Below are 72,089 nucleotides of genomic sequence, written 5' to 3'. Positions count from 1 at the left end.
TTAGCCCTTTTCCTGGTGGGTACCAAATTAGTGTCACTGGGATATTGTGTAGCATGGACATCAATATAGAAACCGTAATACAACATATTTATAATCTTCAAAGTATAAGTCGAGATGACGCACACAAAACTTATGCAATAAATCTATAAATTATTAACATAAAGAAGAAAAATCCGTATCTATTTTTTCTTATGTTATGTTCTGAGCGGAGAGTCCGGTGACAAAAGTTAGAAGACCGTTTTTTAAATTGGATACTTTATCGAAATGTTGTACGAGAATTGGTCGTTTCTACTTTAAGCTGTTGTTCTGCTTTAATATGAATATAAGTACTACACCACAAAGATATCCAATTTAAAAATATGGAAAGTGTAATCAGCAGGAGGGAGGGTTGCACAAGGGACGAGAGAGTGTGCTTCTTCTGGTATACACTTGAAAAATAAATGAGAAAATAAAGTTAAACGAACTCTGAAATTTAAACCAAACTCACAAAGCTTGAAACAAAGTCATCCTAAATCTTATTCCAAAGCTTAAACTTCAGCTTTGGAATTCCCTAAAAATTAATGAATAAAGCATATATGATTAAGAATCAATTCAAATACATGAGAGTTCACAAGGTTACATCATTCTCCAACAACAAATAGAGTTTAGTTTCCCATAGACCTGGAGAAACTAGATGTACAATGGAAAAGCATGAGATATAAAACCCTAAGAGTAGAAGAGGAAGCTTCCTTCTCCAAATCCGCCTTCAGAGAGTAAAAGAGTGTGCTGTTGCGTTGCTCCAGATAGAGATACAAAATCTAGAGCGCCTAGCTCCTTTAAATAAAGTTGGAAAAGAGTAGAAATAGGGCCCGGTCCAAAAGAGTCGAAATAGAGCAAAAATTGGGCCGGATCAGCAACGCACACCGCTCGGGCGCCCCATTTGGCCGCTCAGGCGGTGGACGTCGATTTTCGTAAGGCTTGAGCCATCAATTTTGCCCGGGCTTCGGGTGTCCGACGCCCGAGCGGCCTAGCCTACCCGGGCGGCGGGCGTCGATTTGTCCACGCCAAGCCTCTTGTAGGTCGCCCAAGCTTCGTGCGGTTCCCTCTTCTGGTGCTTTTCTAGGCCTTTCTGAGCTCTATATCCTATTTCAAGCTTGAAACAAAGTCATTCTAAATTAAAACTTTAGCTTTGGAATTCTGCATGTAAGATGCATGTCCTTTGTCTGCACGTGTCAAGAAAAAAGGAAAAGATCAGTGTACTTCATCACACTGTAATTAAAATATGAAAAGTGCTCACCTTGATTCTACTTCTTAGGAATCAGTCATGTTTATTGTAGAAGCTGTAATTTCTACTACAGAATCAGTACAAGACCCCTTTGAAGATCAATTTTCATGAAGGATCTTTTTTCCGACATAGAATGTTGGTGTTTGAGGTAAGGAAACTATTGCACTTTTGTTTGTCAACATTGATACAATCTCAGACATGGTGGGTCGATCATCTGCATAATGTTCTACACACAACAGACCAATATGAATGCATCTTTGTACTTCATCAGGATCAATAGACTCCTTTATTGATGGATCAACTAACTCTGAACATGCACCTTCTTTCCATAACTCCAATGTCTGTCAATATTTTACTCAAATTAGAAATATGGAACAATAAGAAAAAATAACACAATGTGACTAATTTACATACATGTCCTAATAGATTTAATGGCCGATCAACATCATAGCAACCAAGGCTTCTTCTTCCACTAACAATTTCAAGTAACAACACTCCAAAACTGTACACATCAGACTTTGTAGAGAAAGCTCCTTCCATCATATATTCTGGAGACATGTAACCACTACAAGAAAAACTAATTTGTAACATGATGAAATCATTTTTATATATTCATTGAAAATGGAACCAAGAGAGTTTATCAAGCTCACTGTGTTCCAACAATTCTGTTGGTATTTGAGGCTGACTCATGTTGTGTGAATATTCTCGCCATTCCAAAATCTGAAATTTTTGGATTCATGGTTTCATCTAAAAGAATGTTGCTAGATTCATGTCTCTGTGAATGACTCTGAGTCTTGAATACTTGTGAAGATAAAGTAATCCTTGAGAAATTCCTTTTATTATTTTGAAGCGCTTCTTCAAATCTAGTAATTTGCCTCTTGTACCATCTTTCAATTGTCAACATTTATATTTTGATGGGTTAGTATGTGTACCAAACAACGTTGACTAGAAGTTTTCCCATATAAGTATTCTAATTGACGCATAATAAAAGAACACATAATTAAAAGGAGTCCTGTATATTTCTCACCGAATAGATAGAAATCCAAACTTTTATTAGGCATGTACTCGTAAATTAGAATCTTCTCTTCTTCATAAATGTAACAACCAAGTAGTTGTACAAGATTCATGTGTTGAAGTTCACATATTAGTGTTAGTTCATTTTTAAACTCCACAATTCCTTGTCCAGATGTTTTTGAAAATCTTTTTACAACAATCTGTGGCCCTGTTGGAAGAATTCCCTGAAATAACAGTAAAATAACAAATATTAAGTACTCTAATTGACACATTTTGTTAATGCATAACTTCATTGATTTCAAGTCACCTTATAAACAGGTCCAAAGCCTCCTTGTCCTAACTTATTCTCCGATGAAAATCCGTTTGTTGCTTCCATAACTGATGTATAATTAAACACTGTTGGCATCTTTCAATTGTCAACATTTATATTTTGATGGGTTAGTATGTGTACCAAACAACGTTGACTAGAAGTTTTCCCATATAAGTATTCTAATTGACGCATAATAAAAGAACACATAATTAAAAGGAGTCCTGTATATTTCTCACCGAATAGATAGAAATCCAAACTTTTATTAGGCATGTACTCGTAAATTAGAATCTTCTCTTTTTCATAAATGTAACAACCAAGTAGTTGTACAAGATTCATGTGTTGAAGTTCACATATTAGTGTTAGTTCATTTTTAAACTCCACAATTCCTTGTCCAGATGTTTTTGAAAATCTTTTTACAGCAATCTGTTGCCCTGTTGGAAGAATTCCCTGAAATAACAGTAAAATAACAAATATTAAGTACTCTAATTGACACATTTTGTTAATGGATAACTTCATTGATTTCAAGTCACCTTATAAACAGGTCCAAAGCCTCCTTGTCCTAACTTATTCTCCGATGAAAATCCGTTTGTTGCTTCCATAACTGATGTATAATTAAACACTGTTAGGCCATGTCCCTTTTTTAAATCATCTTCAAAATCTTCCATTGCAGATGACCGACTACAAGTTGCCAAGTATGCCATCTTCGTCACCTTCCTTCGACTCTTCTTCTCTGTTTGATGAATGTGAGAAAGATTAAAATATACACAAAGTATCAAAAGACTGAGCTTAGTGCTGTATGTACTAATCTGATTTTGAAGTACGTAACAACCTTGAAACACATATTTTCTCTTCTTTAAGGCTAGGCAAATAGTCAATAGACAAATTGCAAGTAGAGCTGCTGCTGCTACTGCAACTATCCATGTCCACTTTTTTGTACCTGCATAGAATTTTTACTTAAGTAACAATGGATATTGTTATTATAAGTTTTGCAAAGACTGCTTTCTGTTAGCCGACACACAATCTTGACTGTACGTGATTAAGGTATATAAAAAACCTGATTGAATTAAATTTATCAAAATATTATGTTTTATGATGTACAAAACTGATTTTGAAGTACGTAACTACCTTGAAACACATATATTCGTTTCTTTACGGCTAGGCAATTAGTGAATAGGCAAATTGCAAGTAGAGCAGTTCCAAATCCACTTTTTTTTACCAATGTAGAATGTTTACAATTAATATTGTAACTTTTCAACAAACAGCAATGACTGATTTCTCTTAGGGGACAAACAATCTTGAGTGTATGTGACTACATTAAAAAAAATAACCGATTGAGTTAAAAAATTAGAAAAAATCGTACATAAAGTAAACAGTAGTATAAACTAAAGAAATCAATCGAACAATATATTTGACTTACCCTTATGAAGAGACAACGTGTTCACCAACAAAGAATATACATCCAGTTCCATTTGAGTAAAAATCCATGAATCCAATGCAAGTACAATTACTCCAGCAACTGGCCTCACAATCACTGTGACCATAACTTACATTTGCTTCACTGCTTAAATTGTTAAATCTGATGAAACCAGTATGTTTCTAAAATACATCACCAGGATTCCTACACTTGGGTATATCCTGCCATCTTTGGCAACCTCCGTCAGTGTTGTTATATCCATAACACAAATCAGCCCTTGCAACATATACTTCACCATCAGATATCTGCCCAATATTTGATAACGTCCACGTTCGAACAGGGTCTTCATTTTTTGCAGTTGTGAAAGAGAAGGAGTTTTCGTCCCCGTTAGACACAAGTGTGTACTTCAACCTGCGTTGCGCATCCTCTGAAATGTACTCAAATCTATTGTTCCTCAGTTTCCCACTTCGCCAACAAACTTTTCCCCGTCTCCTTATGATCAATTCTTGTTCAACGTGTTCCCATTCAAGGCTAAAGGCACATGGAGAGGCAAGTGCATTGGTAAACCCTGAAACCACTAACCAACGATGGCCTGTTTTGTGATTAACACCTAACTTCTGGGTGGGGAGCAAAGTGTCAGTGGGATAATCAAAACTCTGCCACAAGAGAGTGTTTGTTCCATTAGGGTGAAGTTGTTGAAGCACAAAGTTGCCTGTGTCCAACAAAGTGGCCTTAGTGTTGTAGATAGCTTTTGGTGGAGAATACAGGATTATTGGCTTCCCTCGTTGAGATTCAATTTTCAGCACCCCTGAGCGGTTAAGTGACAAAACTGCAGAGTCCTTGTCAACAGGTTGGTTTTTCATCTAAACTTCAGAACTTTTATTTGAAATTATAACCAAGTATACGTTCTCACCACCAGTAAACGGAGTAAAACCTAAACCATATGTGACCTTTTTTGAACATATTCCTGTTGTGTAATTCAGTGTACCACCAGGATTTAAAGTGTCATTTGCTGCTTCAACATGAATACGAGTACTCCACCACAACCACAAGTACATGAAAGCAAGCAGATTCTGTGGTTTATGCCTGATAGGATGCTTCAAATATGGAGAGACTAAGCTGCACATCTGGACAAGGAATTGTGGAGTTTAAAAATGAACTAACACTAATATGTGAACTTCAACACATGAATCTTGTACAACTACTTGGTTGTTACATTTATGAAGAAGAGAAGATTCTAATTTACGAGTACATGCCTAATAAAAGTTTGGATTTCTATCTATTCGGTGAGAAATATACAGGACTCCTTTTAATTATGTGTTCTTTTATTATGCGTCAATTAGAATACTTATATGGGAAAACTTCTAGTCAACGTTGTTTGGTACACATACTAACCCATCAAAATATAAATGTTGACAATTGAAAGATGGTACAAGAGGCAAATTACTAGATTTGAAGAAGCGCTTCAAAATAATAAAAGGAATTTCTCAAGGATTACTTTATCTTCACAAGTATTCAAGACTCAGAGTCATTCACAGAGACATGAATCTAGCAACATTCTTTTAGATGAAACCATGAATCCAAAAATTTCAGATTTTGGAATGGCGAGAATATTCACACAACATGAGTCAGCCTCAAATACCAACAGAATTGTTGGAACACAGTGAGCTTGATAAACTCTCTTGGTTCCATTTTCAATGAATATATAAAAATGATTTCATCATGTTACAAATTAGTTTTTCTTGTAGTGGTTACATGTCTCCAGAATATATGATGGAAGGAGCTTTCTCTACAAAGTCTGATGTGTACAGTTTTGGAGTGTTGTTACTTGAAATTGTTAGTGGAAGAAGAAGCCTTGGTTGCTATGATGTTGATCGGCCATTAAATCTATTAGGACATGTATGTAAATTAGTCACATTGTGTTATTTTTTCTTATTGTTCCATATTTCTAATTTGAGTAAAATATTGACAGACATTGGAGTTATGGAAAGAAGGTGCATGTTCAGAGTTAGTTGATCCATCAATAAAGGAGTCTATTGATCCTGATGAAGTACAAAGATGCATTCATATTGGTCTGTTGTGTGTAGAACATTATGCAGATGATCGACCCACCATGTCTGAGATTGTATCAATGTTGACAAACAAAAGTGCAATAGTTTCCTTACCTCAAACACCAACATTCTATGTCGGAAAAAAGATCCTTCATGAAAATTGATCTTCAAAGGGGTCTTGTACTGATTCTGTAGTAGAAATTACAGCTTCTACAATAAACATGACTGATTCCTAAGAAGTAGAATCAAGGTGAGCACTTTTCATATTTTAATTACAGTGTGATGAAGTACACTGATCTTTTCCTTTTTTCTTGACACGTGCAGACAAAGGACATGCATCTTACATGCAGAATTCCAAAGCTAAAGTTTTAATTTAGAATGACTTTGTTTCAAGCTTGAAATAGGATATAGAGCTCAGAAAGGCCTAGAAAAGCACTAGAAGAGGGAACCGCACGAAGCTTGGGCGACCTACAGGAGGCTTGGCGTGGACAAATCGACGCCCGCCGTCCGGGCAGGCTAGGCCGCTCGGGCGTCGGACACCCGAAGCCCGGGAAAAATTGATGGCTCAAGCCTTACGAAAATCGACGTCCACCGCCTGAGCGGCCAAATGGGGCGCCCGAGCGGTGTGCGTTGCTGATCCGGCCCAATTTTTGCTCTATTTCGACTCTTTTGGACCGGGCCCTATTTCTACTCTTTTCCAACTTTATTTAAAGGAGCTAGGCGCTCTAGATTTTGTATCTCTATCTGGAGCAACGCAACAACACACTCTTTTACTCTCTGAAGGCGGATTTGGAGACGGAAGCTTCCTCTTCTACTCTTAGGGTTTTATATCTCATGCTTTTCCATTGTACATCTAGTTTCTCCAGGTCTATGGGAAACTAAACTCTATTTGTTGTTGGAGAATGATGTAACCTTGTGAACTCTCATGTATTTGAATTGATTCTTAATCATATATGCTTTATTCATTAATTTTTAGGGAATTCCAAAGCTGAAGTTTAAGCTTTGGAATAAGATTTAGGATGACTTTGTTTCAAGCTTTGTGAGTTTGGTTTAAATTTCAGAGTTCGTTTAACTTTATTTTCTCATTTATTTTTCAAGTGTATACCAGAAGAAGCACACTCTCTCGTCCCTTGTGCAACCCTCCCTCCTGCTGATTACACTTTCCATATTTTTAAATTGGATATCTTTGTGGTGTAGTACTTATATTCATATTAAAGCAGAACAACAGCTTAAAGTAGAAACGACCAATTCTCGTACAACATTTCGATAAAGTATCCAATTTAAAAAACGGTCTTCTAACTTTTGTCACCGGACTCTCCGCTCAGAACATAACATTAGAAAAAATAGATACGGATTTTTCTTCTTTATGTTAATAATTTATAGATTTATTGCATAAGTTTTGTGTGCGTCATCTCGACTTATACTTTGAAGATTATAAATATGTTGTATTACGGTTTCTATATTGATGTCCATGCTACACAATATCCCAGTGACACTAATTTGGTACCCACCAGGAAAAGGGCTAATACCAAAACCCATACGAGGAATGGTCTGCAAACAATTGAATTTGATATTATTATAAGAGATTAAGTACATATCTAAATGGATTCTTGTAAAGGAAAATGTTTATGGAAAGACTTATTATTTAAGTAAATTGTTGAAAGTTACTTATATAGCTTGAAGTCAACAATTAAAAAAAAATAATTATTATTAGTTTTTTAGAAATTTAGCAAGTGTAGTTCTGGTGTACACTTGGAAGCCAGAACTATATATATACAACTATTTGTATTGAATTGGAGTCTTTAAATAAGAATTCTTTTGTTTCTAAGGTTGGAGCTAGCCAACTTTTGACTTTTGATATTTGGTATCATTTAGCTTGTGGCATTTGGAAATGATGGTGACCACAAAGGAAATGGAAATCTGGATGGAGTTGATAGAATAAATGTTCATATGTGCAAGAATCAACAAAGAAATTATTGGATTTGGCGCAACAAGTTGGGCCAAACTTCGCACGATGCGTACCGTGGGTTTAACTTAACTAGATCTAACATGGGTTTGACTCCACTTGACCCAATTTGAAGTCAACGTGACTAGGCCTGATGATGAGAGGTCTAACATGACCTAACTCGACTTTATTGGGCTCGAGTGGGTTCTATTCAACTCAATCTGATATACTTTTGACTCGTCTGTCTAAGATGTGTCAACTTGATTCGATCCTACGTGGGTCCAACTCGATTTCAACTTTTGAAGGCTCGACTTAACTTGGCCAAACATGGGTCTGACCTCAGTCATCGGTTTCAACAGGTCAACAGGGCTCGTAGCGGTCGGTAAGATGTTACAACTGTGGGGGACCTCACCTCAAGTCTTTCTGTCCTCTGTTGGGAGGATACAGGAGATGTAATCGGTGTGGAAGAGAGGGCCACTATGAGAAAGATTGTCCTATGGGCAGAAGGGTTGTCTCGCGACCGCCGAGTGCTGAGAGATTTCAGCAAAGGAGTGGGGGTCGAGCATAAGCTGTAGGCCGAGTCTACGCAATGAAAGGATCAGAGGCAGCAAATTCAAGTAATCTTTTTATCAGTACTTTTTTTTGCATGAAGTATCTTGTTGTGTGTTGTTTGTCTCGGGGGCAACACATTCCTTTATCTCAAAGGAATGTGTTGAAAAGTTGGGTTTGTCAATCGAGGATTTACAGTTTGATCTGGTGGTGTCAACCCCAGCAGCTGGTGTAGTTCAGACATCTACCATGTGTGCTAGATGTCAAGTTGAGGTTGAGGGTCGTAGGTTCAAAGTGAACCTTATCTGTTTACCTCTCAAAGGTTTGGAGGTAATTCTAGGAATGGATTGGTTAGCCGCCAATCATATTCTTATAAATTGTGGTAAGAAGAAGTTGGTGTTTCCAAAGGAAGAAAAGAAGATGTTGTTGTCGGTCGGTCAGTTGAAGCAAGAGTTAAGAGAAGGGCTAGTTGTTTTCTGGTGCTATTGATAACGATTTAAAATCCGTTATCTGTGATGTAATTTTGATACTAAATACACCCTTTTTGACTTAGAAACTTGCTTGGACTCATGTTTTTTCATTAAGTTGTGTGAATAAGAGAGTTGAGGTTAAATTTGATGATTTTATGACTAATTCTCTTTGTTTTGATAGAAAATAAGTTAATACAGGAAGCCGAGATGAAGTGCTAAGGATATAGAGCTCAGAAAGGCCTAGAAAAGCACCAGAAGAGAAAAGCTTGGGCGACCTACAGGAGGCTTGGGCGTGGACAAATCAATGCCCGCCGCCCGGGCGTCGGACACCCGAAGCCCGGGCAAAATTGATTGCTCAAGCCTTATAGAAATCGACGTCCACCGCCCGGGCGGCCAAATGGGGCGCCCGAGCGGCGTGCGTTGCTGATCCGGCCCAATTTTTGCTCTGTTTCGACTCTTTTGGACCGGGCCCTGTTTCTACTCTTTTCCAACTTTATTTAAAGGACCCAGGCGCTCTAGGTTTTGTATCTTTGGCTAGAGCAACACAACAACACACTCTTTTACTCTCTAAAGGCGGATTTGGAGGCGAAAGCTTCCTCTTCTACTCTTAGGGTTTTATATCTCATGCTTTTCCATTGTACATCTAGTTTCTCCATGTCTATGCGGAACTAAACTCTATTTGTTGTTGGGGAATGATGTAACCTTGTGAACTCTCATGTATTTGAATTTATTCTTAATCATATATTAATTTTTAGGGAATTCATGTGTTTTAATGCTTGCTCTATTTAACTCATTTAGTTGCATGATTTATGAATTGCATGAGTGCCAGAAGGTTCCTTACAATTCAGGTTCTTGTTGAATTCTCCCAAGGGTAATATTTCTCAAGAATGAGGGTATGAGTACTTGGTCGTCTCAAGCTCTTGATCTTCAGACTTAATTTTCTACGAACGCTAGGAATTGCACGAACTAGGAATTAAGGCAGGCTTATTGCGCAGAGGGATTGAGTTCTAAGTACTTTAGTGAGTGACGTTAACATTAATGCATAAAGAGGAATTCTTATATACATGAGAGGGAACCTGGTGAAATCTAACTCCAACAACATATTCATCTCATATTAAACGACATTCGTTCATCTTTGTGTTACTCTACTATTGCATTCATATTTTATTTTATGTTTTTGCATCGCAAACCAATGATATCGTTTATTTTAAGTCTTAATTAATTAATTTAACACACGACTGTTTAGTGCCGAGAGTCCTCTGGGATATGATACTTGGTCTTACCATTTTATATTACTTGTGTGATTTAGTACACTTGCCAATCTGTCAACAAGTTTTTGGCGCCGTTGTCGGGGACTCACGGTTTAAACTATTCTATTTGTGTGATTCTTAATTAATTTTGGCTTTATTTGATTTTACTTTATTTGATTTTACTTTATTTTATTTTATTTGATTTTATCTTTTATTTTATTTATATTTTTGTGCTAAGAATATTCTCTAGGTTTTTTTTGGTTTATGCAGGATACAGTTAGGACTCGAAGCACCAAAAGTTCTGAACCTCTTCTTGAAGGACTTGAGACTAGTAAAAGACCACGGAGAAAGACACTATCTAGAGTTCCTTCTCTAGAACGAATTTCACAGGTCCTACAATCTGATCAGGAAAGCATGGATAACAGTGAAGGCAGGCGTACTTTGGCAGATTATGCAACTGTTGTTGGCCCTTACCGTTTTCACAGCATTGCAAAGCCAACGGTCAACGCCACAAGCATGGAGCTGAAGCCTGCGTTGATCCATCTAGTAAAAAGTAACCAGTTCAATGCATTGTCCAATGAAAGTCCATATGAGCATCTGACCACTTTTAATGAGATTTGCAACACTGTGCAGCTGAATGGAGTGCTAGATGATGTTATAAGACTGAGTTTGTTTCCTTTTTCACTGGGAGGAAACACTAAACTATGGCTAAACTCTTTGCCTGAAAACAACTTTACTAGGTGGGAAGATGTGGTTGCCAAATTTTTGACTAAATACTTCCCACAGTCAAAGATCAACAAAGGGAAGCAGGAAATATCTTCTTTCAACCAAGGCATGGAGGAATCATTAGGGCAAGCATGAGATAGATACAAAAGCTTGCTGAGAAAGACACCTACTCATGGTTTTGATGAAGCAACAGTAGTCATTCTTTTCCTTGGAGGTCTGTGTTCACAAACCAAATTGATGTTGGATGCCTCAATTGGAGGCAATATCAAATGCAAGACTCCAGAGGAAGCTTATGAGTTAATTGACAACATGACTACCAATGATAATGAGATGCACAATGAAAGAAAAACTTCCTCACAACCTAAGGGAGTTTTACAGCTACAGTCTTATGATGCCTTGCTTGCTCAAAATAAAATTATCACTCAACAATTGGAGATTTTGACAAAGAAACTTTCTCAACCATCAAAGGAGTGCCAGAATGTTTCACAAGTTCAACAACAACTCTATGATCCATGTGGTGGTGATCATATTAATGGTTAATGTGCAGTGCCCGAGAATCTCAATTAGAATGTGAACTACATGGGCAACCAGTTCCATCCCAACAACTACAATCAAGGGTGGAAATCCCATCCAAGCACAAGACAAAGCCAATTTGGGCAAACTGGTGGACAATTCAATTGACCACCACAACAACAACAACAATAGTGGCAACAACAACACTCTCTATCTGACAGAACTACAAAGCTTGAGGAGACCCTCCAACAATTCATGCAGGCATCTCTGTCCACTCAGAAAAGCACTGAACCTGCTATAAGAAACTTGGAGATGCATGTTGGCCAAATGGCCAAGAAATTAGAAGAGATGCCTATCAAAAGTTTTGGGGCTAATACTGAAGCTAACCCCAAAGAAGAATGTAAGGCCATTGTGAGTATGAAAGATGAGAGAGAGATGACATTTATTCTTTCACAACTTAGTGTTATGTTGCTATTTCTTTTTCTTATGTTCCAGAAAGAATAACTCTCAGCTCACCACTTGTGCAAACCATCGTGCAGCTTAGTCTCTCCATATTTGAAGCACCCTATCAGGCATAAACCACAGAATCTGCTTGCTTTCATGTACTTGTGGTTGTGGTGGAGTACTCGTATTCATGTTGAAGCAACAAATGACACTTTAAATCCTGGTGGTACACTGAATTACACAACAGGAATATGTTCAAAAAAGGTCACATATTGTCTAGGTTGTACTCCGTTTACTGGTGGTGAGAACGTATACTTGGTTATAATTTCAAATAAAAGTCCTGAAGTTTGGATGAAAAACCAACCTGTTGACAAGGACTCTGCAGTTTTGTCACTTAACCGCTCAGGGGTGCTGAAAATTGAATCTCAATGCGGGAAGCCAATAATCCTGTATTCTCCACCAAAAGCTATTTACAATACTAAGGCCACTTTGTTGGACACAGGCAACTTTGTGCTTCAACAACTTCACCCTAATGGAACAAACACTCTCTTGTGGCAGAGTTTTGATTATCCCACTGACACTTTGCTCCCCACCCAGAAGTTAGGTGTTATTCACAAAATAGGCCATCGTTGGTTAGTGGTTTCAGGGTTTACCAATGCACTTCCCTCTCCCGGTGCCTTTAGCCTTGAATGGGAACACGTTGAACAAGAATTGATCATAAGGAGACGGGGAAAAGTTTGTTGGCGAAGTGGGAAACTGAGGAACAATAGATTTGAGTACATTTCAGAGGGTGCGCAACGCAGGTTGAATTACACCCTTGTGTCTAACGGGGACGAAAACTCCTTCTCTTTCACAACTGCAAAAAATGAAGACCCTGTTCAAACGTGGACGTTATCAAATATTGGGCAGATATTGGATGGTGAAGTATATGTTGCAAGGGCTGATTTGTGTTATGGATATAACAACACTGACGGAGGTTGCCAAAGATGGCAGGATATACCCAAGTGTAGGAATCCTGGTGATGTATTTCAGAAACATACTGGTTCCGTCAGATTTAACAATTTAAGCACTGAAGAAAGTATAAGTTATGGTCACAGTGAATCTTTCTTAGGATTTGGTAAGGCCCAACGAACTTGGGAGATAACTTCTTGGGTCGAACTGCCCTGCCTACTCCAGTGGTCGGATTCAGCCTAAGGAAAACGTGATCTCCTGCATTGAACTCCAACGACCTTCTTCTTCTATCCGCGTAGGACTTCTGTCTGCTCCGCGACGTCTTCAACCTTTCTTGAATCAATTTCACCTTCTCGGTCGTCTACTGAATAAGTTCGGGTCCCGTCAATACTTTCTCTCCTTCTTGAAACCAACATAGTGGCGTGCGACACTTCCGTCCGTAGAGAGCTTCAAAGGGAGTCATTCCAATGCTGTACTGGAAACTGTTGTTGTAGGTGAACTTCACTAAAGGCAAGACTTCATCCCAGACGCCCATGTGATTTAGGACGCATGTCCTCAGTAAGTCCTCGAGCGTCTGGATGGTTCTCTCGGATTGACCGTCCGTTTGAGGGTGATACACCGAACTCATTTGAAGTTTGCTGCCCAGCTCGCTTTGTAACAATTGCCAAAACCGATATGTGAATCTCGTGTCTCGGTCAGAGATGATGCTCGAAAGCACTCCATGCAACCGAACGATCTCTTTGATGTAGAGTTGAGCAAGTTTCGTCATTGACATCTTCAAGTTGACCGCTAGGAAGTGGGCGCTCTTAGTTAATCGATCTACTATAACCCAGATGGAGTCGTGATTCTTGACCGTGCGGGGTAAGTGGGTCACGAAGTCCATCGAGATGCTATCCCACTTCCATTCAGGAATTTCCAACTACTGTAGTAAACCGCTCGGCCTCTGATGTTCCGCCTTTGCACGCTGACAAGTTAGACACGATGCCACAAAACGAGCGACATCGTTCTTCATTCCCGGCCACCAGAAAGATTTCCTGAGGTCTTGATACATCTTAGTCATGTCAGTGCATGCTAAGACAACTTTGGTGTCCCTCCTCCAAGATAATCCTCTTCAGTTCGCCGTCGTTCGGAACGCAGGTCCTACCCATGTAGTGTAAGAGACCGTCCGTTCTAGTGTTGAAATGCTTGGCTTGATCCGTACCGAGCGCACTCAAAATCTTCACTAAATTTTCATCGGCCGACTGCTTTACTCTTATAAGATCGAAGACATTGCTGGATATTCTAAGGTTACAACATTTAATACTCTCCGGTTCCAAGTCGAACTGTAACCTTAAATCTCTAAAACTCTCAACCAGATTGAGTTCTCTTACCATCATTGACGAGACGAGAACTACCTTTCTGCTTAGAGCGTCCGCCACAACGTTCGCTTTTCCTGGATGGTAAAGTAGTTCAAAATCATAGTCCTTTAGGAACTCAAGCCACCTCCTCTGTCTCATGTTCAACTCCTTCTGATCAAAGAGGTACTTGAGGCTCTTGTGATCACTGAAGACTTGGAAAGTTGATCCATACAAGTAGTGCCTCCAAATCTTCAACGCGAAGATGACCGCTGCCAATTCCAAGTCGTGTGTCAGATAGTTCTTCTCGTGAATCTTCAGTTGACGAGAAGCGTACACTACCGCTCTCTTCTCTTGCATCAGCACACAGTCCAAACCTTGATGAGAAGCATCGCAGTATACCTCGAATGGTTTGGCTGTGTCAGGAATGACTAGAACTGGAGCGCTCGTTAACTTCCTCTTCAATTCTTGAAAACTGTCTTCACACCGATCGGTCCAAGCGAACGGGTGATCCTTTCGCGTTAGCTGCGTCAACGGTGCTACTATCTTAGAAAATCCTTCGATAAAGCGCCTATAGTAGCCCGCGAGTCCCACGAAGCTTCGGACTTCAGTGACCGAACATGGACTCTCCCATTCTAGTACCGCTCGTACCTTGGCCGGATCCATGGATATTCCCCCAGTCGAGACGACGTGCCCCAAGAATTGTACTTCCTTCATCCAAAATTCACACTTGGAAAGCTTGGCGTACAACTCCTTTTCCCTCAGGAAGCCAAGTATGATCCTCAAGTGTTCCTCATGTTTGTCACTGCTCTTGGAGTAGATGAGGATGTCGTCAATGAAGACGACCACGAACTTGTCCAAGTATGGTCGAAAAATGCGATTCATGTAGTCCATGAAGATCGCTGGTGCATTAGTGACACCGAACGACATCACTACATATTCGTAGTGTCCGTAGCGAGACCTGAAAGCAGTCTTCTGGATATCTTCTTCCTTCACCCGAATTTGATGGTATCCCGATCGCAAGTCAATCTTTGAGAATACACTCGCACCATGTAGTTGGTCCAGCAGATCGTCAACCCGTGGTAGGGGATACTTGTTCTTGATAGTCAGTTTGTTCAATTGCCGGTAGTCAATACAGAGCCGAGAGCTGCCATCCTTCTTCTTCACCAAGAGGACAGGCGCTCCCCAAGGTGATGCGCTCGGCCTGATAAACTTCTTATCCATTAACTCTTCAATCTGCGTTTTGAGTTCAACCAACTCAACTGGTGACATCCGATAAGGTGCCACCGAAATGGGTCCTACAGTCGTCACCAAGTCAATCGTAAACTCTACCTCGCAAGGAGGAGGTAGTCCCGGTACTTCATCCGGAAAGACGTCCGGGAATTCCTCTACGACCGATCGTTCTTCACTCCACTTACGACCGGACGTTCGTTCAGAACCTTCAAACTCCTCATCCGAGTGCGTCATGATCAGGAAACAACTGGTGCCCTCCATGATGTCTTCTTTCAACTGACTGAGCGTCACCGATAACTCTTCTTCTTCGTTTGGAAAAACCAACCTCTTCTCACCACAATCTATAAGAATGCGATTGGTAGCCAACCAATCCATCCCTAGAATCACTTCCAAACCTTGAAGAGGTAAGCAAATGAGGTTCACCTTATATCTACGCCCCTCAACCTCAATAGGACATCTAACACAAACTATAGACGTCCGAACCTCACCAGCCGCTAGGGTTGACACCACCAAGTCGAACTACATCTCAGTCTCAGCTAACCCCAGTTTCTCAACGTACGCCTTCGAGACGAAGGAGTGTGTTGCCCCCGAATCATACAGTACACAACAAGGCTTTCCAAACAATAAGCAAGTGCTGATGATGAGTGTACCTAAGCTGGCTGCTTCAGCGCCCATGATTGCGTACACTCTCACCACTGCCTGCGCTCGTCCACCCCGACCTTGTTGCACTTTTCCAGCATTTGGCGACCTCATTACCGCTCGTCCTCCCATATTGCACTCGCTCTCCAAGTGACCACTTGTTCTACAGCGATTGCAATACTTCCCTCTAACCAACTGAGGACAGGATGACTTGAAATGGGGTCCTCCACATCAAAAATATCTGACTGTCCCATGCTGTCCAAACTGTCCGGCAACAACCATAGCCTGAGACCCACTTGAATTTGATGGTTGTGCTGGACGAGCGTAAGGCGTCCTACTCCGATTCATATTAGTTCTGGACAAAATCGACCCCCTAGTTGCTTGTTGCTGCTTCTTCTGCTGCTCTACTTCGGCCACATTCTTCTCCAACACCTTGGCCCTCTCAACCATTGCAAGAAACGACCTAATGCACAGGCTGGATATCAGCAACTTCAATTCACTCCTCAGCCCGTTCTCAAATTTCCGACACTGCCACTCTTCGTTGATCGCCATGGTATTGAAACGAACCAGATGTTTGAACTTGTTGGTGTACTCAAAAACCGACATACCACCCTGCACCAACTGGAGAAACTCTACCTCCTTAGTGAAACGAACGCTATCTGGGAAATATTCTTCATAAAACTTGGTCTTGAACACTTCCTAAGAGATGGGACTTTGAGCGTCCGTCAATATCGCCTTCATGCTCGCCCACCAATGACTGGCCTCTCCAGTCAGCAGATACTCAGTGAACGCTAATCTGTTGTCGTCCGGACACCTCTTGGCGTTGTAGATCCGCTCCATGTCTCGCACCCCCTAATCGGCCTCGTCAGGAAGGCACTTCCCACTGAATTTCGCAGGGTGATGTTGGAGGAAATTCTCTAAGCTCCACTCAGCCTGATGAGTAGCGTTGGAAGAGGACGCTCCCGGTATGTTTCTGGTGGTTACAATGATTTCCATCAATTGCCTCTGGGTTGCTTCAGAGTTGGCGCGTGCGGCCTCCAAACTCTATAATGCGGTAGTATTCTGCTGCACCAAGGCAGCGTTCTGCTGTTGGAGCGCTTTTATCACTGACTCCAACAGTCTTGTGTTGTCGGATACAACACGGTCGATAGGTTGAGGAGGAGGTTTGGGTGCCATTTGTTCTCTGAAAAACAGAGAAAAACGGTCGTTAGTTAAGTTCAAAGAGTTTAGAATAACTCATCAAATGGACATTAAGTACACAGCAAAAATATAGTGCACTCATAACCTACAGTGTCCTTAAAAGAACAAAACTGCTCTGATACCACTAATGTAACATCCCAAAAATACAGAAATGAAACCATATAATGGAATTGATTACTATTAACAATAAGTCAGTTCAGTCTTAGCTAAACAACGAACGGTTAGGGTCGAACGACCTTACACAAGTTACAAACTTAAATTGTTCCAGATAAAAGAAAACATGACCGAACGGTTTACAAAAGTACAAATACCGAACGGTCACCTAGATCAAAAGAAAGGAGGTGACCGAACGATTACCTCACAACTAAACTACTAAACACTAGCCGAACGCTCCTATGGCTCGGCCTTCACTTCCACTTCTATCAAATGCTCTTCTTCCAGCGCATCCTCCAACAGCGCCTCCCCATCTGCTCACATCCACACGGATGATCATTGCAATGACAAGACGGACGTACAAGGACGAGACAACACAATAAAACACAGGGTAAGCTTATGTAATTTAATTGAAGTAATAACATACATTTATCACATTCAAACACATCAAATACATCTCAACATACGATTCAAGCAAGGCCTACCACTAGACTGACTGTCCGGACTGTCCGGACTGTATGAATTCTGTGCAGCTACGACGTTCGTGCACTCGGGTGATGTAGTAACTGGAATACTCTCATCAGCTGCCACCCGAGGTTAGTCCGTTCCGTCCAAAGTACCCCTAAGGACTAGGACCTCCTGCCGTTCCCACACATGATCTACCTTCCTCTACGTGAGGACGAGTACTCACGGAACATCAAGATGAACCGCCAGCTAAGCATTACCACATTCATACTATAAAAATTCCAATATTCAATCAAGAGTCGTTCCTCCCTGGAACGCTCGTCCAAAACCCACAACCTTTTATTTATATCATATACTCTTCATACTTTATAATCTTTCACTTTAGTGTCATTTTTATCATCATTTCTAAGAACATAAAATAACGAACGTTCAGCCCTCTTCAGGATGAGGACGAACTATAGGAATGAGACCGATAAATCTCCCATTCCAGAACAGAATAAGACCGAGTACAATAATACAATATATATGACGAACGTTATTTACCACGTGAATCAGTTGAATGAACTGACTCTCGTGAGTTCAGACCCATACTCAGAGAATAAATTAAGTACGAAAGCTCTAGGCCGGATCCAATGGATGTAGACACATCAAGGCGTTTAAAGAACCGTATTTAGAATAATTCAATTACAGAGTCGAATGTCAGTCAATGACCGAACACGGTAAAGTAGATTCTATTGAAATTGGACGAACGCTATTTCATCAAGATTGATTTACTATAAACGAGTACGAGCGCTCGGTATAAGACCAAGCACCACTCATTACAAGAGTTTGGTGTGAGACCGAGCACTGCTAAACTTAAAATAAAAGATTAATAAAGAAGATATTATCGGAATTGTGTCTAAGAATAACTACCATATACAAATACATATATATACCAGATCTATGTTTGTCACTAAAAGCTCAGATGCAACTACGCTTGGCCGAACACTCAAGCACAACATTACTACAAGAAGGCGCTCATCCTCAACTAGAATTCTTTCCAAATGAAAGAATTCAATGTCAAACCAGTTTACTAGAAACACCGAACGGTCAAGGACCGTTCAATGACGAACGTATATTATCATAGGAAAATTTCATATTCGTGACTCATTTATCTTCAACTCATTTCTCATTAAATAATTTCATAACTTTATAAAATCCACATCATAATCAATTTGTATACTTCTTACACTCCATATCATACTAATAAATCATATTCCACATAAACAATCATATCAACATTCATACAATCCAAACATATCAACCATCATGCATAATATTCATTCAGTCAAAGAACGGACATTCATACAGTGCAACAACATATAAATTAAATTAAATAAGCTTCCTTTACCTGGATACGCGATTGAACGTCCTAAGCGTAGGTTTTTTGGTTCGTCCGAATACAATCTTTCTACCCTCAACGATCACTTAACTCTTCCAAGTCATGCGCGCACAGCCACACAGGAGCACCTTGCTACCAAAGGAAAACAGTATTACCAAATTAAGGCAGAAAGTTGGTATCAACGAAATATTCCCAGCTGTCAATTTGTTGACGAACCTGAGTTTGAAATATTGACCAAGGGAAAAGTGAACTAGCATACATCTGAACTAGCCCTTCTTTTTTGTTAACACCTTGCATAATTAAACTCATTAGAAATGGAATAGATCAAAGAGCTTCAGCCAAAGTAAGAACACCTTAAAATCAAAGGAAGAAGATTACATGTTTTGATCCCAAAATCTCCTTGTCAGATAAGATACCATCAAACTTTTTCCGGAAGCTTGAGACAAGAAGTAATACCCTGCCACGAAAAAGGAATGACATATATTCCAGCAATCTTTAAAACTCTTAAGTTCCAAATCAATTGCAGTAAAAGTAAATCAAATTATTTAATACCAGAGTCTTGCAGAAAATGGTAACGACTGAATGAACTTCCCTAGCATACCGGCAGAAGGAAAAACTACATTACACCTGCAATACTAAACTGAATCATGACTTTTCTGCAAAGAATATGATTATGCAAATAGACTTATCAAATAGGTCAGAAACATTTAAGGAACAACTTGTGGATAATTGTTAAAGAAATCAATTGCTTTTCTTGATTGCTTTCTTGAGAGAGCTTTTGAAAAATATGCAGCTAATATTGTATCATGCAAAACGTACAACAATTCAGAACATGACCATGCATATTTCAGTATTTCAGTCACATGCAGTTGCTTGGGGACGAACGAGCGGAGAGGTGACACTGTCCAAGGCCAATCGCTATGACCCAGGCCGATCGAGAGTTGTCGAGCGATCTGAGGCCAATCGCTATAACCCAGGCCGATCGGGAGTCGCCGAACGGTTCGAGGCCAATCACCCGGGAAGATCGGGAGTCGCCGAGCGATCAGAGGCCAATCACCCAGGCAAATCGAGAGTCGCCGAGCGATCCGATGCCAATCACCCAGGTAGATCATGAGCCGCCGAGAGTGTGGGGTCAATACTGAACACCTGAAATCTGTCGGATCCAAACAGGAGAGGATGGCCAGATCCGAACAAGAGAGGACTGCCAGATTCGCACGGAAGAGGACTGTTGGACCCGAACGGGAGAGAACCGCCGAATCCGAACGTGAGAGGACGGCCGGAACCGAATGGTCTTACAGTTACAGTCAAAGGCCGAACGGTCTTACAGTCAAAACGGTCTCCCAGTCATTGGCCGAACGGTCTTAGAATTAGAATGAAGGGTGGGGAGGGAAAGGTGGATGGAAGAATCAATGCACAGGAAAGAAGGATGGATTCTGTGAAGAGGTGGACCAGCGAACAAAAAAAGGGCCTTGTCGTTCTTGATACACCTGCAGAGGGGAGAGAGCCGTTTGAAGCATTGAAAGACATCGAAGACCATTTCCTCAGGGCTTATGATTCTGGAAAAGAGGTGATCAAAATGCTGGAAGCTAATAAAATCCAAGAAGAATGGAAGTCATTGGAGGAGGAATTGCCACCACCCAAACCTCGAGACCTGAATTGGAGGGCAGTTGCCAGAGGGTTCCCTTCATATGATTACACGATGATGAAGAGGAGCTAGGAGATCAAATTTCACGATTCCAAACTTGAGGACAAGGTTGTTTAGCAGCGGGATGTAATGATAGGATCTAATATGAGAGGTTATAATAGGTAATAGATGTAGGGGAGAGAAAACAGTTTAGGAATTAATTGCGTTAGGTAGTTAGAAGTGGGTTGCTGCTATAAGAAGGCAAGGAGGGTCTGGTAGAGAGGACAACTTTGAGTATTCTTTTGTATAGACAGGTCTTGGACCTTGTGAGGGGGATTAGGCCTCCGTTAGGGCTAAGAGGGGGATTAGACCTCCATTAACGCTATCTGTGTACTTTCTTTCGATATCAATACATAAACCATTCTTTTTTACAGTGTGAATTCTCGATTGTGAGTGTGTGAGTGATTGTTTTAGGTAGGTTTCAAACTTAGGAACCTAACAAAAACAGAGGTCAGGACTTCAAATCTGGCAGTTTCTATTTCCTATGTGCTAGTTAAATTATAAACTAAGCATAGGGTTTGAGCCAGCATGTCTTTATGACTATGTTTGATGCTTCAAGTCAAAACTAATTTTTTTTCACTCGCGGGATCAAGCTAGAGACAAAAAGACATCTCCAGCACCCACCTAGTAACTAGGGTTAGGAATTTGTAGTCTTTGACGGATTTAGGATTCTAACTCCCTATGAAAAATCAGAATTAAGAAAAACTCACGTCTATGCTGTTTAGCACTAATGGGTAAATTTGACATTTACTGGATCAAGGAAACTATAATATAGGAAATTTCTTCATTCCACTCACAATTCATAAATCTTAAGTTTTCTACAGATTGTGTCCTTAATAAGATTTTAAAGAATCTCAACTGACCATAGGGCATTTAATTACGTAATATGGATTTTGAAATTATCATAACCAAGAAAGATTAGTTATATACAAAAAAAACTTAAAACATAATAGGCCACCAGTCTGTTAATAATATTAAACTTGCAGAGAAACTAAACTTCCAGAAATAAAATCTGAAAGGGAACACATTAGTCTAAGCTGGTACTTCACAATCTTCTCATCTTTAACTCTACACTTCCTTTTTTTACCAAGTAACTGTTCTAATGAAGATTTGATAGCAGTTCATATTGAAATTAATGACTATAATTTCTGACTAAATCTAACAAAAACAAACCTTTTCTTGAAGAGGAAATTTGTGAGATACTCTAAGCATATGGTAGGATCCAGGCTCTAGTGTCTCACTTTCATTCTTACTATTTATGCATGAGTAAAGGGGAATGTTTCTGCATTTAACATTCTTCCAATGACAGCAAACAAAAAATGGAGTGCTTAATTCTCTTTTTGCTTTGGAGCAATTAAAGATTGTTCTACATGATAATGACTCACTCCCAAGCCTTTCAATCTGATCCACAGGTTCGTCTATTTTGTCCATAAAAACCTCATAGTCCGTCACCTGTAAATCCAAAATGACTGTTTAGTTTAAACACATAATTCTGAGGACAGCCTAATTACCTGTGATCAAGTTAGGAACTTTTAAACACTATTTTCAAACTGTCAAGAAAAATAATTAATAAAATCATCTCAACCTCACAAAATCAACTTGTAAAAGAAATTCGATACTTGTAAGTATCGACTAAACTATGAAATCAGTTGAACCCATAAATTTACAAGGGTTAGAAATGTTAAGTCTGCAAAAGGCAGTGTTTAATTTTAGTCCTTCAAAAATATATAGTCTCATTTTAGTCTCTATTTAAGAAACTATGGACTACATATGGGACAACAAACCTCATATATTTCGTTGGGGTTCCAAGTTAAGGGAAGGTCTGGTATAACAATATCAACACCACCAGTTGCATCAACCAGATGCAGTCTTCTAGTCGATGGATCAACCTGAATAGGCAAAGCAAAAAGCCAAAAGCATGATAACCAAATTATTAGTAATCAACATTCTCCAAGAATCATTTAAATTTTTGCCGTGTCTCCTTTAAAAATCAAAGAAAATCATGTCACGTTAAAAAGAATAAAAAGAAGAACAACCATTGACAATTGTGGTTTATTCACAAGCATGGAAATGAAAGATAAATTGAACCACTAACCTTAAGGTACCCAAGCAAAACAACACCTACATCTTCACTTTGAATGATCCTCCTAAGTGATCTACCATTATATCTTGCTTCACGTGATAAAATACTGAACTGGTTGCCAATAGGCAATAATTTACAGTGATTTTCCGACTTCATAATTCTTAGCAAGGTGTGTATACAGTGACAAATGAAGATAGAGATCGGTATTACCTGTAATAAAACAGATGAAGTAATTATCCTTCAGTGGTTAATAACAAATTCTTTCTATGAAAACATAACAGTAAAATTCTTTTTTCGGATGAAGTAAAGCCTATATGCTATATATAGACCATGTTAGATCCAAACATTACAAAGTATCAGAAGAAAAATTAAATATAAACACAAATAACATACCAATTTCAGAAAACTGCAATTCAGTACTCTACCACAACCATTCAAGTCATGTGTGCACAGCCACACAGGAGCACCTTGCTACCAAAGGAAAACAGTATTACCAAATTAAGGCAGAAAGTTGGTATCAACGAAATATTCCCAGCTGTCAATTTGTTGACGAACCTGAGTTTGAAATATTGACCAAGGGAAAAGTGAACTAGCATACATCTGAACTAGCCCTTCTTTCTGTTAAAACCTTGCATAATTAAACTCATTAGAAATGGAATAGATCAAAGAGCTTCAGCCAAAGTAAGAACACCTTAAAATCAAAGGAAGAAGATTACATGTTTTGATCCCAAAATCTCCTTGTCAGATAAGATACCATCAAACTTTTTCCGGAAGCTTGAGACAAGAAGTAATACCCTGCCACGAAAAAGGAATGACATATATTCCAGCAATCTTTAAAACTCTTAAGTTCCAAATCAATTGCAGTAAAAGTAAATCAAATTATTTAATACCAGAGTCTTGCAGAAAATGGTAACGACTGAATGAACTTCCCTAGCATACCGGCAGAAGGAAAAAACTACATTACACCTGCAATACTAAACTGAATCATGACTTTTCTGCAAAGAATATGATTATGCAAATAGACTTATCAAATAGGTCAGAAACATTTAAGGAACAACTTGTGGATAATTGTTAAAGAAATCAATTGCTTTTCTTGGCTGCTTTCTTGAGAGAGCTTTTGAAAAATATGCAGCTAATATTGTATCATGCAAAACGTACAACAATTCAGAACATGACCATGCATATTTCAGTATTTCAGTCACATGCAGTTGCTTGCATTAGCCCAAGCTCAACTTCTTCAGACTGTCGTACTTTAAGCATTTATGCAATGTCAATTTGAACAGAACACAAGCAAGCACAGTTATAGTAGCAATACATACACAGTTTGGCACGGGGAGAAGGATTGCACAATAATGCTGGTCTTGATGCAGGCCCCAAGAATAATTATTTTTGTCCACGAAAAGTGCGGATTCACAATATGCACATTTCTTACAGATAACTGCAAACGGTTATGATTTTTGGTGTCAAAACTTAAAACTCAAAATGGGTCACAGATTATATAGGTCACGAGTTCAATTTGTAAGCACCCCAATGTAAAACATTTTTACACGGACATTTAAGATTAATTCACCCTGTTGCCACATCATACTAATGAATGAGATGTGATAAATGAGCACATCCTATTGGATGTCTGGGGAAAAAATGTGTTCTTCAACATGGTGCTACATTTACAACCCAATAGATACCTCAGGAGGTGAAATTTATCCTGACAGTGAGAAAAAGATCTGTGTTCTTCAATATGGTGCTACATTCACAATCCAAAATGTTTCTGTAGGGGTGTGGAGAACGAGATACGAACCTAACAAACTTGCTCTACGCTGTCTCTCTGTGCTGCTTTCACTGTGTTACCTTTTTTCTGTCTCCTTTGAACAAGGTGGGCTGGGTACCTGCAAAGATACTCCGACGCTCAAGTCAACAAGGGTGTTGTCTGAAAATAAGAATATCTTTTTTCTTAGGGGAAAAACGTACCTTTTTTCTCAGATGCTCTGTGTATTTAAAACAGTAATAATAAACTGTTACCTGGCAATCCGGTCAGTTACCGAAGCTGACTGCCTAGGAGTTGTAACTGCCAGATTGTGTATTGATACCGAGTCAACTACCTCCGTGATTCATGGTGTAGGTTAGCTAATTATGTGTAACATGTGTAACTGCTTATTTGTAGCTGCCCTCTATGACATTGCGTCCTGTATGTCGGACATACTGTGTGTCGACATGGCTAGGCGACATGTCGTGTGTCGTGTGATTGTTAATTGTCGCGATGTTGGTTGTCGAGGACCAAGCGGTCGACCATGCTCTATGATCGACTGTCGTCTGGCTATTGGTCGACCTTTGGGGAATTAGGTGTCTCATAGTACAGTGATCGACTGTTGTCGGGCTATTGGTGATCGACTGTTGTCGGGCTGTTGATTGACCTGTGGGGAATTAAGTATCCTACAGTACATGCCCCCCAAGTCCGAGTAAATAGGGGACCGAGTTACGAAGGGCTTTTGAGTATTGTTGGAAGAATCGAGGTGACGTGGAGGAAACGAGGAGACGTGGAAGAAACGAGGAGATGTGGATGACAGCTGTGCGCGGCGTTACGAATTTTAGGGTTTTCCCGCTCCTTTAGAGAAAGGAGGGGACGCTAGCTATGAGCCGTTAGATTAAAAATAATCCTACGGCATCTGATAATTAAACGGTTTGGCTTCTTCAACACGACTCAAAAGAGGTTTATTCACTTTGGCAGAAGAGCAAATACTGAGAGTGTATACTGCGAACGAGATTGTTTCTTCGTCAATTTCGTTGCCTTCACTACTACGAGAAACAACCAGGTAACCCTAGAATCTCTTTTGTCTTAGTGTACTTGCTATTGATAATGGAAAGAAAGGGTCAGGATACTGGTGGCGATATGCCGGAGCCGTCATCTACGGCGGGATATCCTGAGGTTACCACCATACCTCATGGGGAAGAGGCCTTTATATACGGAAATGTGTGCGGTGAGGACCCCGGGGGTCGTGCAATATCTCTGATTAGCGGAGATGAGTACTCGTGGGCGGCGCGTGAGGTGAAAGAGCTTAGAAGTCAATTTAGGAGTAAGGCTATATTAACAAACTGGATTGAGGATAGTTGCCTGTTAAGAACCCTAGAGTATCAGACATGTATAAAGTTGAAAGCTTGTCGAGATGACGAAAGGGTATGCTATGGTAGGGAAAATGCCTCTGATGATTTCTTCTATTGTTATGCTGCCTTGTTTTATGATTTGTATGTGAGGTTGCCGTTTACCACATTCCAAATGGATGTTCTGCGTACCCTAAATGTTGCACCGAGTCAATTGCATCCTAATAGCTGGGGGTATATGCAGGCTTTTGCCGTAGTATGTCGGGCATTAGACATTAGGCCCACTGTAGGCTTGTTTTTGTATTTCTTTAGGTGTCGACCGTTGGCCACGAAAGGGTGGGTATCACTAATTTCTGACCCGGGTAACGCACTCCTAGAGCTGTACTTGCAATCCTATAGGGGTTTTAAGGAAAAGTTTTTCAAGGTGTCGATCAACGATGTGGGTCGACAATTCTTTTTCGATGGTGAGGGGAATCCCAAGTTTCCTTTATACTGGACCCAGGATCCTCTAAGATTTACATCGTGGTCGGAAGATAAGATGACGATCGAAGAGTTGGAGGCTTTGAGTGTGTTGACCTCGTTGCCACGCCCCTTCTCTTCTCGTCAGATTATAGAATGTCTCGAGTTCGATGACGCGGGGGCGAGGGTGTTTGGTATGTGTCTTTGCTTTTTACTTTTGAAAATTGCTATGTTGTTGCTGACCATGCTGGATGGGTTTTGGTGTTTTGCAGAGATAATGGGGAGGAAAGGAAGTGGTCGCAGTTGGTTTCAGACCATCGACGATGAGAGGGATGAAGGTAATCGTCCAGGGTCGTCCGCTGGGCAACAATGCCAGCCGGTGCCACCATCTGGTCCACCTCCCGTCGTGGTAGCAGCGGCTGCGGAAACGACATTAGCTGAGGTGCCTCTCGTGCGCAAAAGGAAATCCAAGACAGGCGACATCAACCGCGAGGCAGCAAAGAAAAGTAAGGAGGTGGTTGAAGAAAATGAACGCCCCCTGCCGCAGGGCATATGGGATCGTGCCTTCATGCCTGGTCATAGGGTAGACCTCAACCTGGATGTTTCAGAGAAGAAGGTGATTGAAAACATGAGCGAGCAACAGATTGCTGACAGCTTGCTAGAGATGAACACACGAGCACAAGCGTTGGCTTGGCATCTGGCGTATGCTTCGGATAGGGGTCAGATGCGGTCCGAGTTGGAAAAGGTGCGCGCCCAACTGAAAGAACTAGGCGAGGTCCATGCTGGCTGTGAGGCCAGGCAGAAGCGTATGGAAGAACGTTTGAAGGAGGGCGAGGTACGTTTGAAGGAAGCTGATGTGGCCTTCCAACAAGAACGCGAGCAGATTGCGCGGGACCTGGATCAAGCAAAGAATTCCATGGTGATAGTGGCCCGAGAGAGGAACGCGCTGAAGGTAGAAATCTTTGAACATAAGGAGTTGATTGAGGAGCTGAAAGATGCGATTATGGATGAACATAAGAAGGGCTTCAGGAAAGCCTTGAGGCAAGTCGGGCACTTGCTTCAAGTATCCACTAAAGGAGTTGAATTTGACGTCCGTAAGGACGTGCATGAAGGCCACCTGAAGCCTTTGAAAGAAATACCAGAGGATGCTGTCCTGGAGGGGGAAGAGGATGAAGAAGTGGCCGTCAACAACGAGCCCGAAGGAGCGATGAAAGTAGACGAGCCCGCCAAGGAGAATGCTGAGGCTGTTGAAGGCGACTCGTCTAAGATTGTAATAGATTAGGATGTAGGGAAGGTTTGTAGATACATACTTGAATATTTGGTTGACGACTATGAATGCTAAACTTTGATAATTTTATGAATGCTCGACTTGTATGTTTGGTGACTTTGCGGTTTGCTTTTTAACTTAGCTGATTCTGCAATGTATTTGCTGTAGTGATCGCTAAGTGTGAGTGTCGAGTGTGTTGATAGCATGTCGAGTGTGTTGATACCATGTTGAGTGAAGAAAATATTGGGTGTTCGAGAGTGAACCTCTATCAGATATTGGATGTTCAAGGATGAACATCGACTAATGGGAGTGTATTCCACGTGTGTGGGATGTTCAAGGGCGAACATCGATTAATGGGAGTGTATTCCACATGTGTTGGATGTTCAAGGGCGAACATCGAGTAATGGGAGTGTATTCCACGTGTGTTGGATGTTCAAGGGCGAACATCGATTAATGGGAGTGTATTCCACATGTGTTGGATGTTCAAGGGCGAACATCGAGTAAGGGGAGTGTATTCCACGTGTGTTGGATGTTCAAGGGCGAACATCGATTAATGGGAGTGTGTTCCACATGTGTTGGATGTTCAAGGGCGAACATCGATTAATGGGTCTGCTCTTAAATTCTTTGTAGGTGGAGGTGTCCTATACGACAGCGTTGGGACTCGACATCATAACATTGATAAATAAATCGAGACAATAAGCATGATGGAATGTAATCTTTATTTGATAACTGAACTTGATAGAGTTGTGAAAAGAAATGAACAATAAACGGATATTAGCTAAAATAATATTTAAGATGAGTGGCGTTCCAGGTATTGGGAACTGGTTGTCCATCAAGCTGTTGGAGGCGATATGCACCGTTCGACATGTCTTCTGTAACCCGAAAGGGTCCTTCCCAGTTAGCTGCAAGCTTGCCATGGGCTCGATTTTTCCGAGCCTCTCCCCGCTTTCGCCATACCAGATCGCCGCTTTTGAAGGCTCTGGGCTTGACTTTTGTGTTGTATCGTCGAGATAGTATGCGTTTCTGGGCCTCTGCGCGGATGGTGGCAACCTCTCGACGTTCAGGAAGTACGTCGAGGTTTGTCCGTAATTGCTCTTCATTAAGTGACATATCAGTGATTTGTCGTCTTAATGAGGGTTCGCCTATCTCGACCGGGAGCATGGCATCGGTGCCGTATGTTAAGTTGAATGGCGTGTCACCTGTAGATCCGTGGGGTGTGCATCTGTATGCCCACAGGACCTCTGGCAGCTCCTCTACCCATAAACTCTTGGCTTCGCCGAGTCGCTTCTTTAATTCTGTCAGGATGGCTTTATTCGCGGCCTCGGCTTGGCCGTTTGTTTGAGGGTGTTCGACTGATGACGTGACATGCTTAATGCCCAAACTGCTGAGAAAATCCTCTAACTTGCGTTCAATAAATTGGCGACCGTTGTCGGTAATGATCTTTTTAGGGAGACCGAACCGACAGATCAGGCGCCAAATGAATTTCTGCACTCGTTGTGCACTGATGATGGATAATGGCTCCGCCTCGATCCATTTTGTGAAGTAGTCGACCGCCACGAGGAGAAATTTGTTTTGTGCTTTGGCGACTGGCAGTGGTCCCACTATGTCGAGACCCCACTGGGCGAATGGCCAAGGAGAGACAATATTGTGCAAGTCTTCGGGAGGTGCACGGATATCGTGGCCATGTGCTTGACAGGAGATGCATTTCTTGACGAATGTCTCACAGTCGTGGTCGAGAGTGGGCCAGTAATATCCAGCACGGAGAACACGGCCTCTCAAGGTCCGCTTGCCAGAGTGAAATCCACATATCCCGGTGTGTAGTTCACGTATCACATAGTCTGCCTCTTCCGCGGATATACACTTCAATAGAGGATAGCTAAAACCACGACGGTATAGGTCGTCGCCTATACATACAAAACGCGCGATTCTCTTGGAGTCGGCTGCCGTAATGCTACCTCCTTTGTCCTGTTGCTCCATAAGATCTTTGACTTTCTGTCGCCAGTCGGTTACGGGCGCCGACACGTCGGTGGCGAAAGTTTCCACCCCAGGATGGTCGAGGGTCATTCTAATAACAGATGATAGCTGTGCTCGCTCCTTAGAATGAGTTAACTTAGACAATAGATCAACCCTTGCGTTTTGTTCCCTGGGTACATGGATGATATTAACTGTGACGAAGCCCTGTAGTAAGGTTTGAACCTTGTGGAAGTATCGCAGCAGTTGATTATCCTTGACTTGATAGGTGCCGTTGACGTGGCTGACTACTAACTTTGAGTCCATCCGACACTCTAAATGATCGACTGAGAATTCTCGGGCTAAAGATAAGCCTGCAACCAAGGCTTCGTATTCGGCTTGGTTGTTGCTGGCAGGGAATTTAAATATGATGGCTTGCTCTACGACCACACCGTCGGGCCTTCTAGAACGATCCCGGCTCCACCTCCCCTCTTGTCGGAGGAACCATCGACACTGAGTAGCCATGTGGTAGGGGAGTCGGCCGGTGTAGATGTGAGGTCAGCTGCGAAATCTGCCAGATGCTGACCCTTGATGGATCCGCGTGGCTCGTAACGGAGTCCGAATTCGGATAGTTCCACGGACCAGGCAACCATTCTCCCTGCCAAATCTGGCTTGCGGAGGATCTTGGCTATGGGATGATCCGTACGGACTACCACCTGATGGCTCTGGAGGTACGGGCGAAGTCGTCGAGAGGCGTTGAGAAGGGCCAAGGCGAGCTTCTCGATTCGAGAATATCGTTCCTCCGCCCCCTGCAGTGTACGGCTGATGAAGTAGATCAACTTGAAGGAGGGTGCTTCTTGTATCAGGGCAGCACTGACAGCATGCTGGGAAGCTGAGATATATAGCTGTAAGTCGAATCCCTCGTCTGGTCGAGCCATAATTGGAGGACTAGTGAGGATGCGCTTGACAGTGTTGAATGCAGTCTCACAATCCTCGTCCCATGTTGAGTGGAACCCTTCTTCAAATTCTTCAGGATGGGTTTGATGTGTTCGGCCAGCTTTGGAATAAACCGTGACAGGGCGGTTAGGCGACCCACAAGACGCTGTACCTCTCTTAGGGTCTTCGGAGCCGTCATGTCGAGTACCGCCCTGCATTTGTCGGGGTTGGCTTCAATGCCTCGACGTGTGAGCAAGAATCCTAAGAATTTTCCGGCTGGGACGCCGAAAGTACATTTGGAAGGGTTGAGGCGCATGCTGTATCGTCTGAGTTGCCCGAAGACCTCCTTCAAATCTTGCAGGTGCTGGTCTATAGAATTGCTGCGAATTACCATGTCGTCCACATACACATCCATGCAACGCCCTATCTGATGATGGAAGACCTTATCCATGAGGCGTTGATAAGTGGCTCCGGCATTTTTTAATCCAAACGGCATTACTTCATAGCAGTAATTGGCGCGTTCAGTGATAAAGGCTGTCTTGCTTTGATCGGGGTGGTACATTGGGATCTGGTTGTACCCCGAGTAAGCGTCCAGAAAACTGAAAATGACATGACCAGAAGCTCCATCTACAAGGCGGTCGATGCTGGGCAAGGGGTATGAGTCTTTGGGGCATGCCTTGTTGAGATCAGTGAAATCGACACACATCCGCCACTGACCGTTTGACTTCTTGACCATAACCACGTTCGACAGCCATGTGGTATATGTTAACTCTCTGATGAATCGGGCATTTATCAGCTTGTCGATCTCAACTTGAATGGCTTGACGCTTTTCTTCTCCGAACCTACGCTTCTTCTGGGCGACTGGTCGCGCCTCCCTGAAGATGGACAATTTGTGGGACATAACTCCTGGGTGAATTCCTGGCATGTCGGCGGCTGTCCATGCAAATAAGTCTGCATTGTTTCGCAGTATCTGACTTAGGGCCTGCTCCTCGTTTGAGGTGAGATCCTTGCCGATGCTGGTGGTTTTAGACGTGTCACTCGTCAGGGATAGGAGCTTGACTTCGCCTTGCGGATGAAGGCGCTCGTCCACATTGGTTCGGGGGTCTAGGTCGACTACTGCTGCGTCGACTACTTTTGTTCTCTTTGTTGGAATAAAAGGGGTGACCTTTAACCCCGCCACATAACACTGTCGGGCCGTTCGCTGGTCGGCCCTCACCGTACAAATAGTACCATGATTTGTTGGGAACTTCATGGCGAGGTGGGGAGTAGACACAATTGCTCCAAATGCGTTCAGACAGGGACGCCCTAGCAAGGCGTTGTATGATGCGTTCGCCTCGACCAGCAAGAATCGAACTCGAAGTTCAGGTGCCTCCCGACTGGTTCCGAGTCGAGTTCGCAAATCAAGGTATCCCCTGGTGTCTACTCGCTCTCCTGAGAATCCGACAATCTGCTCATTAAATGGGGCGATGAGATCCTCGGATAGGTCCATTTTCTGAAAAGTGGACCAATATAAAATGTTGACCGAGCTTCCTTGATCAACGAGGACCTTGCTGACATCATACCGAGCTATGTTAGCCGTGATGACCATAGGATCATCATGATCAGGGTCTGGAGCGTGGAAGTCAGCATTCGTGAACGTGATGTCCGGGATCGACCGAGCCTGTCGCTCGACCATATGGACCGATTTCAGCTGTCTCAAATGTCGTTTCCTCGCTGAAGACGACACGCCTCCTCCAGCGAAACCACCAGATATAGTGTCGATGCGGCCCCGGACTGAGCGTTCCCTCTCTATGCGTCGAGGCGGACTGCGTGATCGCCTGCGGTGTCGATCATCTCTAGGGGGAGATCGCCGGGGACTTCGCCTGGGAGGGTCCCTTCGACGAGGAGTTGTTGCTCTTGCGGTAACTCTCTCCTTGATGTAACTCTGGAGATAACCCGCACGGACGAGCCGTTCTAACTCGTCTTTTACCGTATTGCACTCTTCCGTGTCGTGACCCTGGTTCATGTGGAACCGACAAGATTTGCTCCTATCGGCGTTCTTTGGGGTGGTCTTTCGCCGCGCTGTGAGAAGTTCGGTGTGTAAGGCCTCTTCCAGTACCCTCGCCCTGGGGGCGTTGAGGGTCGTGTAGTGATCATATTTAGATATCCACCCCGACTCCTTCCGAGGTGCTCGGTCCGGTCTGTAGTCGTTGGGGGGTCGCTTCGTTTTTTTAGTTTCCTGGTTGGGGATATCTTGGTGGTGCTTCTTTCTGGCATTGGCATTACGGTGGTCTTCAATGCGAATGAATTTGCCACAGTGGATTGCAATTCTTCCATGGATGATGGGGGATCAGCATATAACTGTTCCGAGAACTGCCCCGGCCTTAAGCAGGATGACAGATTGCTGATGATGAAAGTGGGAGTAATATCCGGCACTCGCCTGGCCGTTTCTATATATCGCTGCATAAAAGCTTTCAAAGTCTCATCCTTCTCCTGCCTGGTATGGACGAGCTCCGTAGCAGTCATTGCCGGCTTTTGATTGGCTGCGTACTGTTTTCGGAATAAGGATTCTATGGTTGCGAAGCAATCTACGGAATTGCGGGGAAGTTTATGGAACCATTCCAAAGCTTCACCCTTAAGGGATAAAGAGAAAGCTCTGCATATAACCGGATCGCTGTCTGTGTAGAATGCCATGGTATCGATAAAATTGCGTAGATGGTCATCAGGATCTTCAGATCCATTATAGCGTTCCAGAGTTGGGGGAGGCTTGTCCGGCATATTCGCTTGCATGATGGCTTCCGTGAATGGAAGCAGGTTGGTGAGGCGCGCAGGAGTAGGCCCCCTCCTTCCTCCACCAACACGTTCGGAGGGTCCCCCATGATGGCTCGCTTCGTTATCCTCCTGCCTGTTTGAAGCAGATAACTCTGGTGTTGGGATCTGCGCTCTCAATGCCGCCATCTCCTCTGCATGCTTGCGCTGAATCTCCTGCATGGTTTGTGCCTGTGCCTCAACTTGCGCTTGCAGTTGCCTGATCAAATCGTGCGTATCTGAATTTTCCATAGCTCCGGTGGTCGTTGTTGGGATAGTAATCTCGGCCCCACGGTGGGCGCCAAAATGTTTCTGTAGGGGTGTGGAGAACGAGATACGAACCTAACAAACTTGCTCTGCGCTGTCTCTCTGTGCTGCTTTCACTGTGTTACCTTTTTTCTGTCTCCTTTGAACAAGGTGGGCTGGGTACCTGCAAAGTACTCCGACGCTCAAGTCAACAAGGGTGTTGTCTGAAAATAAGAATATCTTTTTTCTTAGGGGAAAAACGTACCTTTTTTCTCAGATGCTCTGTGTATTTAAAACAGTAATAATAAACCGTTACCTGGCAATCCGGTCAGTTACCGAAGCTGACTGCCTAGGAGTTGTAACTGCCAGATTGTGTATTGATACCGAGTCAACTACCTCCGTGATTCATGGTGTAGGTTAGCTAATTATGTGTAACATGTGTAACTGCTTATTTGTAGCTGCCCTCTATGACATTGCGTCCTGTATGTCGGACATACTGTGTGTCGACATGGCTAGGCGACATGTCGTGTGTCGTGTGATTGTTAATTGTCGCGATGTTGGTTGTCGAGGACCAAGCGGTCGACCATGCTCTATGATCGACTGTCGTCTGGCTATTGGTCGACCTTTGGGGAATTAGGTGTCTCATAGTACAGTGATCGACTGTTGTCGGGCTATTGGTGATCGACTGTTGTCGGGCTGTTGATTGACCTGTGGGGAATTAAGTATCCTACAGTACACAAAAGATATCTCAGGTCAAGAAAACAGAAAATTTGCTTCACTTACAATGGAGCCAACTCTCAGACCATGCATCGAGGTATGCAGTTGATCAGTTAAAAGAAGCCACACATCATGGTCCAACTCCAGAACCATCCCTTGCATGTACGCACCTTTAACTACACCAATATAAGAACCACATTCACCCTTTCCCTTGATCTCACTCTTCAGGCTTGGCATGCATTTCTCCGAACAAGACCCAACATGCAGAACCGACTCATCTTTAGTCACATACATCTCTCGAGACTCCTCCTTCGTCAGGTAAACTAGCTTCTTCTTCAAACCAGACACCACAACCCGTTCGTCAATTAGCTTGGTGATTGCAGGGTGCCAAGAGGAAGCACTGCCACAAAAATACACAATCTCCATTTTGGTAAAAGAGTGTCCCTTCCTACTCTCATTCAATTTTCCAATCAAAACCTCCTTGGAACAACAAAGCCTACACTCACAACACACCAATTGCACTGAAAACCCTGGCAGGTTCACCTTAGAGCCTGAATTCAAGCCAGAGGTACTAGCCGCCATGGTGCACTGCACGACAAAGAGGGGACCAACGGACTCCACCACACCGTTTGAACAGTTATAGTAGCAATAAATACACAGTTTGGCACAGGGAGAAGGATTGCACAATAAAGCCTAGAGGATGGGACGTTTGGCACATAGCAATTCAATTCTTTTATCTATCTAAGGAAAGAGAAATCAATTAGAATTTAAAAGAAGTGCATGGTACACATCTAATCCAGCAAAACAAAAGTGGGGGCCACCTCTTGGTTGAAAGCTCACAAATGCAAAGCACGGCCATTTCAAAATTGGTTTGGAATCTTGTTACTTTTATTAAAGTGTAATGCAAATTCTAGAAGAATGTAGAAGCTCCTTAGATAGAAGAATTGAAATGTAATACAAGTTCTAGAATATTCTAGAAAAACCTAAGATAGGAAGAAAAATCAAGAATATTCTACATAGGTAAAAATCTAGAACATTCCACATAAGTTGTGGCTAGTATGTTCTAGAATAATCTATGGGTCTATAAATACCCATCAACTCTACCATTTGATGTAAGATGTAGCCAACATCTACCATTTTGTATGAAGCCAACATCTACCATTTGTATGAGCCAACATCTACTACAACTAAAAAACAACTACAACACTTCTTTCAACTACTACTTCTACATTCTACTATCTCTACATTTTCTCTACCACATCAACTACTCCTTTCACAACCTTCAAAATACTAACAGTGGTACCAGAGCTACGTTCGGTCATCTACTGGGCGTAGATAAAATTTTCAACTACCTCAAACAAAGCTATAACTCATTCTACTACTCCCAAATATATTCTCAACAATGGCTACTACTAATCAAACATCATCAATTCCAGTACCTATTTTCAAAGGAGAAAATTATGATTTCTGGAGTGTCAAAATGAAGACATTCTTCCGTTCTCAAGATTTATGGGACATCATAGAAGAAGGATTCCCTATTCCAGAAGACACTTTCACTCTTACTACAGCTCAAAAGAAGGAGTTGAAAGAAAACAAGCAGAAAGATTCAAGGGCTTTATTTGTTCTTCAACAAGCAGTTGATGACACAATTTTTCCAAGGATAATTGGTGCTACAAGTGCAAAACAAGCTTGGAACACAATACAAGAGGAGTTTCAAGGAAGTGACGAGGTACGCAATATTAAACTTCATTCTCTAAGAAGAGAGTTTGAATTATTAAGAATGAAAGAATCTGAGACCATTAAAGACTACTATTCTAGAATAAAAGAAATAGTTAGTCAAATGAGAGCCTATGGGGAAAATATTCTTGACAAAAAGATCGTTGAGAAAATTTTAATTTCTATTCCCCAAAAGTATGATGCAATCGCAACTGCGATTGAACAAACAAAAGATTTGGCTACATTGTCAGTCACACAACTAATGGGCTCTCTTGAAGCTTATGAACAAAGATTGAAAAGGCATGAAGAAGACTCGGTTGAAAATGCTTTCAATCAAAACTAAAATTACGGTCTCAGAATAAAGAATATGAAGGAAATAAAAGTAGAGAAGAAATTTCTAGAAATAAAGAAAATCCTAGAAGCTTCTCTAAGACTCGTCAAGAAAAATATCCTCCATGTGACATATGTAAAAGACAAGTCACTTGGAAAAAGATTGTTGGCATCATGGAAAACCTCAATGCCACTATTGCAAGAAATTTGGTCACATAGAAAAGTATTGTCGTAATAAAAATAAGCATAAAGCAAACTTTGTAGAAGAAGATAATCAAGAGAAACTCTTATTCTACGCCAATCAAGAATCTTCTGGTAGAGAAGAAAGTTGGTACTTGGATAGTGGATGCAGTAATCACATGGCAAAAGATCAAAGTATCTTCAAAGACATTGATAAATCTGTCAATGTCAAAGTTCGGCTAGGAAATGGCACCACAGTGGAGTCTCGAGGCAAAGGAACTGTCATGGTGGAGACAAAGAAAGGTACAAAATTCATCAAGGATGTTTTACTAGTTCCAAATCTTAAAGAAAATCTTTTAAGTATTGGCCAAATGATGGAGAATGGATATTCTCTTCATTTTGAGAAAGATACATGCAAAATTTATGACAATAAAATGATAGAAATTGGCCAAGTAAAAATGGAGAAGAGAAATAGAAGCTTTCCTATAAGCTTCAAACCTGGAACTAATATTGCCATGAAGGTAGAAGTTGATGACTCATGGCTTTGGCATAGGAGATTTGGCCACTTCAACACACATGCCTTAAAACTTCTATATACGAAAAACATGATGAGAGATCTTCCATGCTTGAAGGAGAATAATGAATCATGTGAAGGATGTCTCCTCGGAAAACAACATCGATTACCATTCTCGACAGACAAAGCATGGAGAGCAAAAGACTTATTGGAGTTAATTCATACCGATGTTTGCGGACCGATGAGAACACCTTCACATCATAACAACAGGTATTTCATCCTCTTCATTGATGACTTCTCTAGAATGACATGGGTCTATTTCTTAAAGGCAAAGTCAGAAGTTTTTGGAGTATTCAAGAAATTCAAGGCCCTTGTTGAGAAGCAAAGTGGAAAACAACTAAAAGTACTTAGAAGTGATCGTGGCAAGGAGTACACATCTCACGAGTTTGACAAATTCTGTGAAGATGAAGGCATAGAGCGACAACTTACAGTTGCATATACTCCACAACAAAATGGCGTGTCAGAGAGAAAGAATCGCACAGTTATGGAGATGGCAAGATCAATGCTGAAAGAGAAAAGTATGCCTAACACTTTTTGGGCTGAAGCAGTTTACACTGCAGTTTATATTCTAAACAGATGTCCAACTAAAGCAGTCCAAGACAAGACTCCTATTGAAGCTTGGAGTGGGAGAAAGCCATCGGCTAAACACCTACGAGTATTTGGATCTATCTGCTACATACATGTTCCTGATCAAAGGAGGCACAAGCTTGAAGACAAAACTATACGAGGAATATTTTTGGGATATAGCACACAGTCAAAAGGCTATCGAGTTTACAACCTACAAACTAAAAAGCTCATCATCAGTCGAGATGTTGAAGTTGATGAAAATGCTTCTTGGAATTGGGAAGAAGAAAAAGTTGTTAAAAGCAACATTCTACTTCCAGTGCAACAATCTCAAGAAGAAACTCAAGAAGAGGAAGAAAATTCAGCATCAAAGCAAGAACTATGGTCAAGGAAACGGAGGAAGAAGATCAAATTGATGATATGTTACCAAGACCAAGATTTGAACTACTGTGCACAATGTTTGGAGTTACCGAATTTGCATTAAGGAGGAGTATTAAAGTGTAATGCAAATTCTAGAAGAATGTAGAAGCTCCTTAGATAGAAGAATTGAAACGTAATACAAGTTCTAGAATATTCTAGAAAAACCTAAGATAGGAAGAAAAATCAAGAATATTCTACATAGGTAAAAATCTAGAACATTCCACATAAGTTGTGGCTAGTATGTTCTAGAATAATCTATGGGTCTATAAATACCCATCAACTCTACCATTTGATGTAAGATGTAGCCAACATCTACCATTTTGTATGAAGCCAACATCTACCATTTGTATGAGCCAACATCTACTACAACTAAAAAACAACTACAACACTTCTTTCAACTACTACTTCTACATTCTACTATCTCTACATTTTCTCTACCACATCAACTACTCCTTTCACAACCTTCAAAATACTAACACCTTTAAAAAGTAAAAGCACATGGGAAATCATGGGGCCACCTCACGGTTTTCTTAATGGCTTGAAGTGCAGATTTTTTTCACTCTCCGTGCTCTTACACTCCTCCACACAAGCATTTGATTTTGGACTTTCATTTTGTAAAGAAGCACATGACCCTTTCATTTTAACAAGCATAAGTACACATGGAATAAAGTGGGGCCTCCTATTATTTTCAATTGAAAAAGCAAGACCCTTGGGCATTTAATATTTGGAGAGGCACATTTTATTTTGGAGCTGGAACGGTGCAGCACTTGAAGAAGAAATCACGGCCAGCCTTCACAAAACGCTCCAGCAGCGTCCTCCACCAGCTGAGCAGCACTACCAACATACAGCAAGAAGAGAAGAACTCACGGCTAGAAGGTATTCACGTGAAGAATAGTTCACGGACAAAATAAAATGGAAGGTCCCCTTTTTGCTTATTTTTTTGGTATGGACCCAAAGCACAAGAGATAAAAATTTGGAAGGAAGCGTCGGCAGGAGAGGAAGAACTATCACGGTTTGGTTTCCAGCAGTGGAAAGAAGTGGTGGATGGTAATTTAAAAAGGGGAGTTGGACAGCAAAATGAGGGGGAGAGTGTAGAGTAGGAGGCAGACAATTTTGGAGGCCTGGAATAGGCTCTCGGTTCCTTCTCTTCCAGGGGCTCTGGGATTTTATTTTTTTGTACTAACACTACAAGAAATGCGTTAATTACCGAAGGCTTATTACCGAAGGCCTTTAGACCGTCGGTAAATAACGTTTTTCGAAGGCTTGTGAGCCGCCGGTAATGTGTTTGATTAATTAGGGCCAAAAATAAGATATTCCCATTCTCAAATTCATTTCGCACCAAAGTAATAATCTTCGTCTCCTCTCAAAGCTGGCCACGAAAACCCCCTTCCCCCTTTGCTCGAAACCCTTCGCCCACAAAACCCTTGTCCTTTGCATCAATCCTAAGCACGAAACCTTGGAGGAGTGATTTGCTGTCATCCCTGTCCCAGCTGCCAGTGTGGTTTTGGGCTGTATATCGCAACGTGGTGGGTTGGGAGGCTCTATTGGAGTTCAATCATGAAGAGAGGGTTAGAAATAGACTAATGCAAGTGATTGTAGAAACTAAAGAGTAAAGAAAGGTGCGAGTGCAAGCTAGGAAGCATTTCGGGTTGAGTGCGAGACGGGTGAGGTTACGGAGTTTGGAGGAAACATTTTGCGGAGAGGGCAAACACATTTTCCAGGTATGGAGAGCTCTTAATTTCTTGTTTGGATTAAACGTAATGGATGAAATCTGGTTTGAGTTGGACGAAACTAAAAATCAAATTTGTATCTTTTGAGTTTAGAATATTGTATGATGGCTGGTGATTATTGAATTTAGTTATACTCTTAGTTATTGTGCTGATAAGATTAAATGTAACCAAGTAGTGCAAATGTTGTAGTTGCAAGGGATATTTAGGAAATAAAGATGCAGAGAAGTTTTTGTAATATGGTCATGAGCATGTGATTTTGAGGACTAAGTTAATATGTAGGAATGTTAAATACTGATGCATGAATGTATCATATTTGGGTAATGGGGTTAAAGCTATTTGTTAATTTGTTTGGACTATTTAATAAGAGAATGAAAGTTTATTTTGAGATACTTAACTGCTATTAAGATCAATTCAAAAATAAATCTATAAAAATCATTCAAAAACAGAGGTAAAATCCATTTAAACAAATTTTGAATGACTAAAGAAAGCTATAAATCAACTTAAAAATTAAAATCTTCAAGAATTCAATACTCAAAACCTACCAAAGCACTCTAAAACTAGGCTAAACAAGGTAAAAGTAAGAACTAAACTAAAACAGAAACAAACTTGTAAAGAAACTTCCTAATAAAGTCTTAAATGTCTAAAGAAAACTAAGAGCACTTCAAAAGTCACTAATTCTAAGAGATTCTAAAACTCACTAAAGAAAGCCTAAAAGTACACTCAAACTAGTATAGAAATGAGGACTACACTAATTGCAGTGCAGTAAAATGCACTGCAGCTTTGTAAACAAGTTTTAAATGTTAAAAGCAAGTTAAGAAACAACCTAAAACCTACCTCTCTACAAAAACTCAAAAATTGACTATTGAGAACCTAAAACTATGCTAGAAATCTCAAATCATGAAAAATTCTCTAAACTAACAGATGAAGTTGTAATGTAACTATCTAAACATGTTTTAAATGGTACAAGACTATTGAAAACTATGGTAACTAATGAAAATAGGAAAGAAATCAAAATCTGCTTATGAAAATCGGAAAGATGCACTAGAAAGGTCAAAAGTTGCAAATTGCACTAAAGTAACCTAAGAATGTGCAATGTTCTTATCCTAACAAGAGTAAAGTAGTCAAATGAAGCTAAGAAAGATGTCAAATTGTATCAAGTAGCTAAATATCAAAATTTGGCTACTTAAAACCTAAAAAGTGTACTAAATAGGTGAAAAAATGGGAATTCACCTAAAGTAACCTAAGAATGTACAATCTTCATATCCTAACAACTTTAAAGTACTTAAATGAAACTAAGAAACATGTCAATTTCAAAGTAGTACACAAATCTCAAAATTAAAGTACTTAAAACCTAAAAAGTGTTGTAAATAGGTGACAATTTCGAAATTGACCTAAACTAACCTAACAATGTGTAATGTTCTTAGTCTAACAAGTTTAAAGAACTTAAATGAAGCTAAGAAAGATGTCAAATTGTATGAAGTAGCTAAATATCAAAATTTGGGTACTTAAAACCTAAAAAAGTGTACTAAAAAGGTGAGAAATTAGGAATTCACCTATGGTAACCTAAGAATGTGTATTCTACACATCCTAACAAGTATAAAGTTGTGAAATGAAGCTAGGAAAATACTCAAAAGCAATAAACTACCTAAAACTCAAAGTTTGAGTAGTTAGAACCCAAAAAAGTGTACTAAAAGGGTGAGAAAATGGCAATTCACCTAAAGTAGACTAAGAATAACTAATGTTAATATTCTAACAAGTCTAAAGTAATGAAATGACACTAGGAAACTACTCAAAAGCAAACAAGTACCTAAAACTGAAATTTTGAGTAGTTAGAACCTAAAAAAGTCTACTAAAAAGGTGAGAAATTTGCAATTCACCTAAAGTAGACTAATTTTAACTAATGTTAATATCCTAATAAGTCTAAATTAGTCAAGTGAAGATAGGAAACTACTCAAAAGCAAACAAGTACCTAAAACTCAAAGTTTGAGTAGTTTCAACCTAAAAAGTTCACTTAAAAGGTGACAAATTGCCAATTCACCAAAAGTAGAGTAATTTTAAGTAATGTTAACATCCTAACAAGTCTAAAGTAGTGAAATGATGGTAGGAAAGTGGTCATAAGCAAAAAATTCCCTAAAACTCAAAATGACACTACTTAAAACCTTAAAAAATGTAGTAAAAAGTACCTAATTGAGTCATTACAGGTCAAATTTCGTTCTGCTGTGATTTTGTGATATTTGGAAGTTTAAACAAGTCCAAATTGATGTATTAAAGCTGTTAGAACCATTGATATGAAGTTAGAATGACCTATATGCAATTTAGTATGTCAAACCATCATATTTGAGCCATTTTTGGAACTTGCAAAGTGAATCTGAGTTGCATTTCTGTTTTATGCATAATTAGAGTTCAAATAAGTGTATTTTGATGACTTAAAACTGTTAAAATGATTAGCAAAGTGTTAGAATGGCTTAGGCACAAAATCACTTTCAAAACCACCAATTTTGAGTCAATTTTGGGAAGTAGAAAGGTGATTTTGAGTAGCAGTTTGGTTTTGAGTTAAATTTGAGTTCTAACAAGTTTCAATTCACCAAACAAAGTTGTTGAATTGGTGAAAAGCAAAGAATAACCTAAAACTCAAAGTTTGAGTATTTAGATTATAAAAAGTGTACTTATAAGGTGAGAAATTGTCAATTCACCTAATATAGTCAACATCCTAACAAGTATAAAGTAGTGAAATGAACCTAAGAAACTAGTCAAAAGCAAAGGATTAGGTAAAACTCAAAGTTTGAGTTGTTAGAACCTAAAAAAGTGGTTCCAAGTTGGTGAAATGCTGTTGAAAATCAAGCCAAATTGCTACTTTTAGAGCTACTTCTTTGTCCAATTCAGCAACCCTTCCATTACCTAGTATGCTACCCCCTTGGAGCAAGAATTCTGGACCTTGGACGCCTCACCAAAACGTCACAACACCCCACCACACACTAAACCAGTCACAGCAAAAATCTGCACTGCACCAGATTTTAATTTCAAGTAACAGACTTTGTAGCACAATTTGAAGGCCAAACAAGTGGATTTCAAATGATTTTAAGCCTTGAATCAATAGAGGGACACAAAAGGAACCTAGGAGAGGCACTAGATCAGATTAAGCACGCAAGAAAAGTAAAAAACGAAGAGCCAAAAGTAGTGCAGTAAGGTGTTTGATAAAAATGCAACTGTTTGATGAAAGTCTCCAAAGAAGTGCAGATTTTGTGATTTTCGGTTTTTGGGGTTCAAAACTGGATTGCTTGGTTTTCAAATGATTTTTATGATTGGATTATACTTTTTTGATCATATAATTCCATTTTCAAACATGTAACCAGCTCTTGCCAACCCATAATTGAAATTTAAAGAATGTACAAAATTAAACACACTAAAAATGAAAACTGCACCAGAAAAATGGTTTTAAAAGTGTGCTTTCAAATCCAAAAATGAGTGGCAGTGTTTCTAAAGCTCAAGTGATGATTCAAGCAACTTTATATCATCAATTTAAAGGTGTTTAAACATTGAAACAACAAGGAATCACACTACACTCAAAAATCACTAATTCACTTCCAAATTTAAGCAAAATTGATGGTTTAGGAAGTGATTTTGCATGTAGGCTCAAATTTGACGAAATGAACAGTGCACACAGGTTTGAAATGGTAAAATAAACTTGTTCAAACATTCACAATGGACAGAAACAACCAGATGCTTCAAATCACACTTGCTATAGCCAATTATGCAGCATTTTAAACCCAAAATTAGCACTAGAATTGAAAACACACACTGGAATCAAACTGTACAGCATAAACAAAGCTAAAGGAAGTCCTAATTCACCAGATCTAGGTACAAAATCTTAGCTAGGAGATTTTAAATGGCCTAAGACACAACAAAATTCTGATGCAGTTTTGGTGACATTTTCATACATATTTGTCTATAGTAACTATGATTTGTTGAATCTTGCTGTGTTTGTGCATATACAATGTTTGAGCAAGTTTATTTTGCCATTTTAAAGTTGTGTGCACTGTTGAAATGATCATTTTTATGCCTATATGTAGAATCATGTCTTAAACCATCAAAATTGGCTTTAAAATGGAAGTGAACCAGTGAATTCACATTACAATCTGTTTTCAAACTGTTTGAGTGTTTAAATATCTTTAAAATGATGATAAAATTCTGCATTGCTGCATTGCTGTATTGCTGTATTGCTGTAAAATTCTGCATTGCTGTATTGCTGTAAAATTCTGCATAAAATTCTGCATTGCTGTATTGCTGTAAATTCTGCATAAAATCTTTGCTGTTTTGGTGTAAAATTCTGCAAAAATAGCTTACTATTTTGCTGTATAACCTGCATAAAAATCTGGTTGTTTTGATGGTATATTCTGCATAAAAATCCTTGGCTATTTGACCATGTGGGAAGAGCATGCATGTGGAAGGATTTCTTATTTTATTTCTGTAAGGTGTGGGTGATGTGTTTCAATAGAAGAGCCACAGTGTGGTGGTGATGTGAAGAAAACAGAAGAAGAATAGACAAGAGTGTGTGGTTGTGAAACTGTAGAGTAATGGTGTGTGAATAAAAAGAGAAAGGAGATAGAAGAGGTTATGGCAGCTGTAAGTGCTAACTTTAGTTCAAAAATATACAATCTGTGAGTTTTTTTTATTCATGTCATCCATAATGAATTTCCTACCATTCTAGCTCTGCATTATTGAACTTGATCATTCTTGACTATTGAGGTTGAATTTTAATTATTTGTTATGATTGGTGTTTTTGCTTCTGGTTCAAACATTCCTGTAGACATAGTGAGGGCAACACGTGAATGTAAACAAGGTATAACAACAACCCAACCTTTTAACATTTAAGTACAGCCAATTTCATTACACCAATTCATGATGTAAGAAGGTAATATACCTATGTTGATGTTGGTTTTAGTTCTCTTCAAGTTGCAGTAGTAAAATACATAATCCAGATTGAGGTTTATATCTCTTAATTTTATTGTATAATATCTCTTAATTTACAATCATATGTTTAACACTCTAGCATCACATTCTGCAGCAGCCCAGCGCCCTGTTTTTTTTTTCGCCCTTCGGAAATTACCGAAGGCTTTTGGCCCTCGGTAATTACCGAAGGCTTTTGGCCCTCGGTAATTACCGAAGGCTTTTGGCCCTCGGTAATTACCGAAGGCTTTTGGCCCTCGGTAATTACCGAAGGCTTTTGGCCCTCGGTAATTACCGAAGGCTTTTGGCCCTCGGTAATTACCGAAGGCTTTTGGCCCTCGGTAATTACCGAAGGCTTTTGGCCCTCGGTAATTACCGAAGGCTTTTGGCCCTCGGTAATTACCGAAGGCTTTTGGCCCTCGGTAATTACCGAAGGCTTTTGGCCCTCGGTAATTACCGAAGGCTTTTGGCCCTCGGTAATTACCGAAGGCTTTTGGCCCTCGGTAATTACCGAAGGCTTTTGGCCCTCGGTAATTACCGAAGGGTTTTGGCCCTCGGTAATTACCGAAGGCTTTTGGCCCTCGGTAATTACCGAAGGCTTTTGGCCCTCGGTAATTACCGAAGGGCGAAAGCCCTCGGTAAATGTTAGCGACAAGGGATTTACCGAGGGCTCTTTGGCCGTCGATAAGCCTTCGGTAATTACCTTTTACCGACGGTTTTGGGCTGTTTCCGAGGGCTTCTGGCCTTCGGTAATGCCCTTCTTTTTTGTAGTGATAGTTTATTAAGAATTACAGAAAGTAGGCTTAAGCCCAATTAAATGGCGCTCAACGACACTTTTGGCGCTCAGCGGTAAATGCGGTTCTTCTAAATGGCGCTCAGCTACAGTTTTAGCCCTCAGTGGTGACTACGGTGCTTCAGAACGCCGCTCAGCGGTAAAAGTTGCGTTGAGGGGTGAATGGGACTCTTCTTTTGTGCACTTTTACTTCCTTTCCTGAGTCCAGCTCCTTACTACTTCAACTTCTTTCATCTAATTCATCTTAATTCCTGCCAAAACAAGGAAAACCAAGCATAAAACCAGTCCAACTCTCTTATTTTCAAAACTTAAGCAAAAGCATTATTTCAAGCTAGTTTCTAAGTCATAAAGGTTGTTTTTAATATCAAAATTAAGTATAAAAATAATGATTTTTCAACCGTTATCACAACCCCAAACTTAGAACTTTGCTTGTCCTCAAGCAAACAAAATGTAACTCAGTCTTCCACCAATCCATACAATGGTTCACCACATTCAAAAACTCTTTCTTTCAAGACATGTAATTACTCAAATCAGCTCATAAAAAATAATTCAGTCAAGATGCACACATGCTTTAATTCAATCAAACTCATTGTGGTGTTCACATAATCACAAAGTATCCAACAAATGCTATTCTCATGAATGATCAATTAACTAAGCATAGATGTAATCATGTGCTCATGGAATTATTCCTCACTAGATAAAGTGTCTCACTCAATCCCACAAGTGTATAGAGGTCACTCATTCACTCTACTATCACAATATCACATGAATCAACTTTGCCTTTCATTTAACCACAATTAAACACCCTCACAAGCAAGCATCATCACAAGGACTTTTCTATGGCTTACAATGTGGCTGGGTTAAGAAGAAAATTGGTTTTTCTAGATCACAAAATCCTTGAGTTAAGAGAATCAACAATTGAACACAACCATTCTTACTTCTTCTCAACTTTCCTTTGCATTGAGCTTTTCTTTTTCTTTCTTTTCTTTCCTTTTTATTTTGCTTTTCACGTGCTTAGCTCAATGCTTTTCATATTCCCTTTTTAGACCTCCCAACAACCCTAAAATTGAACATTTATCAATACCACAATATATTTTTCAGCTCAACTCAAGGTAAAGATTTTCAAAAAGGGTTTTCTATCATGTTCAAGGCTAAAGGTTCAAAGGATAGAACACATTGTGCTCTCTTTTATTGGGCTAAAATCATGCATTTGGCTAATAAAGGGTTACCAACAAATGGCCGTGATCATATGACACATACAAGCAAGTGATTCAATCATAGAAACCTGGACAAAGTCATTCATGCTTTCAATGTAATAGCATTCAATCACAAAAACTCTGGAGTTCAAAACCTCACACATAAGTTCATTCAACATTCCACATACACATTCTGCATAGCATCGTAATCACAATCACAACATCAAGCATTTGTTCACATAGCTTGTGAACAACCACCTGTATATCAACATATAGTGCATAATCTCAACATCAATCAATATCCAAGCATCATCAAGCAATACTCATCATGCATAAATAACAAGCAAACCATCATAGCAGATAAAGTTTTACACTGAGTACATCACAACCTATTCTAATAACATAAGCAAATAAGTTCAACAGTACAAAACAAAAGATAGAAAAAATCCTACTCTAGAGGTAATAGCATCCATCAGTAGATACTATCTCAGCTCCTCATAACCCATGTTGTCATCCGAATCTTCCTCTTCTCCTTCATCTTCTGCATCTTCAAATTCATCATCATCCTCTTCATCATCCATAGCTGGAGCTTCAGCTGTTCCAGCTCCACTAGCCTGAGCTTGCTCCTCTGGCCATGCCACCACATTGTTGAACTCATCCGTGGTCCACCGATGTCCTGGGGGTGTATCCTACATCCCAATGATCATTTCTGCTGTGGTCACCTGCCCTTTGTGGATGGACTACATCCTAGCATCTATAAGAGACATATACATATCTCTCATCTGAAACGCCTCTACATCATGAGGCTGTGCAGGTGCCTGTGGTGGTCCTCTTCCTCTGCGAGGATGACGTGGTGGTATTGGCTGAGCTGCCTCATCTCTGCCACAATACTGCCTATAGTAGGCCTCATCAATCGCCTTTTTAGGCCTTTCAAACGGCGGTGTAGAAATATTCACTCCAGCTAGCTCACAGAGGTATGTGATCAGAGAAGGATGCCCCAAAGGTGCCTTATTGTTCATAGTATTTGCACACACCTATATGTCATTGGCTATGACCTGGCCAATGTTAATTGATGGAATCCTACTTGACTTAGTCTTCCTTTTGAATTTTTATTTTTTAGCTCTTAAGGAGCATGGGTTACTATAAATACCCAGCTCCTCTATTGTATTGGGACTTTTGAGCTGAATGAGAATTATATTTCTGAAATCAGAATAATTCTCTCTTGAAAGTCATAGGCTAGAGAGTCCAAAGACTCCCTCTAGCCACCTTCCAAGCACACTCTCATTCTTCCATTTTCTCCAAAATTCCACGGTGCTTTCTCACTCCTCCACGCTGCATCCTTCACTGCCACCTCTCATCCAATCCGCGTCAGTGGCGTCAGCACACGCGTCCTCTTGTCTCTCGCGCCTCAGACACGCACACCACAGTCTCTTTCTCGTTCCTTCACTCACGCATCCACATTTCTCTCATTTTCCATTTTGAAGAAACCTCATCTGCTAGGGTTTCTCCCTCTCAAACGCATCATCATCACAGATCCACGTCTCTTCCTCCGTAAGTTTCATTCCTCTTCATGAATATACATCTCCTTCCATATTTGCACCTCATCTTCACCATTTCTTTTGATTTCCACCGATTAAAACCTTGTTTCACATTCGATCCAGACTTTTCACCGATTGTTTTCCTCCAATCTTATGTTTGAACCGATTAATCGGTTCATTTTGAGTTTTCCCTCTTTTCTAGGGTTCGTTCATGATTTTAGGGTTTTCTATTCGAGTTTAACCTTCTGTTTTTGTTCTTCTTCGAGTTTTTGTCCATTTCCGCTGCGTCTTCACTCGTCGGAGAAGCTTCGAGGAGTCCGAATCGAGCTCGCACAGCTTCGGTCGTCAGCTTCTCGGGCGTTTGTCCATCAAGTGGTATTCAGAGCAAGGTCGAACACGCTTCGAAGATAAGTATCACTTTCCTTGCGTCTTTTCGCTTTGTCTTGATTCTGAGTATTTTGTGTTGATTTGTTGTAATCTGTGTTTGTCTTTGTGTTCTGGTTTAACGCTGTGCGTTTAACTTCTTTCATTTTAGCGTTTATGTTTCGTTCATTGTTTCTGTTCTGAGTTTCCTTCAATTTCTGAGTTAAGTTTGTTTCGCCTCCCTATTTTATTCATTGTTTGTGTTGTTTCGATTTTGTTCTCACTGTTTCGCGTCTATGTTGAATTTTCTTCTCCTTCCGCGTTGTTCAACACATGCGTTTAACTGTCTTGCGTTGTTTCGGTATGTCTTATGTTGATTCATCTTGTTTTTGTCTTGTTTTGAGTTCTATATTGTGATTCGGTGCATCTGTGTGTTTAATCTGTGCTTGAGTCATTATTTTTTAGTCTTATTATCATTTTATTTCGGTGCAAGTATTGGTTTGAGTCTTTTCATTTGAAAATCACATTTCTGTCATGTTCTAGTCTTGTGCATTGTTTTAATTGTCAGTTTAATTCGAGTTTAACTAGCTGATGCTTGTGTTTTGTGATTCATTTGTGTTGCTTGCACTGAGTAAGTTCTGTTCACCGTATATAAGCTATGACATTTAGATAAATGAGCTTGGTGGCAGATTTCAGTGGTAGAGATAATGAATCTCATGTTCTTGAATCTGTTTAATGATAGCTTTGCTTGGTTTCTGCCTAATCAATAACAAGTGCATACCAAGTGAGCAATGAAAGGCTCAGCCTAGCTCGGTTGCACATTGATTAATCAACAGATTTGTGATTTGGCCAGCTACACCGAACTGGTTTTTCTTTGAAGTCTGTGTTAATGTTTTGAGTGTGTGTTTGTTCTGCTTGGTATAAGTTCATTGCTAAGCTTCTAGTTCAATCATATTCAAGAGTCATTTGTGTTTGCTGTTTTGTTATTCAAGTTCAATTTCTACAGTTTTGGTTAAAAGTGAAATTTGATGCTAGAGTCAAAAGTTATCAATGAAACCAATTATGTCTTTTCTTTTTATTAAGTTGAACCATTAATCTGATACAAGTAAAGTGCTGATTTGTAAGCTGCATTGATCTTAGTCTATTGTGGATTGTAGCAAGAGTTGTAAGTCAATAACATTTGAAGCAATTAAGGATTAATCCTACTGTTAAAAAAAAAAAAAAGAGTTGAAGGACTTAGTGCAATTCACAATAGCTGCCTCTAATTCAGAACATCAAATATGAGAAATAAAACAAGTTTCTCTGAGGCACAATGTCAAACAGTTTGGTATGCCAATTTATAAATCAAATCTGTTCAGTATTGGTTCAACTTAAGTCCCTTTTCTTGCTTTACTAATCTGTTCTAGTTCTATTCCTTAGGTTCTATTTGAGTGCTCACATTATTCAAAGCTTTGTTTCTTGCTTGTCTTGGTTGATAACTCTGGTTTTGTCTATCACATGTGCAATCTATTCTGCTGATCTTAATTTGAAGCTTTTACTTGCTTTATTCATCTGATCTAGAGTTGTCTTAAGCAATAGATCTGCTGTGCTGTCATTGTTTTGTGGCTGTCTTACTATGTTCTGCATATCACTTTGCATTGTCTAGCCTCTGCCTGTTTGAGAAGTTGTTACACTCTGGTTTCTGGAAATTGAAAGAAGGTTTGTGTGCTTGGTAGCATCTTAGGTGGTGGTAGTCTAAAAGACTTTCCAGCTTGTACTGCCAAGGGAGAATCTCCCTTCCAAACCTTTCCATTTTGAGTGCTTTAAGTTTTCAAAGTGAAGCCTGAGTGTAGAAAAGAAATTGGATCAATTAGATTGGAGCAGTTGTGATTTGCTTAAACTGACATTGCATTCATTTTGGCTTATAAACTGTTTGCTGAAATCATTGAGATATTATATGTCTGAATGTGATTACTGATTTCATGGTTTGCTTACAATTGTTGAAATCTGTTGAGTTCTTATTAGCACCATCATTCTTTCTTTGTTGAGATCATTTTTCCAAATGCATATAGAAAATATTTTTCTGGTATTAATCACATGCAGATTTCAGTTTTGTTCAGATTGATTGAATTACATCCATTGCATCTGGTTAATGTCCATTCCTATTTGTATTTGCTGGATTGGGGTTTGATTTTGTATGCAGAAATGAACCAGTGCAGGGTGTCCAATAGGAGTTGATATTAGTTTAGAATGAGCAACCAGAAGCAGAAGCAATTCACGTGGGAGTGTTGAACTGAAGGGAGTTTCTTTCACCTTAAATTGCTTTTGTTTTGGTTGAAATATTCTTGCTATAATGTTGAATCTGGTATGACAGTTTTTGTACACTAGGATTAGCCCATCTGAATTCTGAATTGGAATTGTTCTGCATTGCATTGGATTAATCTGATTTTGATTAGACTGGAACTGATTTGTTGATAGTTTAGCTTGAGCAGGAAATTACTGAGAAAACAGCAACCTAAGCACTTCATGTGAAAGCTATCTGAACTAAAGGGAGTTATCTAGTTTAATTGCTTCTGAATGTTTAAACTGTTTTGGATTTAAATTGCTCATTGTGAATTACATCATCTTGCTGAATTGGGTGTGATTTTCTTGCAGTTTATTCCTAGAGAGCAAAAGACAATTTCTTTGTAACTGCATCAAGGGCACAAGACCGAGAAAAGGGAAGTGCTTACTGCCATACACATCACCTTGTGTAATCTGTTTTGGATAAGCAAATTTTGATTGAAGATCCGTGCATTTACTTTGTAGGAAACTGATCAGGAAAGACCAAGAGAATTGATAGCCGAAGCACAAAGTGGAACAACAAAGTTGAGCATGAAGTGGACCAGTACCAAGACCGTAGCAGCCTAGTATAGTTATTTTCTTTTGTAATTGTTTTCCTTTAATTTGTTTGTAATAGGCTTGTGTTAGCCTACTGTTAGTTTCATTTTTGTTGTGTAAAAGGGCCTTTTATAAAGTCCAAGTTCTTTGGAAGAGTCCTTGGTGCTCTTTCAAACTCTTGGCAACTTTATTTGCTTTTATTTTTAGCATAGCTAGACAGGTGAATGTGTCTTGTTAGCCAAAGCTACAAGCTTCACCATAGGAGTAGACTTTAATATTGATTTGATTTGTGTTTCTCGTAGGGGTCATTAGAGTCCGCTGGTTTCTTTAGTGTTTTTGTTTCTTTGATTTTTTGTTCACGTTTAGGGTTGATTAGGCTAAAAGGGATTAAACTCTAAGCCTTTTCACATTAGAGTCCGAGAGTCTAGTCTTTTATTTGTGCTTAATTGTTTGAGTTGTGTACTTTGTTTCTAAAGGTGATTTTAGTTTAAGGGGTAATTAGTTAGTAGCCTAAGACATTTCTGGCAAGGCAAGACTTGGTACTTAAGCAGCTCTTTAGCTCACCTCTCTTACCTGGGACTTGTCTAAGTGAAAGTTTTGAACCCTTTAGATTAAGAAAACTTTTAAAAACAAAGATGTCTTCTTATGGTTCATATAGGTCTTCTAGGTTAGATAAAGTTGATGAAATGTTTAAACAAGCTAGGAATCTTCCATCATTTGGTAAAGACATAGGTGCATTAACATACCTAGCTTGGGAGAAAGAAATTGATAAAATAAATCCTTGGTTTTATGAAGAGAGTGAATATTATGTCCTTAGCATATATCTCTCTAAGTTAGAAGAAAATGCAAGTGAGTGGTGGGATGAAAGACAATATCATGTTAGGAAAGGTAGAAAGTCTTCCATACGTGATTGGCATGATTTAAAAGCTTGCATGAGAAGAAAGTTTGTGCCTTCAAGCATTAAAAGAAACCTAGAACTAATTAGGGATTGCATTGATGATGGAAAATTATTTCTTGAGAGTTTAAATGATCATGGGTTTCTTCGTAGAGAATTAGAATTTGGGGCAAGACTTAAGGAGATCAAGGATAAGAAAAGAGAAAGAGAGATTGAGAGAAAAGAAAAGGAAGAAAGGAAAGAAGAAGAGAAGAGAGAGAGAGAACAAATAGAGAAAAGAGAAGAGAGAAGAAGAGAGGAATTAAGAAGAGAAGAAGAGAGAAAAGAAGAAAAGAGAGAAAGGCAAGAAAGAGAGAAGAAAGAAAAGGAGAAATTGTTACTGATGACAAATCCTATTCTTTCAAAGACTGTGGAACCTAAAAGGGAAGGTTTCCAAATCTTTACTTCTTTTCCAATAATTGATTACTTTTCAATTTTTGACTTCTCTTTCAAACCAATTGTCATGAAAACATTTTCAAAATATGACAATTCAAATCTTGAGTTATTGTTATCTTTAAGAAAACAATTAACTCAAGATAAAATTGAATTTGGACTTCTAAAATTTTCAAAGATTACTAATCAAAGTATTAGAAGTTCTTATTCTCTTGTTTTTAAAGAAAAATTCTTTCTTGGATTGATATTAACCGAAGATATATTTGATGTGTATTGCAGATTCGTGTTTGATCCAGGAGGAAGAAAACTAGATCTAAAAGAATAAGGCCATTCTAAGATGGCCATGCTCCCAAAGATTGTGTGGAGCTTCTTCATAAGGCGATTGCCAGATTTGAGGACAAATCTTTTCTTAAGAGGGAGGGCATGATGGAATCCTACTTGACTTAGTCTTCCTTTTGTATTTTTACTTTTCCTAGCTTAGCTCTTAAGGAGTATGGGTTACTATAAATACCCAACTCCTCTCTTGTATTGGGACTTTTGAGATGAATGAGAATTATATTTCTGAAATCAGAATAATTCTCTCTTGAAAGTCATAGGCTAGAGAGTCCAAAGACTCCCTCTAGCCACCTTCCAAGCACACTCTCATTCTTCCATTTCTCCAAAATTTCACGGTGCTTTCTCTCTCATCCTCCACGCCATCTCTCCTTTGCTGCCACCTCCCTTGCACGCGTCAGCTTCTCATTAGGTTTCCACTCCAACGTATCAGCCTCTCATTTCTTCACTCGTGACATCTTTCACGCTTCACCTTCATTCCTCTCCCGTAAGAACATCATCACATTTCTCTCATTTTCCACTTCGAATAAACCTCATCAGTTAGGGTTTTCTTCTTGAGTGCATCACCATCACAGATCTACATCTCGTCCTTCGTAAGTTTTCATTTCTCTTCATGAATATACATTTCCTTCCATATTTGCACCTCATCTTCACCGTTCTTTCGATTTCCACCGATTAAAAACCTTGTTTCCCGATTCAATCCATTTTCCATCGTTCAATCTTCATTTTGAACCGATTAATCGGTTAATATTGGGTTTCCTTCCATTTCTAGGGTTTCTATCGAATTTAATCCTCTTTTTCTTGTTATTCTTCGAGTTTTTGTCTTTTTCCGCTGCGTTCACATCTGGAGGAAGCTTCGAAGGAGCTCGTAACACGCACGTTCGTCGTCTCCTCGGGCATTCGTCCATCAAGTGGTATCAGAGCCTGGTTCGAGCACGCTTCGAAGGTAAGTATCTCGGTTCGTCTGTTCTGAGTTTTCTTCCATTTTTGAGTTGTTTGATTTTATTCTGTTCTTGTGTTTGATTCGCGTCTCTATCTCTGTCTTTGTTTCTAGTTTTGTGTTTTGATTCTGTCTTGATTCTGAGTTTGTGCTTCAATTTTTCGCATTGTTCATTATCTTCATTGAATGTCTTGTGTTGATTTCGCGTTTGTTCAATTTATGTGTTTAGGTTTCCAAATTCTGATAAGGTTGTGTATCCTGTGCTTGAGTCATTATTTTTGAGTCTTTTCCTCATTTTAATCGGTCCATTTGTTCATTTGAGTCATTTTCATTGATGAATCATATTCTGTCATGTTTACAGTTATGTTTAATTGCTTAAAATGTCATAAATTCTGTGTTCAAAGCTGTATTTGATTTTTTTCTTGAGATTCTGGATTATATGATACAGTCATTGTGAGCTCGGGTGCATGCAAAAGTGACATTAATCTCAGATCTGAATGGCTAATTGAAGTATAATCTGTTTCTGGTTATTTTGTTTGATTGAGATGCATCTAATTGATTGAGCCAGTACCATGTGCATACCATATAAGCAATGAATTGCTTTGGCAAAGCTTGGTTGCACTGAGAAAACTCCAATAGAGTCTCACTTGCAGTTGGCCGATCTGCATAACTTTGTTTGTGTCTATGTCCTTTGCGTTTCTTAATCTGGTTTAGCATTAGATCCTTGCTGGACATCTTGCATTAACTTCTTAGTGTCTTGTTTGAATTTTAATTGATGTCTTTGACTTTAGCTAGTTGATAAAAAGCTATTTGAATCTTTGAGTCAAAATTTGAGTGGTTAAGTTGCTTACATTGAACAATTTGGGGGCTGACTAAGTCAAATTTTGAGATAGTGTGTTTCTGCATCCAGTTGCTTTACAAACAAGTTTGTTTAAGATATTTGAAATTGATGATGCAAAGAAACCACGAGTTATAGCTGCCCTAAGCATTTTCACTCTTTAAACCACCAAAATTTTGGCATTTTTCATTCACAAGTTGCTAGTTGGTTGCCTTTTCTGAAATTTGTGGAACTGGTGCATTTGAAATTGAGTTGTCATTGCAGCAAAAAGCTTGGTCATTCTGTTTACATGTAAAACAATTCAAAAGAAACATTTATATAGTTCTAAAAAGCTGACAGACCAGTGCAATTGACTTTTATGAAAGCTGATGCATTAGAAAAGCCTTTTCTCTTAGGCATTTTATGGAACAGTTTCAACCAATTCTGAACTGAATTTGAATTTGGTGCAAATGCAACTTGTTTGGTTTTTTTTTATTGCTTTTAACATCTACTCTAGAACTGATCTTAGGATCCTGTTTGAGTGCTCACATTATTCATTACCTTGTTTCTTGTTTGTCTTGATTGACTTTCCTGGTTTTGTCTCAATGCAAGTGTAAACTCTGATCTGCTGTTCATAATTGAGCTTTTGTTTCCTTTTGTAATCTGATCTAGAGTTGTCTTAAGCAATAGATCTGTTGTGTTGTCCTTATTTGTGGCTGTCCTGTTCTGGTTTCTGATTTTTTAGCCATTCTTGATTGAGAAGTTGTACACTCTGGATTTCTGGAATTTGAAAGGAGGTTTGTGTGCTTGGTAGCATTTTAGGTGGTGGTGGTCTGGAATACTCTCCAGCTGTGTACTGCCAAGGGAGAATTTCCTTCCAAACCTTTCCATTTTGAGTGCTTTAAGCTTTAAGAGAGACTGATTTTTGTGAGTTTTGTGTGGCTGCATCTAAGAGCCAAATTTCTTGTTGAGAGTGTGTTCTTGTTTAAGTGCTGAAATAACTTCTGAACTTGCAATGTGCTGACCATTTAGTTGTGCAGATTTTGTTCTGATTAACACTGTTCAAAAGCAGTTTGCACATGTGGGAAGTCTAACACAAGAATACCTACAGTGGAGAAAAAGGAGCTTTGCTACCTTCATAAACTACACCAAGTTGAATAGGGAGTTTTTTTTTATTCTGTTGTGTAGTTTCGTGCTATATTGGTGCCTGATTAGAAATAGTTAACCATATTTGATTGAATATTCTGCTTGGATATCATATGGTTTAACTGTTCCTGAAAATTGAATTTGGTTTAGCAAGTTTGGACATTCATACATTAAGTGATAGTGCTGGTCTAGTATTATTGTTGGCTTAGCAGATTTAACGTAGGCAAACTATTTCTTTGATTCAATTCTGGCTCATAAATTGGATGTTGTAATTGTTGTTTGGAAGCTGCAATAATCCTTTAAGGGTTCAAAAACACCAATGCAGGGAGAAAGTTAAATTAGGGATGGGATTTGTTTTCTGTGTTGATAATAATCCAATCTGAACTGTGCTGTTATAAATACTAATTCTTTTGTTTCTCTGGGATCTTGGTGTATAGATAAACTGCAGCATTGAGTGGGATTTGGGAGTGCAGACCAGAACCTTCACTGATAGCACCTCAACAGAGTTTAGCTTAAGCAACCAGAAGCAGAAGCAATTCACGTGGGAGTGTTAAACTGAAGGGAGTTTCTTTCATCTTAAATTACTTCTGTTGTGGTTGAACTGTTCCTGTTATAGCCTGTATTGCTTAGCATTATTTGGAAGTTGATCTGGTATGGTAATTTTTGTACACTAGGATTAGCCAATCTGAATCTGACTCTGAATTGGAATTGATTCTGCATTGCATTGGATTGGTCAGGTTTTGATTAGTCTGGATGGTTGTTTAATCAGCTTTGATTTACACCTATTTGCATCTGGTTTAATATCCATTTCCATTTGTGCCTTGCTGAAATTTGGTGTGAAATTTTAGTGTGCAGAGCTGATCTGTTTGGTAGTTTAGTTGGAATTACATATTTGACATTGATTTGCATTGTGTTCTCTGCTGAACTAGTTGTGAATTTTCTGTGTAGTTTGGGAAAAGCCATACTGATTGTACTGTAGCAGACTGTAAATTGTGCACTGAATCCTATAAGTTGACACCATTATTTGAGCAACAACAAAATCTCAGTGGAAAGCTTGTGCAGCCAAGAGAAAGGGAAGTTCTTACTGCCCTATATCCTCTTTTGCAATTTGTTTTAACTAAGTGAATACTCACAACAGTTTTGTGCATTTGTGATTATAGGATAAACCAGAAGCTAGAAAAGGGGACAAAGCTGGCCGAACTAGCAACAGGAGGAGTGTACATCTTTTTGGCACAAGGACTTGGCATCAAAGGTGGACTGTAGCTGAACCAGTACCTGACCGTGGCAGTGTACATGTTTTGTAATTTTTTGTTCCATTTGATGTGTAATAGGCTGATAGGCTAGCTTTCTTTTAGTTTCATTTTTGTGTGTAAAAGGGCCTTTTATAAAGTCCAAGTCTTTGGAAGAGTCCTTGGTGCTCTTTCAAACTCTTGGCAACTTTTCTTGACTATTTTGATTTTCTTTAACATAGCTAGACAGGTGAATGTGTCTTGTTAGCCAAAGCTACAAGCTTCACCATAGGAGTAGACTTTAATATTGATTTGATTTGTGTTTCTCGTAGGGGTCATTAGAGTCCGTTGGTTTCTTTAGTGTTTTTGCTTCTTTGATTTTTATGTTCACGTTTAGGGATGATTAGGCTAAAAGGGATTAAACTCTAAGCCTTTTCACATTAGAGTCCGAGAGTCTAGTCTTTTATTTGTGCTTAATTGTTTGAGTTGTGTACTTTGTTTCTAAAGGTGATTTTAATTTAAGGGGTAATTAGTTAGTAGCCTAAGACATTTCTGGCAAGGCAAGACTTGGTACTTAAGCAGCTCTTTAGCTCACCTCTCTTACCTGGGACTTGTCTAAGTGAAAGTTTTGAACCCTTTAGATTAAGAAAACTTTTAAAAACAAAGATGTCTTCTTATGGTTCATATAGGTCTTCTAGGTTAGATAAAGTTGATGAAATGTTTAAACAAGCTAGGAATCTTCCATCATTTGGTAAAGACATAGGTGCATTAACATACCTAGCTTGGGAGAAAGAAATTGATAAAATAAATCCTTGGTTTTATGAAGAGAGTGAATATTATGTCCTTAGCATATATCTCTCTAAGTTAGAAGAAAATGCAAGTGAGTGGTGGGATGAAAGACAATATCATGTTAGGAAAGGTAGAAAGTCCTCCATACGTGATTGGCATGATTTAAAAGCTTGCATGAGAAGAAAGTTTGTGCCTTCAAGCATTAAAAGAAACCTAGAACTAATTAGGGATTGCATTGATGATGGAAAATTATTTCTTGAGAGTTTAAATGATCATGGGTTTCTTCGTAGAGAATTAGAATTTGGGGCAAGACTTAAGGAGATCAAGGATAAGAAAAGAGAAAGAGAGATTGAGAGAAAAGAAAAGGAAGAAAGGAAAGAAGAAGAGAAGAGAGAGAGAGAACAAATAGAGAAAAGAGAAGAGAGAAGAAGAGAGGAATTAAGAAGAGAAGAAGAGAGAAAAGAAGAAAAGAGAGAAAGGCAAGAAAGAGAGAAGAAAGAAAAGGAGAAATTGTTACTGATGACAAATCCTATTCTTTCAAAGACTGTGGAACCTAAAAGGGAAGGTTTCCAAATCTTTACTTCTTTTCCAATAATTGATTACTTTTCAATTTTTGACTTCTCTTTCAAACCAATTGTCATGAAAACATTTTCAAAATATGACAATTCAAATCTTGAGTTATTGTTATCTTTAAGAAAACAATTAACTCAAGATAAAATTGAATTTGGACTTCTAAAATTTTCAAAGATTACTAATCAAAGTATTAGAAGTTCTTATTCTCTTGTTTTTAAAGAAAAATTCTTTCTTGGATTGATATTAACCGAAGATATATTTGATGTGTATTGCAGATTCGTGTTTGATCCAGGAGGAAGAAAACTAGATCTAAAAGAATAAGGCCACTCCAAGATGGCCATGCTCCCAAAGATTGTGTGGAGCTTCTTCATAAGGCGATTGCCAGATTTGAGGACAAATCTTTTCTTAAGAGGGAGGGCATGATGGAATCCTACTTGACTTAGTCTTCCTTTTGTATTTTTACCTTTCCTAGCTTAGCTCTTAAGGAGCATGGGTTACTATAAATACCCAACTCCTCTCTTGTATTAGGACTTTTGAGATTAATGAGAATTAAGTTTTCTGAAATAGAAACAATTCTCTCTTGAAAGTCAGGTTAGAGAGTCCAAAGACTCCCTCTAGCCACCTTCCAAGCACACTCTCATTCTTTCATTTCTCCAAAATTCTACGGTGCTTTCTCTCTCCTCCTCCACGCTATCTCTCCTTCACTGCCACTTCCCTTGCACGCGTCAGCGTCTCATTACGCCTCTCACGTCTTCAGACCGCGCCTTTCATTTCTCATTTTCCCTCTCGCGCATCCTCATTATTCACATTTCCACTTCGCAGAAACCTCCTCTGCTAGGGTTTCTCCCTCTTAAACGCATCATCATCATAGTAAGCCTCTACTCCATTTCTCTCTTCACAGATTCCATATCCTTTTCATCATTTCTTCAGTTTCTTTGAGTTTTGGCCGATTAAACACCTCTCCAACCTTTGTTCTTTCCTTTTCACCGTTTAAAACACCATTTCCACCGATTAATCGGTCAGTTTAGTGATTCCTCACCGTTCTAGGGTTTCCTTCGTGTTTATAAGGTTTTCCACCGATTAAACCTTAGATCTTAGGGTTTTCTTGAATCTGATCATAGTTTAGTAGTTTTCCTTCGAATCATTCTTCGATTTAGAGCTCCCTCTCCATTCCGCTGCGTCTTCACTCGTCGGAGAAGCTTCGAGGAGCCCGCGTCGCGCCTTTGGTCACTTCTCGGAACCACTCGTCCATCAAGTGGTATTCAGAGCAAGGTTCGAGCACGCGTCAACAGATAAGTTGTTCTATCTGTTCTGAATGTTTTTTCTCATTTGCTTTGCGTTTGTTTGTTTTTTGGTTTGTTCTTGTTTGTGATTCATTTTTTTTCTCTGATTCACGAAATGTTGATTCAAGTCTTCTGTTGAATCTGTGTCTGTGATATCTTGATTCTGAGTTTCTGTTTCGTGTTTCTGTTTCGCATCTCTGTTGCGTTTTTCTTCATTTACGTGGTGTTCATTCATCTTATTTTGTCTCGGTTTGCTTTTGATTCTGAGCAATTTGTGCTGTTCTTTTAATTTCTGATTTGTTCATCATTTTCTATTACTGTCTTGTGATCTGGTTTGTGTCTTCATTGAATCAATTCCAGGTGTTTTCTGGTTTGATGTTGAACTCATTTTCTGATTTTGTGTTTGTCTGTGCCTTGAGTCAATGTTTTTTTTATCATTTTATTCGGTGAATCCAATTTGTTTGAGTCTTTTAATTTGAAAATCCATTTCTGTTTTGTCTATGTCATGTTACTTTGTTTTAATTGTCAATTAAATCTGAGTTTAACTGATTCAATTGAATTTTTGCTTTGAGTAAGATCTGTCCATCATCATAAGCAGTGACATTCAATTGAATGAGCTTGATGACAGACTTCAACAGCAGTTTTAATGTCATTTCATTTATCTGAAGCTGTTGAGTTTTTGATGCTGACTATTACATGTAATTGTATTGCATTTCTGAAATTCTGTGAGCTGAAAGTTGAATCTGCTTGTGGATAGCAAATGCACACCAATTAAGCTATGAAATGTTGCATTGAGCTTGGGTGCAAGATGCTTACAGCAGCATCAGTCTCTAATTTGGCCAGCTACACCGAACTGGTTTTTCTTTGAAGAGTCTGTGAGTCATTCATACTTGGTTTTAAATTCTTTGCCAAGTTCTGATTCAAATATTTTTTCCAGTATTGTCTTCGTTTCATTGGCATCTATTGAGGTATATGAATCTGCAGAATTGCATTAAAACTGTTTACAACAGTGATTGAACTTAGTTTGAACTTCTGAGTTTGTGATCCATAATGTGCATTCACTGTTTTCACTTTGTTATCAATTCTGCAATTGAGAATAAATTTTTGGTCACTCAAGGAAGCCTAAACCAGTGATATTGAAATTATAATTGTGGCTGAGAGTGATTAACCTCTTGTTTTTCCTTTAGATTTTTTTTTAGTTGAACCATGTTCACTTTCCTTTGGCAAAAGTCTGATTAAGTTGCAAAACTGATTAGGTGATCTGTTGTGAATTGTGACTAAAAATAGCAAGTGCTAAAGTGTTATCCAACTCAGATTTGGCTATCAAATTGAAAAAAAAAAAAAAAAGCAAAGAGAATTGGGTGCAATTCACATTATTGTTCACTGTTTCAGTAAACTATTTCTGCCAAAATCAAATCAGATATAACTTTCTTTAGTCATAACTGGTTCAACTTAAGTCCCTTTTCTTGCTTTACTCATCTGTTCTAGTTCTATTCCTTAGGTTCTATTTGTTGTGCTTACTTTGATCAAAGCTTTGTTTCTTGTTTGTCTTAATTGAATTTCCTGGTTTTGTCTCAATGCATGTGAACTCTGATCTGCTGTTCTTAATTTGAAGCTTTTGTTGCTTTCATAATCTAATCTAGAGTCTGTCTACAGTGGTTATTGTATTGTGCTGTCAATTCCTTTGCTTTAGTGGCTGTTCTGTTCTGTTCTACCTGTCTGTCCATTACTTTGCCTTAGCATAGCCTTGTCTAAAATTGAGAAGTTTTTACACTTTGGTTTATGGAGTTTGAAAGAGGTTTGTGTGCTTGGTAGCATCTTAGGTGGTGGTGGTCTGAAAGATTCTCCAGCTGTGTACTGCCAAGGGAGAATCTCCCTTCCAAACCTTTCCATTTTGAGTGCTTTAAGCTTTTAAAAAGAAGCCTGAGTGTTGTGAGTTTTGTAAGGCTGATTTGGCCTAATTCCTTGGCACTTTGAAATAGAGAATTCATTGTTAATCTAACTGTTTTGTGATTGTTCATTGTGCAGGAAAAGAAATTGGATCAATTAGATTGGATCAGTTGTGGTTTGCTTAAACTGACATTGCATTCATTTTGGATTATAAACTGCTTGCTGAAATCATTGAGATATTATATGTCTGAATGTGATTACTGATTTCATGGTTTGCTTACAATTGTTGAAATCTGTTGAATACTTATTAGCACCATCATTCTTTCGTTGTTGAGATCAATTTTTCCAAATGCATATAGAAAATATTTTCCTGGTATTAATCACATGCAGATTTCAGTTTTATTCAGATTGATTGATTGAATACCTTGCATGCCACCTAGTTAGTTGTTCATGGACTGATTTATGCATGAATTGATTTGCTTGGAGTAATTAGTCTTGTGCATGAACTTGTTTTAACTGCCAAAGCATCATTCCATTTGAAGAAGTGACTAAAGCACTTACTTTCCAATTCTGACGTTGTGGTTGAATTAAGCACATAATTCTTTTACCCATTGGATTGATCAGAATTTAAATTAGAATTGAATGGTTGTTTAAATCAGTTTAGTTCAGCTTTGAATTACACCCATTGCATCTGGTTTAATATCTATGTCCTTGTGTATTTTTGCTGGAGTTGGTGCAATTTCTGTGAGCAGATCTGAAACGAATCAGTGCAGGGAAAAAGTGAAGAATGAATCTGCTGATTAGTTGAGCACAAGGAAGAACCTACAACAAAGTCCACTAAAACCAACAACTAGAAATAGCATTAATCAGGGAAGTTGCTTAGCTATATTACTTCTATTTGTTTAACTGTTTGTGTTATAGCTTGCAATTTGTTGGATGATGTGATTTGCTGAATTGGAATCTGGTTTGATGTTGTTGTGTGCAGAGTTGATAAACATTTGGAGTCAAGAATTTTAAGCAGTAGCAGAATATCAGTAGAGTTTACAGCAAGATAGACCAACCATTTAATTAGGGGAGTTGTTTAATTTTGTTGCCTCTGGATTACTTAATTGTTTCTGTCTTAGCTGGAAATTGATAGCATTGATGGTTACTCTGCTGAATTGATTGTGAATCTTTGATTGCAGTTTGTCATTTGAGAGCAACAGAAATTTATATAGCTGCATCAAGTGTACGAGACTAGGAGAAAAGGGAAGAATCTTTTATATTGTGTGAATTTAATCCTTTTGATATCTGTGTGTAGATAAGGCACATTGATTCCAATTGTGATTTGTGATTATAGGATAAACCAGAAGCTAGAAAAGGGGCCAAAGCTGGCCGAACCAGCAACAGGAGTGTACATTTTTTTTTGGCACAAGGACTTGGCATCAAAATGAATGAAGTGGACCAGGACCAGGACCGTAGCAGCCTAGTATAGTTTTTCTTTTGTAATTATTTTCTTCAATTTGTTTGTAATAGGCTTGTGTTAGCCTACTGTTAGCTTTAGCTTTTGTTTTGTAAAAGGGCCTTTTATAAAGTCCAAGTGTTTAGGAAGAGTCCTTGGTGCTCTTTCAAACTCTTGGCAACTTTATTTGCTTTTATTTTTAGCATAGCTAGACAGGTGAATGTGTCTTGTTAGCCAAAGCTACAAGCTTCACCATAGGAGTAGACTTTAATATTGACTTAATTTGTGTATCTCGTAGGGGTCATTAGAGTCCGCTGGTTTCTTTAGTGTTTTTGTTTCTTTGATTTTGTGTTCACGTTTAGGGTTGATTAGGCTAAAAGGGATTAAACTCTAAGCCTTTTCACATTAGAGTCCGAGAGTCTAGTCTTTTATTTGTGCTTAATTGTTTGAGTTGTGTACTTTGTTTCTAAAGGTGATTTTAGTTTAAGGGGTAATTAGTTAGTAGCCTAAGACATTTCTGGCAAGGCAAGACTTGGTACTTAAGCAGCTCTTTAGCTCACCTCTCTTACCTGGGACTTGTCTAAGTGAAAGTTTTGAACCCTTTAGATTAAGAAAACTTTTAAAAACAAAGATGTCTTCTTATGGTTCATATAGGTCTTCTAGGTTAGATAAAGTTGATGAAATGTTTAAACAAGCTAGGAATCTTCCATCATTTGGTAAAGACATAGGTGCATTAACATACCTAGCTTGGGAGAAAGAAATTGATAAAATAAATCCTTGGTTTTATGAAGAGAGTGAATATTATGTCCTTAGCATATATCTCTCTAAGTTAGAAGAAAATGCAAGTGAGTGGTGGGATGAAAGACAATATCATGTTAGGAAAGGTAGAAAGTCCTCCATACGTGATTGGCATGATTTAAAAGCTTGCATGAGAAGAAAGTTTGTGCCTTCAAGCATTAAAAGAAACCTAGAACTAATTAGGGATTGCATTGATGATGGAAAATTATTTCTTGAGAGTTTAAATGATCATGGGTTTCTTCGTAGAGAATTAGAATTTGGGGCAAGACTTAAGGAGATCAAGGATAAGAAAAGAGAAAGAGAGATTGAGAGAAAAGAAAAGGAAGAAAGGAAAGAAGAAGAGAAGAGAGAGAGAGAAGAAATAGAGAAAAGAGAAGAGAGAAGAAGAGAGGAATTAAGAAGAGAAGAAGAGAGAAAAGAAGAAAAGAGAGAAAGGCAAGAAAGAGAGAAGAAAGAAAAGGAGAAATTGTTACTGATGACAAATCCTATTCTTTCAAAGACTGTGGAACCTAAAAGGGAAGGTTTCCAAATCTTTACTTCTTTTCCAATAATTGATTACTTTTCAATTTTTGACTTCTCTTTCAAACCAATTGTCATGAAAACATTTTCAAAATATGACAATTCAAATCTTGAGTTATTCTTATCTTTAAGAAAACAATTAACTCAAGATAAAATTGAATTTGGACTTCTAAAATTTTCAAAGATTACTAATCAAAGTATTAGAAGTTCTTATTCTCTTGTTTTTAAAGAAAAATTCTTTCTTGGATTGATATTAACCGAAGATATATTTGATGTGTATTGCAGATTCGTGTTTGATCCAGGAGGAAGAAAACTAGATCTAAAAGAATAAGGCCATTCTAAGATGGCCATGCTCCCAAAGATTGTGTGGAGCTTCTTCATAAGGCGATTGCCAGATTTGAGGACAAATCTTTTCTTAAGAGGGAGGGCATGATGGAATCCTACTTGACTTAGTCTTCCTTTTGTATTTTTACTTTTCCTAGCTTAGCTCTTAAGGAGTATGGGTTACTATAAATACCCAACTCCTCTCTTGTATTGGGACTTTTGAGATTAATGAGAATTAAGTTTTCTGAAATAGAAACAATTCTCTCTTGAAAGTCAGGTTAGAGAGTCCAAAGACTCCCTCTAGCCACCTTCCAAGCACACTCTCATTCTTCCATTTCTCCAAAATTCTACGGTGCTTTCTCTCTCCTCCTCCACGCTATCTCTCCTTCACTGCCACTTCCCTTGCACGCGTCAGCGTCTCATTACGCCTCTCACGTCTTCAGACCGCGCCTTTCATTTCTCATTTTCCCTCTCGCGCATCCTCATTATTCACATTTCCACTTCGCAGAAACCTCCTCTGCTAGGGTTTCTCCCTCTTAAACGCATCATCATCATAGTAAGCCTCTACTCCATTTCTCTCTTCACAGATTCCATATCCTTTTCATCATTTCTTCAGTTTCTTTGAGTTTTGGCCGATTAAACACCTCTCCAACCTTTGTTCTTTCCTTTTCACCGTTTAAAACACCATTTCCACCGATTAATCGGTCAGTTTAGTGATTCCTCACCGTTCTAGGGTTTCCTTCGTGTTTATAAGGTTTTCCACCGATTAAACCTTAGATCTTAGGGTTTTCTTGAATCTGATCATAGTTTAGTAGTTTTCCTTCGAATCATTCTTCGATTTAGAGCTCCCTCTCCATTCCGCTGCGTCTTCACTCGTCGGAGAAGCTTCGAGGAGCCCGCGTCGCGCCTTTGGTCACTTCTCGGAACCACTCGTCCATCAAGTGGTATTCAGAGCAAGGTTCGAGCACGCGTCAACAGATAAGTTGTTCTATCTGTTCTGAATGTTTTTTCTCATTTGCTTTGCGTTTGTTTGTTTTTTGGTTTGTTCTTGTTTGTGATTCATTTTTTTTCTCTGATTCACGAAATGTTGATTCAAGTCTTCTGTTGAATCTGTGTCTGTGATATCTTGATTCTGAGTTTCTGTTTCGTGTTTCTGTTTCGCATCTCTGTTGCGTTTTTCTTCATTTACGTGGTGTTCATTCATCTTATTTTGTCTCGGTTTGCTTTTGATTCTGAGCAATTTGTGCTGTTCTTTTAATTTCTGATTTGTTCATCATTTTCTATTACTGTCTTGTGATCTGGTTTGTGTCTTCATTGAATCAATTCCAGGTGTTTTCTGGTTTGATGTTGAACTCATTTTCTGATTTTGTGTTTGTCTGTGCCTTGAGTCAATGTTTTTTTTATCATTTTATTCGGTGAATCCAATTTGTTTGAGTCTTTTAATTTGAAAATCCATTTCTGTTTTGTCTATGTCATGTTACTTTGTTTTAATTGTCAATTAAATCTGAGTTTAACTGATTCAATTGAATTTTTGCTTTGAGTAAGATCTGTCCATCATCATAAGCAGTGACATTCAATTGAATGAGCTTGATGACAGACTTCAACAGCAGTTTTAATGTCATTTCATTTATCTGAAGCTGTTGAGTTTTTGATGCTGACTATTACATGTAATTGTATTGCATTTCTGAAATTCTGTGAGCTGAAAGTTGAATCTGCTTGTGGATAGCAAATGCACACCAATTAAGCTATGAAATGTTGCATTGAGCTTGGGTGCAAGATGCTTACAGCAGCATCAGTCTCTAATTTGGCCAGCTACACCGAACTGGTTTTTCTTTGAAGAGTCTGTGAGTCATTCATACTTGGTTTTAAATTCTTTGCCAAGTTCTGATTCAAATATTTTTTCCAGTATTGTCTTCGTTTCATTGGCATCTATTGAGGTATATGAATCTGCAGAATTGCATTAAAACTGTTTACAACAGTGATTGAACTTAGTTTGAACTTCTGAGTTTGTGATCCATAATGTGCATTCACTGTTTTCACTTTGTTATCAATTCTGCAATTGAGAATAAATTTTTGGTCACTCAAGGAAGCCTAAACCAGTGATATTGAAATTATAATTGTGGCTGAGAGTGATTAACCTCTTGTTTTTCCTTTAGATTTTTTTTGAGTTGAACCATGTTCACTTTCCTTTGGCAAAAGTCTGATTAAGTTGCAAAACTGATTAGGTGATCTGTTGTGAATTGTGACTAAAAATAGCAAGTGCTAAAGTGTTATCCAACTCAGATTTGGCTATCAAATTGAAAAAAAAAAAAAAGAGCAAAGAGAATTGGGTGCAATTCACATTATTGTTCACTGTTTCAGTAAACTATTTCTGCCAAAATCAAATCAGATATAACTTTCTTTAGTCATAACTGGTTCAACTTAAGTCCCTTTTCTTGCTTTACTCATCTGTTCTAGTTCTATTCCTTAGGTTCTATTTGTTGTGCTTACTTTGATCAAAGCTTTGTTTCTTGTTTGTCTTAATTGAATTTCCTGGTTTTGTCTCAATGCATGTGAACTCTGATCTGCTGTTCTTAATTTGAAGCTTTTGTTGCTTTCATAATCTAATCTAGAGTCTGTCTACAGTGGTTATTGTATTGTGCTGTCAATTCCTTTGCTTTAGTGGCTGTTCTGTTCTGTTCTACCTGTCTGTCCATTACTTTGCCTTAGCATAGCCTTGTCTAAAATTGAGAAGTTTTTACACTTTGGTTTATGGAGTTTGAAAGAGGTTTGTGTGCTTGGTAGCATCTTAGGTGGTGGTGGTCTGAAAGATTCTCCAGCTGTGTACTGCCAAGGGAGAATCTCCCTTCCAAACCTTTCCATTTTGAGTGCTTTAAGCTTTTAAAAAGAAGCCTGAGTGTTGTGAGTTTTGTAAGGCTGATTTGGCCTAATTCCTTGGCACTTTGAAATAGAGAATTCATTGTTAATCTAACTGTTTTGTGATTGTTCATTGTGCAGGAAAAGAAATTGGATCAATTAGATTGGATCAGTTGTGGTTTGCTTAAACTGACATTGCATTCATTTTGGATTATAAACTGCTTGCTGAAATCATTGAGATATTATATGTCTGAATGTGATTACTGATTTCATGGTTTGCTTACAATTGTTGAAATCTGTTGAATACTTATTAGCACCATCATTCTTTCGTTGTTGAGATCAATTTTTCCAAATGCATATAGAAAATATTTTCCTGGTATTAATCACATGCAGATTTCAGTTTTATTCAGATTGATTGATTGAATACCTTGCATGCCACCTAGTTAGTTGTTCATGGACTGATTTATGCATGAATTGATTTGCTTGGAGTAATTAGTCTTGTGCATGAACTTGTTTTAACTGCCAAAGCATCATTCCATTTGAAGAAGTGACTAAAGCACTTACTTTCCAATTCTGACGTTGTGGTTGAATTAAGCACATAATTCTTTTACCCATTGGATTGATCAGAATTTAAATTAGAATTGAATGGTTGTTTAAATCAGTTTAGTTCAGCTTTGAATTACACCCATTGCATCTGGTTTAATATCTATGTCCTTGTGTATTTTTGCTGGAGTTGGTGCAATTTCTGTGAGCAGATCTGAAACGAATCAGTGCAGGGAAAAAGTGAAGAATGAATCTGCTGATTAGTTGAGCACAAGGAAGAACCTACAACAAAGTCCACTAAAACCAACAACTAGAAATAGCATTAATCAGGGAAGTTGCTTAGCTATATTACTTCTATTTGTTTAACTGTTTGTGTTATAGCTTGCAATTTGTTGGATGATGTGATTTGCTGAATTGGAATCTGGTTTGATGTTGTTGTGTGCAGAGTTGATAAACATTTGGAGTCAAGAATTTTAAGCAGTAGCAGAATATCAGTAGAGTTTACAGCAAGATAGACCAACCATTTAATTAGGGGAGTTGTTTAATTTTGTTGCCTCTGGATTACTTAATTGTTTCTGTCTTAGCTGGAAATTGATAGCATTGATGGTTACTCTGCTGAATTGATTGTGAATCTTTGATTGCAGTTTGTCATTTGAGAGCAACAGAAATTTATATAGCTGCATCAAGTGTACGAGACTAGGAGAAAAGGGAAGAATCTTTTATATTGTGTGAATTTAATCCTTTTGATATCTGTGTGTAGATAAGGCACATTGATTCCAATTGTGATTTGTGATTATAGGATAAACCAGAAGCTAGAAAAGGGGCCAAAGCTGGCCGAACCAGCAACAGGAGTGTACATTTTTTTTTGGCACAAGGACTTGGCATCAAAATGAATGAAGTGGACCAGGACCAGGACCGTAGCAGCCTAGTATAGTTTTTCTTTTGTAATTATTTTCTTCAATTTGTTTGTAATAGGCTTGTGTTAGCCTACTGTTAGCTTTAGCTTTTGTTTTGTAAAAGGGCCTTTTATAAAGTCCAAGTGTTTAGGAAGAGTCCTTGGTGCTCTTTCAAACTCTTGGCAACTTTATTTGCTTTTATTTTTAGCATAGCTAGACAGGTGAATGTGTCTTGTTAGCCAAAGCTACAAGCTTCACCATAGGAGTAGACTTTAATATTGACTTAATTTGTGTATCTCGTAGGGGTCATTAGAGTCCGCTGGTTTCTTTAGTGTTTTTGTTTCTTTGATTTTGTGTTCACGTTTAGGGTTGATTAGGCTAAAAGGGATTAAACTCTAAGCCTTTTCACATTAGAGTCCGAGAGTCTAGTCTTTTATTTGTGCTTAATTGTTTGAGTTGTGTACTTTGTTTCTAAAGGTGATTTTAGTTTAAGGGGTAATTAGTTAGTAGCCTAAGACATTTCTGGCAAGGCAAGACTTGGTACTTAAGCAGCTCTTTAGCTCACCTCTCTTACCTGGGACTTGTCTAAGTGAAAGTTTTGAACCCTTTAGATTAAGAAAACTTTTAAAAACAAAGATGTCTTCTTATGGTTCATATAGGTCTTCTAGGTTAGATAAAGTTGATGAAATGTTTAAACAAGCTAGGAATCTTCCATCATTTGGTAAAGACATAGGTGCATTAACATACCTAGCTTGGGAGAAAGAAATTGATAAAATAAATCCTTGGTTTTATGAAGAGAGTGAATATTATGTCCTTAGCATATATCTCTCTAAGTTAGAAGAAAATGCAAGTGAGTGGTGGGATGAAAGACAATATCATGTTAGGAAAGGTAGAAAGTCCTCCATACGTGATTGGCATGATTTAAAAGCTTGCATGAGAAGAAAGTTTGTGCCTTCAAGCATTAAAAGAAACCTAGAACTAATTAGGGATTGCATTGATGATGGAAAATTATTTCTTGAGAGTTTAAATGATCATGGGTTTCTTCGTAGAGAATTAGAATTTGGGGCAAGACTTAAGGAGATCAAGGATAAGAAAAGAGAAAGAGAGATTGAGAGAAAAGAAAAGGAAGAAAGGAAAGAAGAAGAGAAGAGAGAGAGAGAAGAAATAGAGAAAAGAGAAGAGAGAAGAAGAGAGGAATTAAGAAGAGAAGAAGAGAGAAAAGAAGAAAAGAGAGAAAGGCAAGAAAGAGAGAAGAAAGAAAAGGAGAAATTGTTACTGATGACAAATCCTATTCTTTCAAAGACTGTGGAACCTAAAAGGGAAGGTTTCCAAATCTTTACTTCTTTTCCAATAATTGATTACTTTTCAATTTTTGACTTCTCTTTCAAACCAATTGTCATGAAAACATTTTCAAAATATGACAATTCAAATCTTGAGTTATTCTTATCTTTAAGAAAACAATTAACTCAAGATAAAATTGAATTTGGACTTCTAAAATTTTCAAAGATTACTAATCAAAGTATTAGAAGTTCTTATTCTCTTGTTTTTAAAGAAAAATTCTTTCTTGGATTGATATTAACCGAAGATATATTTGATGTGTATTGCAGATTCGTGTTTGATCCAGGAGGAAGAAAACTAGATCTAAAAGAATAAGGCCATTCTAAGATGGCCATGCTCCCAAAGATTGTGTGGAGCTTCTTCATAAGGCGATTGCCAGATTTGAGGACAAATCTTTTCTTAAGAGGGAGGGCATGATGGAATCCTACTTGACTTAGTCTTCCTTTTGTATTTTTACTTTTCCTAGCTTAGCTCTTAAGGAGTATGGGTTACTATAAATACCCAACTCCTCTCTTGTATTGGGACTTTTGAGATTAATGAGAATTAAGTTTTCTGAAATAGAAACAATTCTCTCTTGAAAGTCAGGTTAGAGAGTCCAAAGACTCCCTCTAGCCACCTTCCAAGCACACTCTCATTCTTCCATTTCTCCAAAATTCTACGGTGCTTTCTCTCTCCTCCTCCACGCTATCTCTCCTTCACTGCCACTTCCCTTGCACGCGTCAGCGTCTCATTACGCCTCTCACGTCTTCAGACCGCGCCTTTCATTTCTCATTTTCCCTCTCGCGCATCCTCATTATTCACATTTCCACTTCGCAGAAACCTCCTCTGCTAGGGTTTCTCCCTCTTAAACGCATCATCATCATAGTAAGCCTCTACTCCATTTCTCTCTTCACAGATTCCATATCCTTTTCATCATTTCTTCAGTTTCTTTGAGTTTTGGCCGATTAAACACCTCTCCAACCTTTGTTCTTTCCTTTTCACCGTTTAAAACACCATTTCCACCGATTAATCGGTCAGTTTAGTGATTCCTCACCGTTCTAGGGTTTCCTTCGTGTTTATAAGGTTTTCCACCGATTAAACCTTAGATCTTAGGGTTTTCTTGAATCTGATCATAGTTTAGTAGTTTTCCTTCGAATCATTCTTCGATTTAGAGCTCCCTCTCCATTCCGCTGCGTCTTCACTCGTCGGAGAAGCTTCGAGGAGCCCGCGTCGCGCCTTTGGTCACTTCTCGGAACCACTCGTCCATCAAGTGGTATTCAGAGCAAGGTTCGAGCACGCGTCAACAGATAAGTTGTTCTATCTGTTC

General features: G+C 39.0%; 1 protein-coding gene and 1 pseudogene across 2 annotated transcripts; both read right to left on the bottom strand.

Annotated features, from left to right (window-relative positions):
* Positions 1-1,290: 1,290 nt before the first annotated feature.
* Positions 1,291-5,129, bottom strand: LOC148195187 (G-type lectin S-receptor-like serine/threonine-protein kinase At1g67520; annotated as a pseudogene). The gene is made up of 7 exons (XR_015781025.1): positions 3,972-5,129; positions 3,418-3,541; positions 3,119-3,318; positions 2,825-3,035; positions 1,915-2,151; positions 1,679-1,829; positions 1,291-1,605 (listed from the first exon to the last, which is right to left on the bottom strand). The product of XR_015781025.1 is annotated as a G-type lectin S-receptor-like serine/threonine-protein kinase At1g67520 (transcript).
* Positions 5,130-30,285: 25,156 nt separating this feature from the next.
* Positions 30,286-32,786, bottom strand: LOC148195186 (uncharacterized). The gene is made up of 2 exons (XM_088095111.1): positions 30,954-32,786; positions 30,286-30,837 (listed from the first exon to the last, which is right to left on the bottom strand). Exons 1-2 carry the CDS (start codon positions 32,784-32,786, stop codon positions 30,286-30,288), a joined length of 2,385 nt encoding a protein of 794 aa, XP_087951237.1.
* Between the last annotated feature and the right edge of the window lie 39,303 nt (positions 32,787-72,089).

The sequence above is a fragment of the Vigna umbellata genome, chromosome 7 (genome assembly GCF_029865625.1).
Source record: "Vigna umbellata cultivar VRB3 chromosome 7, Vumbellata_1.0, whole genome shotgun sequence".
Lineage (NCBI taxonomy): Eukaryota > Viridiplantae > Streptophyta > Magnoliopsida > Fabales > Fabaceae > Vigna > Vigna umbellata.
The sequence above is the reverse complement of the archived record's forward strand: the minus strand, read 5'-3'. Positions and strand labels throughout refer to the sequence as shown.

What these genes read in the sequence shown, in the direction of transcription:
- LOC148195186 (XM_088095111.1), bottom strand. Translation starts at nt 32,786, where the DNA reads ATGAACCAGGGTCACGACACGGAAGAGTGCAATACGGTAAAAGACGAG. An exon ending in CTCCGAAGACCCTAAGAGAG is followed by an intron (nt 30,838 to 30,953) that starts GTACAGCGTCTT and finishes ACATGGGACGAG; the next exon opens with GATTGTGAGACTGCATTCAA.